The sequence below is a fragment of the Phaseolus vulgaris genome, chromosome 3, assembly GCF_051622355.1.
Source record: "Phaseolus vulgaris cultivar YP4 chromosome 3, ASM5162235v1, whole genome shotgun sequence".
Taxonomy (NCBI): Eukaryota; Viridiplantae; Streptophyta; class Magnoliopsida; order Fabales; family Fabaceae; genus Phaseolus; species Phaseolus vulgaris.
The window spans coordinates 32,883,211-32,954,824 of record NC_143500.1 but is presented as its reverse complement, the minus strand read 5'-3'; the positions used below and the strand labels follow the sequence as shown (position 1 = coordinate 32,954,824).

The following is a 71,614-nucleotide window of genomic DNA, read 5'->3' as shown; positions in this document are numbered from 1 at the left end:
ATGTTGTTATTGAAGACATACAACTTTCGATATCGCTATTGAAAACATCCAGCTTTCGATGTCGCTATTGAATACATACAACTTTCAATATCAAAAGCATATCATGTACTTAGATAATTTATGTGTCTTTTCATATGTATTTATTAAAATCAACTATAAATTTATAATTTTAATATAAGTGTGCGAATAAATATATATAAATAATAAAAATAAAAAAATCAAATACACAGGACCTGTGTTCCGCTATTAATAATAAAGAGTTTGTCTTTTATCAAGCGATGTTGTTAGATTAATAATTTCATGTAATTTAATTTGACACGGCAATAGGTATCGATAGGTTCACATCACTTTTTCTATCTTCAGAATTATGAATTTAAAATTTTAATACCTATCTTCAGTTTTGCCAGTTTGTATTAAATTTTGCTAAATTCATTAATAACCCTTTATCATTTATTGTTTTAATATGCAATTTAAATAAATTACATAATGAATTATCCTTTATGTTTAAACTCAAATAATAAAAAGGTGGCAATACAATTATAGATTCAAAAGCAAGTATATATATATCAATTTTAATGAAATATTATTTTAATTAAAAAAATAAGGAAGTATGATATTATCATATCAAAATATTATATATTTTCTTTAAATTTTAAATTATAGTTATATAAATATCAAATCAAACTATCAACTAACAATATTGAATAAAATTTAAATAATTATATAAAAAATTAAAAATAAAATATATGTATAGGTTACAAAATTAAAAAAAAAATATAATTTTTTAAGTTACCTAATCAACTAAAAATATATTAATTATTTAAATAATAAAAATGACAAGTATGGAATCGTAAGTAAATAAATATTGAGATAGATGAAAATAATAAAGACAGAATAAATATATATATGTTTCAATATTCAATTTAAAAAATTAGATATTATTCATATTTAGAACATGTTAGGACAATAAACATTTGTCGTCCTCAACTAAAATTGAAGAAAATCTTTACATATTTGAATAAAACTAAAATTTAATAATATATAATTGTAATTTAAATTATACATAATCATTATTTTGTATAATTAATCTAATTTTGAAATTTAATTTAATTAGTTATTTTAGTTAACAGTTATATATATATATATATATATATATATTTACCAGAAGAATTTATGATTTTAACAAGGATTTTATAATATAGTAAGTTCTAGTGGTTTTTGGTGAAAATGGTGATTACATTTTTTTCATAATCTATTCATATTCCTTCCTTTAACCTCTTAGCTAATTAGCTTCTTTCCTCTCTCTTTCTCTAATAAAAAAATTTAGAACGATTTTGTTCCTTTTTTACATCTTCGTTGTCAAATCTTTACGTTGTTTTTTTTTATATTCTCTATTATAGATTTAATACTTCCCTCTCCATTTTTTATTTTTTTTATTGAGGTTCGTTTCAAATTTTGAATTCTTCTTTATGATTTCAGGTGTCTCTTTGAATGTGGTTATCTTATTTTATAAAAGATTTTAAATTTGAAATTTCCTCTCAGAATTTTCTACAAAGAGAAAATTCATAAAATTCATCTAGTGAGAATATGATAAGTTTTTAAAAACTATGTATTGATATAATATCTTCTCCATTTTGTACTTGAATTATTTACTACGAGGTTTATGTTATGTTTTAATTTCTCTCCATAATAGAGAGAAGGAGATATTTTTGAAAGATTTCAAGTTTAGAATTTTCCCATGTTATGTTTTAGTTTCTCTCCATAATTTTAGGTCTCTCTTAGAAAAGATTTTTTTAAAAGAATTCAAGTTTAGAATTTTTCCATGAAGTCTTTTTGAAAGGAAAATCAAGCAATGAAGAACAGTGTAAATTTTCAATTAGGGTTTCAATTTTAAACTATATTATCAAGTTTGTACTTTTAAGATTAAAATGAAGTTAACAACTATAATTTAAGTTCATTTTGGTTTATTAGTTTAGTGATTTACCATAACCATATTCAATAAAGAATGTCATATGGTTTGGTAGGAATGAGAAATATTTTATTTTTGGATAAAAAAAAATTGTCCCAACAAAATGAACTACAATTTCCATGCATATCTCTCTTGATATTATTACACATAATTTACAAACAAACTTTAAAAAACTATCAACAGAAATAATTAGGTCGCTAAAATTAAAAGAAAATTTTAAAAAAGTTATTAACATGTAGAATAATCAGGTCACCTGATAGGACAAAATTAAAAGGATAAATATTATGGTCAACTAATGTTTCCAATTATGTAAAATATAATTTATTGCTTTTATCTAAATTATTTTCCTAAAAAAATATCTATATGAAGTTTTATTAACCCAATCAAAAGAAAAATACTAAAACATCTCTTATACATAAATTCTTTTTACCAATATAAAGAGAAATTAGATATAGCTTGGTAATAGAAGCATAGGAAGGTAAGCTTAATATCGCCGAATCCTTAGTTGGCCATTTTTTAGTGATTCCACCATGAAATGTGCTTATAAAGTAAAGCGCGACATACATTGAGAACCGCGTGTCCCAGAGTTTTACAACACTGACACAACACACAAAAAAACATAACTCTTATTATTTTATTTAAAAAAGTTTTTTATTTTTTAAATAAACTCATTCTATATGTTAAACGCATTCTATAGCAAAATAACATACTTGTAATTTGATTGAGTATAACTTTTTTATTGGGAGAAGATTATTATAGAGGAATTATCTAGGAATACAATAATACAGTATGGTCGAGTTAAAGCACATTGAAGCTGAAATCATTTTTACAGAATCCTTTTAAGAACAAAAAGAAACACACTAAAACGACTTTATAATTATATAGCCATTAGCCAATTAATAACAATTATAACATACCAAATAAAAACAAAGATGTTTATAAAAATTAATCTTCAAATAAGTACACAATACAACAAATCTAGCTGATAAACACCACCAAATACATATAGTCAATTATCATCTTATTATATATTATATATTCTCTACAATAGAGAGAAAAAAATAGTTCACGAGCAATATGAAGCTTAGAGAGCTAAGGACATCCACAACAGTTGCTTAACGATCCAACAGGTTTCAGACCTAATACTTCTACTCTTATGAATTTAAATTCAAAAGGTGTTTGTTACATGTGGTCTTAACAAAGATCGGAAAGACAAAGATCAGAAATTAGTTTAAAGACTAATTTAGTAATTAATATATTTCTATATTCGAATTAATATATTTCTATATTCGAATTACTCGAGAAACATAGGGAAATTAGAATACTGTATTTATAAATCAGAATAGGGCGGAGCAATAGTCAATAGAGCAGTTTCAGAATACAACAGCTGCACATCACAGCAACACCTAACACGGAGCAAACCAAGGTACACAATAGATGTTAACATCCAATAGGAAAACGCTCAAAGGCCACCACGAAGGCGAAGGACAAGGTGGAGGGTGGATTCCTTCTGAATGTTGTAGTCTGCCAAGGTGCGACCATCTTCCAATTGTTTCCCAGCAAAAATAAGCCTCTGCTGATCTGGTGGAATGCCCTCCTTGTCTTGAATCTTTGCTTTCACATTATCAATTGTATCAGAGCTCTCCACCTCCAAGGTAATGGTCTTCCCTGTCAGAGTCTTCACAAATATCTGCATTCCACCGCGAAGCCTCAACACTAAGTGCAGAGTAGATTCCTTCTGGATGTTATAATCCGCAAGGGTACGCCCATCTTCCAGCTGCTTCCCAGCAAATATGAGCCTCTGCTGGTCTGGTGGGATGCCTTCCTTGTCCTGAATCTTTGCCTTCACATTATCAATAGTGTCAGAGCTTTCAACCTCCAAAGTTATAGTCTCCCAGTTAAAGTTTTCACAAAAATTTGCATGCCACCCCGAAGCCTCAAAACCAAGTGCAGAGTGGATTCCTTCTGGATGTTATAATCCGCAAGGGTTCTACCGTCTTCAAGCTGTTTACCAGCAAAAATAAGCCTCTGCTGATCCGGAGGGATGCCCTCCTTGTCTTGAATCTTGGCCTTGACATTATCAATGGTATCTGAACTCTCCACCTCCAAGGTTATGGTCTTTCCAGTTAAAGTCTTCACAAAAATTTGCATGCCACCCCTAAGCCTCAAAACCAAGTGCAGGGTGGATTCCATCTGAATATTATAATCGGCAAGGGTTCTTCCATCCTCAAGCTGTTTACCAGCAAATATCAGCCTCTGCTGATCCGGAGGGATGCCCTCCTTGTCTTGGATCTTGGCCTTTACATTATCAATGGTATCTGAACTCTCCACCTCCAAGGTTATGGTCTTTCCAGTCAAAGTCTTCACAAAAATCTGCATACCACCTCTCAAACGAAGCACCAGGTGGAGGGTGGACTCCTTCTGAATATTATAATCGGCAAGGGTTCTTCCATCCTCAAGTTGTTTACCAGCAAAAATCAGCCTCTGCTGATCTGGAGGGATACCCTCTTTGTCTTGGATCTTAGCTTTGACATTATCAATGGTGTCAGACGATTCTACCTCGAGGGTTATGGTCTTGCCAGTCAAAGTTTTCACGAATATCTGCATCTGTTCAATCAGAAACTAAAACATCAATAACATAGACATGTGTAGTATAGCCATAGTTCAACCACAAAACTCATGCCTCAAATGATAAAAGAGTTTGAATCACAAAAACCTAATTATAAACCGATGAAGTATACAGGAAATTTTGCTAACAACAAACGGATTACATAATCAATCAGACCACAAACTCTAATTCAACCATAAACTCTAGCCCTCAGAAATGACTAAAAAATAATAAATCACGAACCCCTAATTAAAAACCGAGAAAGTGTACAGAAAATTTTGCAAACAACAAACAGATTACAGAATCAAACAGACCACAACCCACAGATCCTTCAAAACGAGAAAAGAAATTAAACCACAAAGCCTAATTAAAAGCCGTAAAAAATATTGCATAAAACAAACGGATTAAAGAACAAGAAAAGGGGACATAATCGGTTCTGGTTCAGCAACGACAAAACGGACCAACAAAGATGAACATAAGGAAATGATCGAAACATGAATATGATCAACGAAGAAGACCTAAAGTATAACTTAATAAGCTGAGGTTAATCAGATTGCGATTTGGTAAACAAATAAGAAAAAGGGAGAGAAGAGAAGGTACCTTGAGGATTAAGACGAAAACTCAAATCGAAAGATTAAAAACTGCAAATTAGGTTTTTGAGATAGGGATTTGGGAATAGAGCGATATATGCAAGGAAGAAGGTATGAAGGAGTGGTATTTATAGCTTGGTTGCCCTGACTAAATGACAAAAATATCAATGGATTAACAAATAGTAATTTGCCACGTGTATTGTGGTTGTAACTGACACGGCAAGATATAGGTTTCTTTCTACACTGCTCTGGTAGATTCTATATTTTGCTTCTAGCAAAATAATTTCCTTACACCAATTCCTCTTTTATTTCTTTTGTGATTTTTAATTTCTTAATGATAAGTGTTGTTTTTTTAAATATGTGTGATAGCAAATAAAATGTTTTAAAATCTCTGTAAGAAAATAAAAATAAGAAAATTATTTTTCTAAATTAAATATTTATTGTTTTAAACTAATGTTTATAATATATTAAAATAAGTATATATTAAATGTATGGTAACTTTGTATTTTACTCATTTAATTTTATAAATTTACGCTAATTTACTTTTAATTTGAATGAAATACATTGACAGCGTATAAATTTTGTTTTATTATATACTCATATTTGATATAAGGCTCTGGAAAGTTGAACATGTTAAGTATTTATTATAATATCTTTTGACTAATTTTTAACTATTTCATTAATTTTTACTTTTTCTAAAAACGTATTTTTAATAAATATGAATAATGTAAATCGGTTTTTTTTATTAAATATCGTACAGTAAGTTCATAACTAAGAAATTTGTTTTTGTTTTCTTTATTTTTTTTTTCAGAATACGTAAAAGAAATTTACTTTAAAATTTTTGAAGAGATTTTAAAATGTAATATAAATATTATATATATTATCATAATTTAATAGTAATATAATTATTAGTGGAATTTCATACATGACAAACTTTTTCTTTTCTCTTTACATCACAAGAAGGTGCTTCAATTATTGAGAATAATAAATAAGCATAAACAAATAAACCGTAAAATTCATTTAATTAATATAAGATCTTTATAACATTCATCAAAATTAAATTTATCAATCGCTATTTACAATTTATTTAAAACTTAAAATTTATATTTATGATATTAGTTTCATAGCTACTAAAATAATTTATTCACTAATTTAAAAAATATATATTTCAAACATTATATAATGACAAATTTAAATTCAAACATTATACATTTTCAAACATATTTTTATTATATAAATTATTTATATTGTTCTAATTTTTTAATTAATAATATTTTATTATTTAAGTATAAAATTTGCAAATAAAAAATTTAACTATTTAAATTTTATTTAAGAAAAAAATCATTTTTCTTTAAAACACATTATCTCCGTATTATTTATATATCTCCAAAAGATCTATTTATCATGCACTTTAAGAAATCATTTTGTTCAATTTTTGGCAAATTCTTCATGCATTATAACTTTCACCTTGTAATTTTTTAAAATTTTCAATTCAAAATTCGAAAAATACAATTTGAAAATTAAATTCTTCTTTTGAAAAAAAAAATCTGAAATAAAAAAATTTATTTAAAAAAGAAAATCTGAAACACAAAATTTGAAAATATATTTTATAAAAAAAAAATCTAAAATTTCAAAATATATTTTAAAAATATATTATGGAAAAGGGATGGAAAGTATAATCTTTTTCATTTAAGATATTTTTATTATTTTGCATAGTTATTTTTGTCATTTATCTGAAAAATATGGTGGAGATTATGGGTTATGGTGTAAGGAAAATTTGCCTCAACTTTTTAATGAAGTTCTATTTTCATGAAATCAAAATAACTTTTTTTAATACACATTTAAGACAAAAATAAAATCCTAAAGGAACCTAACAACACGTAAAAAAGTTGCAATGGTTTTGCCAAAGTCCTCTAAATTTAATGGGAGACTATGACCAATAAATATTAATAACACTGTTATGTAAGAGTTGAATTATTGATATTCTCAATTAAATCAGGAAGGGAGAGAATTGTTGGGATTCCTCCTTAATATAATGGGAGACCATGACCAATGAATATTGGTAGCATTGTTGTGGAGGAGCAGAACTATTGATACCCCTCAATTAAGTCAGGAAGAGGGAGAATTGTTGGGGATCCCTACTTAATTTAATGGGAGACCATGACCAATGAATATTGGTAACACTATTGTGGAGGAGCTGAATTATTGATATCCCTTAATTAAGTCAGGAAGGGGGATAATTGTTGTGGATCCCTCCTTAATTTAATGGGAGACCATGACCAATGAATATTGGTAACTGATCCATTGAATATATTCAATGATGGTCATTCCAAAAGTTTTTTGGAATTGTAACTCTCTCTTAAAAATGTCATGAGCATTACTCTCTTTATGAGCATCATCAACTTCAACTTCAACACCTTCGGGTTTCACATTACCACCATCCTCAACACTACCTTCAACACCTTCGGGTTCCACACCATCACCTAAAAGCAACATACCCCTCAATTAAGTCAGGAAGGGGGAGAATTGTTGGGGATCCCTACTTAATTTAATGGGAGACCATGACCAATGAATATTGGTAACACTGTTGTGGGGGAGTTGAATTATTGATACCCCTTAATTAAGTCAGGAAGGGGGATAATTGTTGTGGATCCCTCCTTAATTTAATGGGAGACCATGACCAATGAATATTGGTAACTGGTCCATTGAATATATTCAATGATGGTCATTCCAAAAGTTTTTTGGAATTGTAACTCTCTCTTAAAAATGTCATGAGCATTACTCTCTTTATGAGCATCCTCAACTTCAACACCTTCGGGTTTCACATTACCACCATCCTCAACACTACCTTCAACACCTTCGGGTTCCACACCATCACCTAAAAACAACATGCACTAAAAATAAATGAATTTCACCATGCGTATTTTCAATTTTCAGCATTTCTAATGCACTACCATCATCAACCAGAACCACCAATCTAGTTTCCAACTTTTCACAACCTTCTCGTGAATACCACATCTCCTGTACTGTTAAAAACCCCATCTCCTTTAGGATGCCAACTATTTCAAAGTAATTCCATCTATCACTCTCACATTCTCATGTTGATGTATCACCACCAACATATCTCGCATCACAAAATGTCCCACTATGGTGGACCACAAGCTGAAAATAACATTCTTCCATGATACAAACTTGATACAAGGTATCCTTATCAAATATAAATATACATATGACCACAAATAACAAACAAATTACAAACCAATCCTACACTTAATTATGTCAAAAACGAAATGTTGGACCACACATAGAAAAATCTTGCACATGGTGGACCCTACATCGTAAACTACTTTGTAAATATTCTCTAAAAGTAATCACAAAACATAACCACTTTGAAAGTAAGTAAAAAAGTACTAACCTTAGAAACAACCACACTCGACAATGCCTTCGAGTTCCACAATCGCTGCCCCCACACAATCGCACCATAGGATCGCTCCTTTTGAATGGGTCGGGGATCGCACCACGGGATACCACCTCACAATCGCAATGAAGGCATGAACCACAGGATCACACCTCAAAATCCTTCTCACACTCGCACCTTAGAATGTTGTTTTTCCGAAACCCAAAATTTGTAACCCCCAATTCAAAATAAAAAAACCCTAACCCTTATTTCAATTTTCACTAAACTAATGTAACCATCCACCTCAGTTGACATGCCACACCTCACAGTAAATCAAATTCCCCTTCTCTCTGCCACATAAGCAGCCATTGACGCCGTAAGAGGGGATTTAACAAAAAGGACCATTTTGGATAAATTTAAGAAACATAGGGACCAAATTGATTTCTTTAAAAACCACTATACTAAATTGACTATTGCCCTTAAATATATGGACGAATAAGGTAATTATACTTTTGTTTATTTGCGTGTATTATTTATCTTTATGCATTTTTTATATTAACTTTAGTATGTTTAGTTTATTTATTTATTCTTATATGTTGATGTATATTTCTTATATATTAATTTTTATTTTTATTTTTTTTTAATTTATTTTTTTATTTAATTTTACATTTATATATATATATATATATAATTGTATAAATTATATTTTTATACAAAATAGTGAAAAAAACATGCTAAATAAATCAACAAAACTTGGAGCGGAATGGAAGAATTTAAGCATATGAAATGATTTCAAAGAAGGTGATAAGATTGTTTTTGAAGGAGATATTAACATACAAAATAATGAAATTCAAGTTATTCGTCTTTTAGGATGAATCCTTTTTTTTTTACTTAACTATTTATTGTTACTTATTTTTCTCAGTTTGTTGATACTTGAAAATTTTTATTTATTTACAAGTATTATTTATGTTTATGCATTGTTTATATTAATTTTAGTAAGTTTAGTTTTTTTATATATTCAAATATGCTTATGTTTATTTCTTATATATTAATATTTACTTTGTAATTTTTTTATTTAATTTCTTATTTATATTTACAATTATATGTATATATATATATATTTAATTATGTAAATTATATTTTTATACAGAATAGTAAAAGAAAATGCGCCAAATAAATTGACAAAACTTAGAACGGGATAAAAGAATTTTTGTATGTGAAATGACTTCAAAGAAAGCGATAAGATTAATTTTGAAGGAGGGGTTAACATACAAAATAATGAAATTTGAGTTATTAGCCTTTTAGGATGAATCTTTTTTTTACATAATTGTTTATTGTTACTTACTTTCCTCAAAATTTATATCAGTTTGTTAATACTTGAACAATTTATTTATTTACGTGTATTATTTATGTTTATACATTATTTATATTAATTTTAGTATGTTTAGTTTTTTATTTATTCGCATATGCTGATTTTTATTTCTTATATATTAATATTTACTTTATAATTTATTTATTTATTAATAAATTAATAATACTTCATAAATTATTAATATCTTGCATTTCGTTCTCGTGCATAACACGCGTTGAAAACCTAGTACATATATAGTATGAATTTAATGCCCAAATAGTGTTGAAGATTATAAGGCTTTCCATTAAGGGAGTTTCTTCCTATACCCTACGTTTTTCTTCCTGCACCCTCCAATTTTTAAAATTTCAAAACTAGTCTTGACCTTTTATTTGAAAAGGGCATCGTTGGTTTGTCATTGTTCTTCTTCTTCGTTCATCTGAGACGCTGGTGGAATCTCATTTAGTTGTACAAAGCAAGGTGGAGGAGTGGGTTGCGTTGTCGAAGTGTTGGTTGGCTTTTAAAGGTAAGAAGAATTAAGTTTTTTTTTAAGAGGTTGTGTGGTTATGGAGTTTTTGTGATTCCCGAAAATTGAGATCCATGATTGTGGTACAGATTGATCAATCCAGAAGTGAAAATGTGATTTCTATATTCGCTACACCATAAGTAAATAATTTTGTTTTATGGATAAGGGGGTGTTCCAGAAACAAATTGTTGACTTACGGATTGCTAAATCTAGAAGATTTATTTCATTTATGGATTGGTGGATCCATAAGTTTTTTGCTAAAAAGGACCAGAGCAAGTATTATTATGCTAAGTATTGTGCTTAATTTCTTTCTAGGGTGAGTAAATAAAAATAACTAACTTCCTGGTATAAAAAAAATTACGAATTTCCTTGTATGCTTTACAGTCGTGCATCAGATTATGGCGACATTGGTAATTCACAATCTAACCTAATGTTGCATCTTCTTTCTATTTTCAAGTTATCTGGTAATTTTGTTGTGGTTGTTAACTACTAGAAAGAGAAATAAAAAAACATTACCATCCTCAATTTCAATAGTTCCTCCTTGTAGGAATGAAAGTCTTAGCATTATAGCATTTTTCCTAAACTTGTTGGACCAAAATAAACCTCGAAGTTATAGATCCTCAAATTCAGAAGATTTCTAGACTCATTAATCTGGGAGATTTCCATATCACTCAATTCGAGATTTATGTGCGATCAAGGTTCTGGAAGACAAAAAACAAATTGTTAATTCCTTGTTCTAAAAACTTAGCGAACTGCAATGTCTGGAATCACAACAAATATATTGCGAAAAAGATAATCCGTAAAAAAAAAAAAGAAATATGGATCCAAAAACCAAAAAACCATCGAACCATCACCAAGTCACCGGAGACACCACCGAACCACCACCAAGAGAAACACCTTCCTATGTCAACAGATGGAGCCACAGTCGTGCATAAAGAGCAATGGAGGTCTGTGTGCAAAGGAAGAAGAAAGAGTAGAGTGTGGATAGTTGTGTGTATTTTAGGGTTTTTAAAAAATACTATGGATAACTTTGTCTTTGTATAACATTGTGGGGGTGCAAGAGCACACACACAAATCGATATTTAGGAAGCCTCTTAATAATTTATATGCGAGGAATCAATATAAATGATTTTTATACCGGCATTAATATCAATCAGAGGACACAATATTGTCATCCTAATCGAAATACAGAAGAGTGAGAAAGATGAAATCCAATCCCTATTTTTCCATTTGAAACAACAAACTCTTTTATTAGTTTTCTTATTAATCATTGCCATCATAACAACTTTCAACATACTTTTATTATTTTGTTTTATATTTAGTTAATATTTTACTTGATTATTCAACTGTTCCTTGTTGGTTCGATATTATTACTTTTGAAAACGCGGTGCACTTGCCGTAAAAAGTCATCAATAGCTCTAGTGGTTGGTCTTGAGCTGAGGCCTCTGCCATCATCCCCTCCCTCTTGAAAAGGATTTATCCTCAAAAATCAAAAGTATTTCCCTCATCAATTGTGTTATCTGCAATAGGTGTTAGATATATAACATTGAAAGTAGCATGTACTCCATATTCCTCAGACAAATCCAACTAATATGCATTACTATTGACTCTCTTGAGGACTTGAAAAAGACCATCTCCTCATAAACTAAGCTTAGACTTCCTCTAATGAGGGAATCTATCTTTTTTAAGAGGCAGCCAAACCCAGTCTCGCTCTTAAAAAACTATCTCCCTTTCCCCTTATTGTTATGTTTTATATATTTCACAATTTGTTTCTATATTTGATTTTTAATCCTGTCATGTAATTTCTTAACAAATTTTGCTTTTGTTTCCCCTTCATTAAGCACAAATTCATGTGGATTAGGAAAAGATAACAAATCCAAAGGAGTGTGAGGATTAAAACCATATACAACCTTAAATGGAGAAATATTAGTAGTCTTATGGACCACTCTATTGTAAGCAAACTCAATATAAGGAAGGCACTCATCCCAAGATTTATGGTTTCCTTTCATAAACGACCTACTCATAGTTGATAAATATTTATTTACTACCTATGTTTGTTCATCCATTTGAGGATGACAGGAGGTTGAAAAATTCAACTTAGTTCCTAACCTTTCCCAAAGAGTTCTCCAAAAAGGGCTAACAAATTTTGAATCTGTATCCAAAACTATTGTTTTAGGTAGACCATGAAGTCTTACCACTTCTCTAAAGAAGAGTTTGAAGATGTTGTTAGCATCATCCACTTTATGGCAAGACATAAAATTAGTTATCTTGCTAAACCTATCCACTACCACACAGATGGAATCAAAACCTCTTTGTGTCCTAGGAAATCCTAAAATGAAAATCCATGTTAATGTCTTCCCATGGAGCACAAACAAAAGGTGAAGAAGTATAAAGTCCATGAGGCATTGTCTTAGACATAACTTTTAAACATGATATGCATCTATGACAATGTCTTTGAACTTCTTTTCTCATATGGGCCAAAAGAATTTCCCTTTAAAAAGCTCAAGAGTTTTATCAATTCCGAAATTACTCACGAGACCTCCTTCATGTGACTCTTTAACAAGGAGTTTTTTGTGTGTTCCTTGAGGTATACAAAGTTTCCCATCTTTAAACAAATACCCCTAAGAAACATAAAATCCTCCTTGTGCTCTATGTTTCCAACTAACAAAGGTGGATGCAAAATCCTGATCATTCTCATAAAGCTCAAGTATGTTTTCAAATCCAAGAATTTGGGCTCCAAATTTAGAAAAGAGGGCATGTCTTCGAGATAAAGCATCTGCCACAACATTTGTATTGCCCTTCTTGTATTTGGTAACATGTAGAAATTGCTTTAGAAATTTCATCCACTTTGCATGTCTTTTGTTCAATTTATGTCAACCCTTAAGATATTTCAGTAACTCATAATCACTATGAATAACAATTTTTCTTAAAACCAAATAATGTTCCCGAGTATGTAGAACCTTGACAAGTACATAAAAATCTTTGTCATGGTAGGGTAATTGAGGATTGCCCCATATAATTTTTCACTAAAATATGCAATTGGTGCCCACTTGCTATAATACTGCACTTATGTCCAGATTTTAAACTTAAACAAAAATTAATTAGGTGGAATAATCCCGTAGTAGATTAATTGCATCATTACAAAACCCAAGCAGTGCTTTTGTTTCAAATTAATTTCTGTTTTTTAAATTAGATATACATTTAATTATAGAGTCCATAAAATTAAGTTATGTGTTTATTAACAATTCTATCACTAAAAAAAGTTTCTTAGAATGTTCAAATATATAAGTGAGACACTCAAAATTAAAATATACAACCTATTTAAACAATAAAGTGAATTCACTTAAAATATTTTCATACCATAATTTGATTTGGATGCTTAATTCTTTCATGAAGGGCCCTTACTAATTTGGATTTTTAATTGTCATATAAATTTAAGAACACTTACTAATTTCATACACTAATAACAAAAATTAACACAATTAACTTATTTTTAATATTGGCTCTATTATCTATCTGCTCACATAATAACTCATATTATAATTTAATCTTTTAATAACCAAATATCTGTTTATATAAATAGTATTATCTTCTAATATAAAAATGTTTAATTTTTTTAAAAATGATGATTGCATTTACTTCTTTTCCACATTAGAAGTAAATATTTGAAAAATTAATTATATTAAACGTAAAATGTGCATTTAATTAATAAATCCTCTTAATAGATGTTTGAAGATATTTATAAAATTTATATTAAGTATATCCAAATATATAAAGAATCAGAGTGAAAATATATATTTTTATTTATAACATTAATTTTATGAATTTGACCAAATTAATTATATTTAAATTAAATTTTTCATTTCCTGAATAAGTTTTTCTAAAAAAAATCCGAAAATGTTAATTCCCAATTAATATTAAATGCTTCTAAAATTTAAAGGACTATAATGTAATATACAGTTTTTACTCCATAATAACATATTAAATATTAATATTTACTTTACATCAATTCTATAATCATACAAATAAGATTGTTGTAGTATATTAATTTTTACTTTACGTGATGAATGTATTTTTAATTATTGGATTAAAGTATGTTTTAATCATCTATTTTGGTGTGTTAATTTTGGTCTTCAAAAGTTTTATTTTTTAAAGTGGCCCCTACTTACAAATAATTTAATATGCCAGTAAAAATATGTTAAGTTACAAGTTATTTTAAAATAGTTATTAATTATTGATATAAAACATTTAATATGTATTAAATGACAATAATTGCTTTCTTAAAAATATTAATTTATGAAGAGAAAAGTAAGTTGAATTGAATGTTATTGCCTATAAATTCAAAGCTGTAAACAGGATCTGAATGTTGTGAATTAGTGTTTTTGTTGAGAATTGTGTTTGACAATGGGAGATGAGGTTGTGTTGTTGGATTTCAATCTGAGTATGTTCTGTGTAAGAGTGAAGATTGCATTGACAGAGAAAGGGGTTGAGTTTGAGAACAAGGTAGAGGATTTGGTGAACACAAAAAGTGCTCTGCTTCTGCAAATGAACCCTGTTCATAAGAAAGTTCCTGTTCTTATCCACAATGGCAAGCCAATCTCTGAATCTCTCATAATTGTTGAGTACATTGATGAGATTTGGAGGGATAGAGCTCCACTTTTGCCCACTGATCCCTACCAGAGAGCTCAAGCCAGGTTCTGGGCTAATTTTGTTGATAATAAGGTAACATCAATCTTTGTTCTTGAGGAATCATGTACATCATATGTGGAGTTTCATGTTACAACACTCTTTCACACCTTTTTTTTTCTTTATCTGTCACATCATTTCTTATATTCATAATTTTTTCCATTTTATTTCTTGTTCTTTCAAGTCATCAGTCAACACAGTTTCAGGACACCATTATTCTTCAATTTGACCCTAAGTATCTCACAGGTCACAAGCACCTCTCACATGTTGAAGGATTTGTGAAAGTAAACATGTGAGAATTTGAGAGAAAAAATAAACATGTGAGAATTTGAGAGAAAAAATATCTAGAAAGTAAAATTATTTTGATTGAGATAAGTTAGAATGAATTTGTAAAAAATATTTATTAAAGTTTGTGAATTATATGATGATTATAAATAATTTTTTATTTTTTTTAAAAAAATGTATAAAATATAAATTTATAAATTTATTTTTGTATTTAAAAATATTTAAATAGTAAAGTATAAAGTATTTTGTGTAAATTTAAATTAATTAAAATTTTATAAATTATTTCAAATATCATTGAATAATTATTTAAAAAAAAAACAGAATTACTAAAGGGAACATGAAAACTTGTAAATTTAGGAATGTAATCAATTTTAAAATATTTTGTTTCGACTTCGGATAAATTTTGATGTAGAAAAAATAATTTTATATTATAATTAAATAATAATCTTGTTTTTATGTTTAATTTTTTATAATTTATTATTATTAAATAAATTATACTTTTATTATAAATATTTATACTTATTTTTTCATATTATAAGAATATTATTGTTATTATTATTAGTTATTACTATTTATTTTATTAGTAATATTATTAAATATTTAATATTTTTATTTTTATTATAGATACATATAAAAATCATTTTCCATAAAATAAAAAAGTAAAATTAAAAATTATCATTTTTGTTATTATTAATATTATTATTTATAATTTTATTTTAATTATTATTAAAAAATTAATTTATTATATAATTAATTACTTTATATGTGTATAATGAAATAATTATGGGTAGTTTTCACTTTGTAATAAGTTATATGTAAATTCTTTCTGACTTTCATTAGTTTTCTTTACATAACGAATGAGTGCATTTTTTTTTTCTCCCGCAAATTGACGTTTCTACATCTTCGTAGTTTGAGTGGAAACAAACGTGTTTCAGAACTCGCGTTTCCCTCGCGACACAGTAAATATGCAAATACAAACACAACATTAAGATATGATAGAAATTTGATTTCTGACCATGAAAACAAATCTATTGATAAGAGAGTTGTCTTTCTGAACATACTCTAACTTTTCAGAGATTAGTTCCATAGTTGCAAACTACAGGGATTCCTTGGATCTAAACTGATGGAAAAAAAAAAAAAAAACTATTCGTGAGATATTTGGTCCCCATTTTACCAACTTTTGTTTTGGTTATTGATTTCTTAATTTTGATAATAACATACCACTTCAGGATTTTGGTGTGCAATATTACAATACTATTTTTAATCAACTTTAACAACAATTTGAGTTTGAGAGTAGTTTGCTCCATTAAGCTTGAACAAAAGAGAGCTCTTATATTAATCTGAGTTGGGATATATATGCTCAAACATGTGATATGCAGGTGCATGAAGTTGCAAAGAGGATATGGACTGGGAAGATAGGAGAACATGAGGCAGAGAAGAAGGAGTTAGTAGAGAATTTGAAGCAATTGGAGGAGGCTCTTGGGGACATGCCATATTTTGGAGGTGACACATTTGGGTTTGTTGATATTGCTTTGATTCCCTTTTACAAATGGTTCTCTTCTTATGAGAAAATTGGCAACTTCAAGCTGGACTGCCCAAAACTCACTGCTTGGGCAAACAGATGTTTGGTGAAAGAAAGTGTTTCCAAATTTGTTTCTGATGAAAAGGATGTCTATGAGTTTATTCTGAGCCATAGGAAAAGAATTGGGGTAGATTGAGACACAGAAACCAACTAAGAATAATGATAAAATGCTGAGTTTGGGAAGTTTGTCTCAGCAAAATAAATTATGCAATAAACTGAAGTGATTTGAGCTAGTCAATTTGACTTAGTTGGTTAAAATATCTGTGCATTTCTCCTTTGTTTTGTTATGAATACTACTCTTTTTATATTCATGTATAAACAATGAAAATGAAAAGCACTAAAAACATACACTCTCGGAACAAAAGAATAAAATGTAATAGCATTACTAAGGTTATATATATTCTGCTACCAGCCAATATTAACATAAACAATCAATTGTAATTCAACAAACAACTCATCGATTTTACAATATTTATCCACTCTTAACAACAATTCTCACAAATCTTTGTATGTAATATTTTTCTTAATGTGATTGAAAGTGGTTTGTTTCCTCCTCTCTAAATCTACAATATTGGAAGGACACAAATTGAAAAGCTTCTATGGCATCTTCATATGGATTTTCAACCTTTCCAACAAACCTTGCAAAGGAGTCTCTTTTAAATGTTGCCCAGTTATGGTTTTATTCTTCAAACTCAACTTGGCCAACTTAATCCACATCTTCACTTGTACTTTGCAAATCAAAGTTTCATCTCACAGTGTCTTTCTCCATCTAAGGCTCACAGATCTGCTTTCTTAACCACCATCACACACTCATCCAAGCCATGCTGATCATAATCTGACTCTAATCTATTCTTGTAGAACTTCCCCGTCTGGTTGAAATTCTCATGTTCGAACTTTGTCCCAATACCTTCTTCATTAAATTTAGAAGCCTCTTTTTTCCAGTTGACCTCCAACCTTTCTATTTTGTCCTGCATGAGCCCCAATTTGTTATCCATGCACGAACAAATTCTGCTCTCAATTCTGGCTTCGTTCCATTCAAGTTTTTCCTCCAATAGATCCATCCTTTCTGTCACCAAACTCGTGGTTTATTTAGTAAATACTAAGCCAAGGCTCCTCCAGAGCACAAAGATGCAACAGGAAAAAGGTACCAGAGAGAAAAAAATAGGGGAATTTCTACTGGAACAAAGTCATTTATGCAAAAGGTTCGTGAACCCATCATTTTTTAGGACACTGTGCAACAGATGCCAAGTGTTGCTGCCAAGTACATGAAAAAATTATGTTAGAGTAAATCAAATGCCAAAAGATATGCAAAGTGTCTATTTATTGAATCTTCCTAGACATTGAACATTAGGACAAATAATTTTCAAGTACCGGATAGGCAAGGAGGATTATGAGTAACAAAGAACTTTTAATGGAAACAATTTGCACAATTCCAGCAGTGTCCACGTGTTAACTTTAGAGGATTTGGCACTAGTAGTTCCTGTGTGCAGTTCTCAATTTGCAGTTGTCTAGTGAATTGGGTCAGAAAGAAATGTGGGAATCTTTACTGGTCATTGGTTGACTCTTGAATCCATTCCGGGGATTGTGTAGTTCATATATAGCTTCTTTGTGGAGTTCTGCTAATGGATATTATTAGACATTCGTCATGTTGCATGTTACTTGTTCATACTTCTTCCTTTTTTTACATAATATATTTAAGGATTCTTTTTACCCTATAGTATATGTATAATGTACCTATCTCTTCAATCTTAATGATTTTTGTTTAAAAAAAGCAACAAATTCGGATTAACAAGAAAAATAGATAAAAACGAAGAACCTCGTTTGTGATTCTGTTGAGTTTAATTGAATTGTAATACATATAACAGTTGACTGAGAGACAGTGCCTAAAGATCCCAACCAACTTCATGTCCCTTTCTACAGGTCTCCTCTACCACTTCAATAACATGCAGCATAATTTGCTGTAACTATTGCAAATCGACAAGTTTTTTGCTAAACATAATCATATAACTACTGATATTCCGAAATATGTCTTGTCCTGACTTTTGTTAGCCAAAATTTAACACAATTTATCATGTTGAAGCTGTGGAATAGGACTTAGGCATAAGACATACAACACAACTTCCATTTTTGGCAGGTACAAGTACATTAATTAGAGCAAATGATGTAAAGTGATAAAATCCCTCTGAAGTCTAAATGGCATAACTAATGACAGATATAAAAATGCAGGGCTTAATCAAGTATAAAGGAAAAATAAACGTTTTACTAGAAAAAAGGAAATTGAAAAGACAAGGGTTGTAATGTATCTACCTTCTGAGATGTAAGTTTCTCTCACATATGTTATTTGTTTTACATAGTGAATTTCTCATCTGGAAGAACAGATTAAGTATTAACACCATCCACGAACAGATTAAGGAGAGAAATTATAGAGAAAAATGCATTACAAATCCTCAATCAATTTATGTATTTAACAATTTAAACAGTTAGTCGCTAGGAATGATAAACATTTCTAATAAAATAATATTAAAAAATCATACCCACTAGTTTGATCTATAATAATAAAATATGCCACACTTCAACAAAAGAAAATTAAAAGAAATGAACTAAAACATCAAATGAATGTTTTGAAATTTTAGCTTAAGTTCTTAATGTTTTTTTGGCAAATGCTGGGCATATTGTGAAATCACATCCAATAACTAGCATATTATAATGATAAATAATCTAAATGTAACATTCAAAATCATACCCTGTATTTTGATCTATAACAATAAAATTTCCCATTTCAACAGAAGAAAATTAAAAGAAATGAAATATAACAGTAAACAAATTTAGTTTCTTGTTCTTAATGAATGATTTGTTATGCTTTTATGGCAAATGCCAGCTATGCTTGGATAATTCGTTAACAGCATTAATGGCTTAATTAGAAGTAAAGAGGCAAAGTACGTGTGGCAATTTTTTTGTTAATAGATATAGTTGTTAGAGTGGAAGTAAAGAGGCAGAGTTTATATGTACTATGTGCTACTACTGCATTTGATGTGACTATAATGATAATTTTCAAGGTTTCTTTGGGTTAGCATATGATTTAAGACAACATTAGACACTTAATTTGATAGTGTTTAGATTTCAGTGTCCACCCAAAACTAGTCAAAGGCTTACTACACAGCTAGCGCGCACGGGTACCAAGGGTAGAGAGTGTGGTGGAGTGTTAAGATCTAAATATCAATAGCATGTTAGTGTGGGGTTTATAAGGCCCTGGGCTCTTCAACTACACCAACTAGTTTATGTGGTGTTGTTCTCTCCAGATTCTTTCTATTAAACATAAAGCACATGGCCTCTCAACTATAAATAGGCAACTTAAGCAGTGGTGTTGGCATTGGAGTTATCACCCAAGAATGGTCAAGGAGTTCGTGCATACCTTGTTGGGGCAGCTAAGCATAGTGGGATTTAGGATCCAATTGCAATTTTAGTGTGTGGTTTATAAAAAGCCTTGAACAGTGGGATCTCTTTTCAACTACAGTAGCTACTATAAAAGAAAACAATATGGTGGTAAACAATTCTGTATACATGGCCTTTCAAAAGGCAATATCCCAAGTTCACTGACTCATGTTTTGAATGAAGGGAGGAAATATGTTAAGCATTTATATATCCTCTCTTGATCACTCTCACAATCACTCCCTCTGATTTAGATTGATCTTATTATGTTGAGAAACCTGTTGTGCTTCTTTCAGTGATCCCATTCCCACAGGGACTCTGGAAGTAGGATTAAAGTCACTTATGAAGGAAACTGTGAACAGCACTTCTAGGTTATCATTTCAGTCTCTATATAAAGTACATCGGCGTCCATTACGTACAGAAAGCTACCGGACAGATTATTGCAAAATCGTAAATGACAATAGCTGCGCAACCAACATTCTTTTCTTGTTTATTTATGTGCTACCAACTAAACCATGACCCAAAAAAGAGGAAAAAGAAAAAACATGGAAATTTTGAATCCAATTGAGACCAGGTACAAGAAAGATGATCTCTTCTATTCAGCCAGAATTCAAGGCAAAGAGTAACTATGCTGGAAATATTATCTACTACTACAACATGTCCACAAAATGGAGGTAACCTGACACACAATTACTTGTGAAGCAGATAAGGCTAACATCCAATTTTTCACCATATAATTTCACTTTTGAAATGATAAATAGGTGCAACATATTATCATAAGTATCACAACATGGCATGCAACTTCTGCATTTGAATTTGGCAAAAGAAAAGTAACAGTGCTTGATATTTCAATGTTCCAATAATGCAACCAGCCGTCCCACAAACTAACCCTACCCAAAAAACCCACAACAATGAATTCCACAACACCAACAACAACCAATTCATCATTCCAAATCTTATTGCAATGTTTAATGGCAATGGATTGGACGAAGAAGTACACTATTACGCGCCGCGCCGCCGACCGCCAGCGGAAACATCCCCGTTCAGCTCTTCGTCCTGCTCCCGGGCGAGGATCTCCGCCAGATGCTCCAGCGCCTCCTTGGCCCTCTTCCTGGCCACAGCTGCCTCTCTGGCGCGGCGCTCCGCGTCGAAGCGCGCCGCAGCTGCAGCCTTGCTCATGGAGAGGGCCGCGATCCGCGCAGCGGCGACGAGGACCTTGGCGGACTGGACATCTACTGCTCCAGTCTTGCGGTCCGGAGGGCTGAAGAAGTTGAAGTTGGCGTCGAGACATATAGGGCAGAAGAAAGGTGGCGTGGAGTCAACAGCGGTATTGGAGGGGAAGACACAGGATCGGTGGGCGACGGAGGGGCAGCGGACGCACATGAGGCGGTGGTGCGGAGCGAGGAGAGAATCTTCGTGAAGGTCGAAGCAGAGCGGGCAGAAGAGGCCAGGGTGCTGCTTGAGAACACAGTTGGTGCAGTAGTGGCGGGTGTGAGCGCGGTGGCGGATGTTGTGGATGTTGAGAGACAGGGTTTGTGTGGCGCCGCAGATGTCGCAGTTCGACAGAGAGGGTTGCCGGGAGTTCATGGCGGAGGAGGAGGAGGAGAGAGCCCCGTACGGACGTGTCCAGTTCCAACGGTAACCCTAGAAATTCAACAATGAAAAAAAGGAAACTGAGATTAGGAAAATGGTGGGAACTACCATCAGATTCTTTCACCAACTGTTTTCTTTTCTTCTAATCTCATGTTAGACTTAATTCTTATTCTTTTTTTCCTATTTACTTTATTTGTTTGTTAAAAACATATAAGTTTAATTATTTATTTAAGCTATGATTAACTCAAGTTTATATCACAGTGAAGATAATCAATCCATGTATAGGGTAAAGTTTTCAATTTGTGCACATATTTTCAATGTAGCAAAAATATTAATATAGGATAATTTTATTAAAAATTAGTTTATGGAAAATTCTATTTTTACATATCTTAAAATTTGTTTTATAAGATACCGGTAATTGCTGTTTAATTGAGCATTAAAAACTGACGACAGTTTGAACTACTGTTCAAACCTGCACTTTCGGTCAATATTTTATATTTTATGCTTGTTTTCGCGCTATTACTCTGAATCTTCAAGAATTTTCACACAAAATGAGAATCAAACACAATTTATCTACAAAATAGATGGTAGTGTGTGTTGAATTTATATAATTTTTTTTTTCAAAATTTAATTAAAATGTTTTTTCTTAGGGTATAATACCAAGTTAACATCATGCATGTATTAGAAGGATTATTTAATTATCTTGTAAGTTACATTCACTGTGACTTTAACTTTTTTTATAATTATGGTGCTTTGTGACTAATTGGACTTTATTACATATGTTAAAAGTTAACATCTTATTTAATTATATCATTAATGAGAGGATATCTTTAATACTATTCTTATTTCTTTGAATATTTCTTAAAGCTTATTTACTACAACTTTCATTGTGCTGTTACTTTAATTTGTTATTTTTCATATCTTTTTCTCAAATATATACACTTAAAAATTAAAAAAACTACATATTTAAATTTATTTAATAGTTCATTTTATATAAACAATGTTTTATTTTTATACAATAATAAATTCATTTTTAAATGATTTTAAAGATAGTTCAAGATTTTTAAAACATTTACCTCCCATGAAAAAAAATACTGCAACTAATAAATGAATATATATTTAGACATTAGTCAAATAAATATATTAATATTTCCATTTCATTTTTAGAATATTATATTTTCAAACTTAAATAATAAAATAATTAATATTATATAATATTTAAAAAGTTATCTTTAATATTTTACATAGTTCATAGTTTTATAGACATCCTATCTAATCATCTATACTATTATATATTATTTAAAAACTTCTTCTAATATTATATTTTTAATTGGATTTTTTTTTAATAATTTTTATTTATTTATTTAATAAAATGAATAGTTGAATTTTTTTTGTATTTAAAAATAATTAATCTTTTTAAAATAATGGAATATAATTTTTTTAATAATATTTTTATAGAATTATATATATATATATATTTAAATTAAATTATTTTTAATTAATTAATCAAAATAAAAATTGTAAAAATTATAAAATTGTATATATTTTAATATAATAAGAATATAAATACATAGACGTATATTTTCTGAAAGTATTATTAATGTCAGCTTCTATTTGAATTTATTATGTTTATCTCCTTCAAGTATTTGTCAGAGATTCTTTCTTTCTTTATCATCTAATTAATTATATTTACATTTTTCTATTTTTTTTCAAAAATATATATAATATGCATGCATATACACCTAAAAAAAGTATACTTAAATTTAGTTAATCACAATTCATTCAAACAATTAATCATTGAAAAACTTTAGTTTGTATAAAGTTAGTAATTTTACATTTAAATTATTAAAAATCAAGACTTAATTACATTTTTGGTTTCCATATTTTACAAAAATATATAATTTTGATTTTAAAGTTTATTTTCTTGATTTTTAATTATACCAGATTTTGATTATGAATATTTGTTACATATTTTATTTTTATTATGTAATTTTATTGGATTTTTATTTTAATCTTGAGACCAAGTAAAGGACCCTGGTCAAAAAAAGGGAAGAAAAGTTTTCATGTTTGAGAAGGAAAGAAAACAGCGCGGGTTTTGAATTTTGAGAGGAATTGGCTTGATTAGAGAGGGAGAGAGAGAGGAAGCATAGCGTAGTTACAGCATCCATGGATGTGGAGGACTGGGATTTGAGTGCAGAGGACCTCGATTCCCTTGAAAGAGACGCTTTCCAGAAGATTGCTCAACTACGCAACCCTCCTCCTCAATCTTCTCCGCACCAACATTACAATTCTGCAACTACAACAACGAATCATTTCCCACCAAAACCCCTTCCCAATTTGCGTACCCAAACTGTAAAGTTATTATCTTTTCTCATTCCCGTTACTTTGAGTGCCATGGGCACTTCTCTTTGTTTTCTTTTTTATGTCGTTTATAAGGTTAACTTAGTCGTTTCGATGTTAAATATTCTCATGCCTATGTTATGTCTCATTTAAAATGAAGCAACTTAGAGGAACAAGCACAAGCTGTTTGACAGTATTATGAATTATGAAATCATGAAGTATATATGACATTTTGGGTAGGAACATCGCTTTGTGTTTTAGTTTTATTGCTTCCATCCAGGTTGGTGCTTCGTCTCAAGGAGCAAGAGCATTGCCCACGTCATTGAAATCAAGGACAAACAACGGTGTGCTTACTGTCTTTTGCACCATTTTCTTATTCACCCTTTCTCTCTTTTGCACCATTATGCCCAATGGTCTTTGAAAGTTTAATTTTCTATGGTGATGGTGATTTGCTGGTGTTTGTTTTATTTATCCAGCTTTGTGTGTTGCAGACGAACATTCCAAGAAAGGACTGATAAAGTTTTCTGTCAAATTTTTTCTTCATTCCAGTGGAAATATTGCAGCAAAGTTTCAATATGACCAGGTTTTATTGACTAAATCACTAGCAGAGTATTGATTTTATTATTCAATTCTGAATCCTTCACAAACAAGGCTTTGTCTTTGTTTGACCATATACATGTGTAAGTGTAGAGCTCTGGCTCATACTTTGGAATTTGTTTTGCACCAGGTAGTAGTAGCTACTTTTCGAAAAATCCCTAATTCTTCTTGGAATGCAAAAGAACGGTATGTTTCTCCACCCTTCATCCAATTTGTGTGTTTGTGCGCTGCACACCAGTGTGAGCATGTGTTAGTTTTCTGGATTGGCTACTTTGTTGCATTAGCCATATAAACTTTGAGCTTGCAGGTTATGGGTATTCCCACTATCTTCTTTGTCAGAAGCAGAGAAGTTTCTTGGAGAAGTATCAGGTTATAATATTCAGGTAACGGCTGCTTCCTCATCATTCCCTTTTCTTTATAGTTAGGAAATTGATGTTAGTATGCTACTATTTACCATCATAAGAGAAACAACCTTGACATACACAAATTTTCTTTTCATAATAATTTTGTTACCTTGAGTGTGAATCTTGGATCAATAGTAAGACTGATACCAGTGTCTTCATTTGTGAGGGAGGGCTTGCGTGTTTGTGTCCCTCTTCTGATTATCACAGAAAAATCCTCCCTTTTTTCTTATTTTTTTGGTAATTTGTTTAACTTTTAAATTTAAATTTTAGGCTTTGTCCAGATCATGAGGATATCTATTTAAATTTTGCACCCACTTAATAATTGAGTGTGGTTATTAGATGAGCAAGTCTGAGAGAAATCTTTTGAAGATCTTTTTTATCTTTGATAATTGTACTGGCGGTTTGCGTATAAGGTAGTGAGTGGTCTTTTTTTGGAGCTTCCTCGTTCCTTTTGTTAACTAATTGGTTGTTTTATGTGGTTCTTCTGAATTATTTTGTTTGGAGAGAAACCGTTGCACGAGTTTCAAATCTTTTCTGTGTAGATTAGAGGAAATCCTTGATGTACATGTTTGTACTGAATTCTACTATGATTTTTGAGTTTCCTTTTTTGTTTTAATTTATATTTGTTTCAAGGCATTTCCCCCCCTTTTGTCTCTTGCCAATTACAACTTTAACCCTTTTTTATTTACCCTTGGATGTTTTAATAATGGAAAGACAGATTATTGAAAAAGTAAAGCATCGTATGTGGATAATAGGACTAGGACAATCAAAGGTTGGATCTTGGATCACTGATTCTGTAAATTTTTATTCATTGAGTGAGAAAAACATGTTATCCTAGAGTAAGCTTGTATATCGATTTTTATGTTTAAGTTTGTGGTTTTTTTGACATTATTTTGTTTCTTAACTTCATTTCTGTATCTTTTAGTCTTCTTCACTTATTTAGATAATTTTATAGGTTGAAAACTTGGATCCCTTAGTGCAACGTGCCATTGCTGCAGCTTCTGCAGTTCCAGATCTTCAAGGTATATACTGAATACTTTCATTATCAATTTGTTCTCACTTTTCTTGGTTACAAGGCTTTAGGTCTACATTTGTGCTTTCTTTTTTGTGAAAATTTCTGAAGTTGCTATTTTTTGCTGCTTTACTGAAAGATCGATACTACAAGATCCCTAGTTATATTGAATCAAAGCTACTGCCATTTCAGCGAGAAGGTGTTAGGTATATAGTGACCTGATCACTTTTTCCTCTCTCACCATTCTCTTTAATATGAATCAGTTATTGTCTTTTATTTTCCTTGTCTATTTGTTTTTTCCTCTCATGCATTCATTTTAGTTATTAGTTATTATTTGTTTTCAGGTTTATATTGCAGCATGGGGGACGTGTTCTCTTAGCAGATGAAATGGGACTAGGCAAAACATTGCAAGTAATTCACTGTCTAAAATTAAATTATTTCCATACTTGTACTGTGCATCATGTTGTATAGCAGTGTTTTGCTTCTTTAAAACAAACAAACAATTTTTTGTGGTGGAAATAAAACGTTGGCAGGATTTCTGCTTTTCTAATATCTATTGTGGTGTCATAAATTTGGTTAATTATTTTTCTTCTGTAAATAAAAAAATTGCATCTGTGTCTTGGATGTTAATTGACTCACGATAGAAATCATCCTTAATGATTCAGTAATATGTCTAACTTAAGTAACAACAGTACACATAAACAACATTACAGTCACAGTAGCACTGATGTAGAAGTGAGTAGCATTCATTTGTTGTAACTTGGGGTTGTGCAATATGTCAGAGTTACAATCTTTTCTTTGGTTGTTAATTGTTAAGTTGGAACTCAATGGGAAAAGTTGGAACTCAACAAATTAAATAAATAATAATTGTTGAGGTCTAACATTTACTATACATAGGGTTAAAATAGAGCTTATAAAGGCTTTCAATCCTCTCTCATAAACTAGTTTTTGGTGTTGAGTTAGACCTAGTCCAAATTCAAGAAGGATCATACATGTGAGAGTTGAAAGGGAGTTGGTTGTCTCATTGATAACCCTCAGTTGACAATTCCCATAGGAACAATTTCATCTATCCTCTATTAATGCATGTCAACCATATCTTATCTCACTTGGAGCAACTTCACCTTGTTGATCGCTTTGTTGATACACTGGTGGATCTTTCTATAGATAGTACTTCCTGAATTTTTACCCTTGCTAATGGTCACATGATCTAATATGGACATCCCAAAAATGCGTTATAGAAAATCACTCAGTAAAACCAAAGTCATTTCCAATGATGAAAGTTTAATTTCATGTTTCATAGTGGAATTTCATTCATCATAATCAAAATATGATAGGTTCCCAACCTCTATGGGGGAAGTCTCTTAATGTTTATGGCCCATATAGAATCATCCAGGCAGGTAAGGGAGAGTTAGTTATGGAGAGAGAAATTGATACCGAATCTATTACTTGGGAGAAGAAGGATGTAGGGGTGTGGAAGTTTATTGTTGTAGTGTGGTGCAGGTCTAGAGTGTGTACTCTGACTTGGGAGGGCCTTCTTCTGTTGCGTTTTCTCTTATACTTGTTGCTTATTTTCAGAAATGCAAATACATCAGATTTCTGATAGAGGTTCTTGTAAAATAATTGCTTCTCTTATATTTCACAAAATATAATAATCTTATTGACCAAAAATAAGTTCATAATGCAAAAATAAAATAGTATGGTCAGCAGACAATATAAAGACTTATTTCTCCTAGCAATTAGATAACAATAACATTACAAAATAATTGATAATGATCATAAAAATATGCTGCCATGGTCGCTATCCACTTAAAACTATGCAGAATCAAACTAAATCACTGTTTACAGGATGGTAGTTGGTAGACCTGAACGCCTGCTAATATTTAGTAACGCTTGGAGAATTATTTAATGATGATAAAATCCATTCCTAGAGTGCTAAAATACACCTTCAAAACTAAAATATACTAAAACTTAATTTATCAACTGTTTGGGTTGTGGTTGTACTTGATGAGTGAAATATGAATTTGCCATGGAGTGGTTTTTATTCCTTTCTTCTCAAAGCACCATCCCTGACATCAGAAAATGGCTCAAGAGCTGCTTAGGTGTGTCGCCAAAAATAAATGGCACTTCAAAGTCTCTTGGTAATTTCTAAAAGATGACTTGAAATGGATAAAATGGAGAACAAACATAAAAAGATGAAAATCAACTGGAGAAACAGGAGCAAGGTGAAAAAATAATTACCATTTAATTGCATAAGACAAATAATTTACACAAACAGGTGATTTGCCTGGGATTTTGATGATATGCCAACAAATTTGGCTCAAAGAGGCCTGTTGCCATGGGCCACATGGGAGTTGGTATGTCAGTTGACAACACCAGCCAGATGCACCAACGTGGTGTGTAATAGACCATGCAAATCTACGCTTTGAGTAAAATGTTTCTATTCTACAATTATGTTATTTTTTCTCGCCTTGTTCTGTACTTTTCTGCAAAACAACACATAAGAGGGGGGCAGGGAGCAGACAGATGATGATGGTGGAGAGCCTTAGATTTTATCAAGTTTCATTCTTAAAATTTCAAAAATTGCCTTCATTTCTTTTTAACAAAATTGATTTGCTTGTTTTATTTTGCAGGCCATTGCTGTAGCTTCATGCATTCAGGAGTCGTGGCCTGTTCTCATAATTGCACCATCTTCATTACGCTTGCAATGGGCTTCTGTAAGAATTGCCTTTTTTCATTTGATAGAACACATTTGGAAGGCTAATTTATGCTCCCTGTTTTGGTTCATTTCAGATGATTCAACAATGGTTGAATATTCCTTCATCAGATATACTTGTATGCTATTCATGATCCCTTTATCTTGTTTGTTCTCTTTGGTTTGTGTAGAAAACTCTATAAGATCCGTTTTTTGGTTGCTTAAGGTTTCTATTCTGATAAAGTATATAATTTAGTTTTGCATCCTGAATTCTCTTCTGATAAAGTAGATTGTCTTACCTCAAAGTGGTGGATCAAATAGAGGAGGTTTCAATATCATATCTTCAAGTGCCAAAAACAGCATTCGTCTGGATGGACTATTCAACATCATCTCATATGATTTAGTGCCAAAGCTACAGAATATGCTTATGAAATGTGACTTTAAGGTTAGCACCTTCATGTTATCTAATTTTTCTCAATTTCACTGTGGTTTCTATGTTCTTATATGATTTAGTGCCAAAGCTACAGAATATGCTTATGAAATGTGACTTTAAGGTTAGCACCTTCATGTTATCTAATTTTTCTCAATTTCACTGTGGTTTCTATGTTCTTATATGATTTAGTGCCAAAGCTACAGAATATGCTTATGAAATGTGACTTTAAGGTTAGCACCTTCATGTTATCTAATTTTTCTCAATTTCACTGTGGTTTCTATGTTCTTATCTTAACCATATATCAGTATTTGATTTTAACCATTCCTTGAAGGCTGAGTAAGTACAATGAATGGAGGAAGTCATCTATATATTATCGCAATCAAAGTGTTGAAAATTTGAAATACATTAATTTGTTTAAGTATTTCATGTTTGTAATACTAGGCAATTAAGCAGTGGGTTATTTGACAATGGGTTGTTAAATAGAAATTGTAGCTTGTGTACTGAACACTTTCTTGGTAGAGAGAGCATCTTGTACGGTCATGGTCTAGTGGAGTGGTAGACTGTATAGTGTTTGTAATCATTGTTCTGTTAGTTTCCTTTTTCTGTTCTAACTAACTGTGTATCTATGCTTTCTGGTCCCCTTTATAAGGGTGATATGCATACGGCCATAGGTGATGCTTCAACAATAATTGACAGTTACTGTGTTCTTTTGCATCTCTTCTCTACTTGGTAATACGAGACTTGTTTTTGTCTCCATTTGTTGGATTGTTTTCTGTGTATTGTGTTTACTCTGTGCTCTTCTGCACAACAGAAATGCTATATAGATTGATGAAAACTGTGGAGGAGATACAATATTTACTATTTCCCCCTTCTTTGGGTCTTTTGTCTGGGAATTCTGTTAGTTATTGATTATTACATGAAAATGGCTTCCATTATCCCACTCAAACCAATTATCTGATAATGATGATGGCATTTGTTTTACATGCTATCATTAGTTTGAGGTTGCATGAGATTTTCAGAGTATCTAGCAGCTATTGCATCTCTATCCTGATCCAAAAATAGTGAATATACAAATCATTTTTTTTTCTTTTGTTTCAATTATGGTCTCTTGTCCTTTTGGTAACATTTTTTTTGAAAAAAGTTAAATGATTTGAGCAAGGGGCTAAATAGGATTTATTTTTATGTTTCAGCGTCTTTTTAATTATTGTGTTTCTAGAATCAAAGCTTTTCCTGAATTTATGTCTGGGACCATAATTCTTTGCCTGCATACATGGTAAACATTGCTCCAATTATTGCTGATAAATCACACTCTTAGCTATGAACTATTTTTATTCAGGTTGTGATTGCTGATGAATCACATTTTCTGAAAAATGCTCAGGCAAAGAGGACAACTGCTTCTCTTCCTGTCATAAAGGTATTCACTCATTTTGAAAGGACAATCACATCATGTATACCTATATCTAAATTTCTTGTTAAACAGACAGAGAAAACATATAAGGAAAAGATAAAAGATAAAGGGAGAGAATTGAATGGATAATTAAACAGGAGAACAAGAAAAAATAAGTCTATTGGGTGTACAGAAGCATCTGCAAAGGGTCTAGTACTCTGCACCCTTGTTCCCCTCCTCCCCTAAAGGAAGTCTGATTTCATATGTGAAACTAAAATGTAAATTTCGTTTTAGCTTCAATTGCAGTATAGACTGTCTGCGCTAGAGTTCCCTCTGTCAAATTCTCGTGCTTTTTTTGACAACAAATTATTGTGAAATTTTCAGAAAGCTCAATATGCATTATTGCTTAGTGGAACACCCGCTTTATCCCGACCAATTGAACTATTCAAGCAGGTAACTTTTTTTTAATGTCTATTTAGGTTTAATACCTCATTAGTGTTTGGCATATCGGAGTATACATTTTAATAATCTGATTGAAATTGTGCTCTAGCTGGAAGCTCTGTATCCTGATGTATATAAGAATGTTCATGACTATGGTAACCGGTATTGCAAGGGTGTAAGCCATCTCTTCATTACTGATAAAATTCTTTTGATTAGCCACTTTTTCTTTTGGTTTTAATGGATGAGCATTAATGCTGCCATTATGACATGGATCTTCCAGGGATTTTTTGGACTTTATCAAGGTGCAAGTAACCATGAAGAGTTACACAACTTGATGAAGGCAACGGTGCTGATTCGCAGGCTTAAAAATGATGTTCTTACTGAACTTCCTGTAAAGCGCAGACAACAAGTGTGTATATTTATCACCATTTCTTCTCTGCAACATTTTATGTTCTGCACACTTTTGACTGTTTATTTCAATCTGTGCACACTCATTTTCTATGGAACTTTAGAATTGATTATTGTATTTGTTTGGTAACTGATTCACAGGTCTTCCTAGACTTGGCTGACAAGGACATGAAGGAAATTAATGCTTTATTTCGAGAGGTAATTCAACACATCTGCTGTTCTTCTTTGTCTTTAGGATTGATTTTCCATTCAAAAAGTAATTTTACTTCCTTTGGCTAGACGGTTTGTTGTATAACGCACATATTATGAGCAATTTACTTGACTTGCTTTTGCGGATAAAAAGCTGACCAATATTGATTTTTCTCCTGCAGTTGGAGATGGTAAAAACCAAAATTAAGGCTGCTAAATCACAAGAGGAGGCAGAATCACTCAAGTTTACTCAAAAGAATATAATTAACAAGGTATTAATGTAATGAGCTCTGCTCACAATTTCAGGTTGTGCTGTTTGTTTGAAAAATTGTTGCTATTTCCTAGATGTAGAACATATGTTTATAGTTTATTTTCTGCAATGCATGCTCTCACTCTGTATGTGGGGCAATTTAAAATTTAACTGGTTGTGATTAAACATAGAATTTTGATTCATTCAATTCCAGATATATACTGATTCTGCAGAAGCCAAGATTCCATCTGTTCTTGATTATGTTGGAACTGTCATTGAGGTACTCTTCTCCTTCACCTTGTTGTAGCAATGGAAGATTAATACTTTCAACGCTGCAGGTGTATGCAACAAGATCCATAAGATCTGTTTTCTGCTTTCTTTGTCCGAGTATACTTGCATATATGATGTTTAGTTGTTATCTAATCTCATACTATTCAATATTGTGTTGCATATCCTTAATTTTGATAATGACAAGCTCCAAGCTGTAGCCTGTGTTCAATTCTCTGTTAGAAAGTAAAGTGGGGATAAAGATTCTGAGAAAAAAATAGAGAACTTTCAGTGGATAATTACAGTCGCCAGTACTTAAGGTTGCTTCCCTGTAAATTATATTTCTACATCATTGATTCTGGGTCTCAAAATTATGCTGCAGAAAATGGCAGTTTATGAATCATGATGCTTTCTTGTGCCTGCCACCAGGCTACTGGTCACACTGTAATGAAAAATTGTTTCCAAACTACACGTTAATTGTATACCAGAATAGATGTGAACAGATCATTGTTGAGTTGATTGATTTATCTCATGCTTCATCCCTAACCAAATGAGTATAATTAATTGACAACAACGGCATCTTCAGTTTTTTCTTCTTAATATTTCTTAATTTGGGTTTTTTGATCATTGGAAGTGGTAATGTTATGCTTCCTAATTTTTGCAGGCAGGTTGCAAGTTTCTTATATTTGCACACCATCAGCCAATGATTGATTCGATACATGACTTCCTTCGTGTAAGTCCACTAAAATATTATGCATCTCATCATGAAATGGTAGAGTCTCATGAAACTGTTCAAAATTTCTAGAAGAAAAAAGTGGGTTGCATCCGGATTGATGGAGGTACGCCTGCTGCTTCCAGGCAACAATTGGTCACTGAGTTTCAGGAAAAAGAGTCTATAAAAGCAGCAGTGGTATGGTAATTTTTGTTACAAACATCCTTGTAATTATTTTTCTGTTAACTCTATTGAACTCTTTGCTGGCTTGGACTATAATTCTGGTGTAACGGTTCAATTCGAGTAAATGAATTTCTGTTCATATGTCTGCAGCTATCTATTAAAGCTGGAGGCGTTGGGTTAACTTTAACTGCTGCCAGTACAGTAATCTTTGCAGAATTGTCTTGGACTCCGGGTGACCTAATTCAGGCTGAAGACCGTGCTCATAGAATTGGCCAGGTATCCTTGAACATTGGTGTTGTTTAGTACAAAGAGAGATGAAAAAAGAATAAACCCCTCTGGTAGTTTAGATATCAATAGTACTCATGAAACCATGGAAAAAAGTGAGATTATCTCCATATAGAAAAATTCTTCCATGCTTGGCTTATTCTTAGTAGCCAAGGTGCTATGATGTTCTGATGACTCTTTCACTTTCTACTTCTTGTTTTTAGGTGTCTTCAGTAAATATATACTACTTGCTTGCAAATGACACGGTTGATGACATCATATGGTGTGTTTTGTGCTTTTCTGCTGTTATCTTAAGCTTGGTGGTTGGTTCTGACTTGATTTCTTAGATGTGTTAATAATATTATACTTTTTTTTCACTTCTTAGGGACGTAGTACAAAGCAAACTGGAAAATTTGGGGCAGGTAAATCTCTATTCTTTTAGGAACTCTATCATATTGAGATTAATTATATATGCAGTTTCTGTATAGTAAAATGATATGGAGGTCCGAGTTATGATTTATCTTTATACCCTTTAGAGAAGATTTATACCCAAGTAAGTTTTATAGTTGGGATTGATGCTTTTAAGATGCATTCTGAATTTAAGTTATTGAAACAGATGTTAGACGGTCATGAAAAGGCCTTAGAGGTCTCAGCTAGTCTGCCAGAGAATAGCCCTTCAAAGCAAAAAACTCTGGACCAGTTTATTAGAAGACCTGAAAACATGGATAGCCCTTCAAAGCAGAAAACACTGGACGAGTTTGTTAGAAGATGTGATAACATGGATAGGTTGGAACATGACGCCAACCCCAAACGTTCCCGAAACTGACCCTTGAAACGGTAAGCAAAATGTTTCCTGCTTATACATGTTTGTATGACTGCTTACAGGTGTAATTTGGATTGGTTTTTACAATGCTTGAGCATGTCACCATAAATCCCAATAAATATTTCTTTTAAAATTTTAACACCAGGTGTTCAAAGTGGAGTACAATTATCGCACGTTGGCACCCTTGCTCGTCCCATGAAAAGAGGGGCTTCTGAAGCAGGAGGGTGTAGCTTGTCAGCACAGTTTACAACTCTAAACTATGCAGCTGGTGCCGAAGGAACTTCACGGTTTTGTAGAATATGCATGGGATGAAATCAAGTTTCTCAACAGATTTAGGCTTCAGATTCCCTTTAGCATCTTGTTCCCATCAGTTTTTCGTGTGGGACATGTATAGAGTACAATATCATGATTGAAGCTTGTAAATTGCTTTACTCGGTGCAAATTTTGATACATTGCCATGTCATGTATGATATTTAATTTTCTAACAAGAAGCTAAGAACTTGAGTTTTGTAAAATCTACTAGTCAAGTCTCCTGAACGTGGCATTCTCATTTCAAAAGAACAAATTTGGTTGTATAGTCACGTTGAGATTGGTTTAAATCATTCGTTTGATCTCTATAGTCAAACAAAATTAAATCTATGGTATACTTTTTAATCTCCTTCAATCTTCCAAGAATTTTTAAACAATGAAAACTAGAAGAGATTAAAAACGATACAATGAGTAAAGACTAGAAAATGATTTTTAATATAACTAGACAGATTAAATAAGTAATTAAACCTATAATTTAATGCTAAATATACTATAAGTTCGGATGTTGCTGTGGGCGAAGTGGAACGGTTAACTGCTGCTAAATTATTGTACAAGAGTTAAACAATGGAATGACTTTCTAATTAACAAGGAAAGGATTCATTATCATATATCAAATAGTTTATATATACAAGAATGAAAAACTCGAAAAAACGATTGCTAATAATGTTTCTTCCTGCACAAGCGAGCGTATATATACATTTATCAATAGCACACCAGTTGTTTCCACAACATCAAGTAGCCGTAGTTGCAGCTGCCATTCCTATATCTGTGCGATTTTCCCCTAAAAATCTAGCAACGATGGCATCCACATCCTCCAAGCCAACCCCAATGAACAGAGGGTTGGCAGGAATCTTAACAGAATCATCAAGTCCCTCAGCAAGGCTATGAGTAATAGAATTCTGAACTCTCACATTGGGAGCAGTTTTGCACTTGCCCATGCACTTACATCCAACAACAGCACCACCTTCAACACCCACCACTCTTTCGAACTCTTGCAACAATGCAGCAGCTCCTGATCTTTTGCACTTGTTACCCATGCAGACCTCAATCCTCTTCTCAGAACTGGTGGTAACTACAAAATTCTCTCTCTTAATACCACCATCTCTAACACTGCTAACAGAGATATCATTCTTAGAGCACAATTCCATGGCATCACGATGAGAATTCTCCTCCTCAACAATGGGGGTGGTCTTGGGTAGCAGGAATTTATCCACAGGTGCAGCAGGGGCAACAACACTAACACCAGCTCTGAAGCTGTTCATGTCAACCACTTGATCACAACCACAATCGCTGTCACTTGATTCAGAAGATGAAGATGAAGATTCACTCTTCATTTTGGAGGCTTTGAGTTTAGCCTTCTTCTCATGTTTCCTCTTTTTCTTCATTTCCTTCTCCTTTGCTCTTGCGGCTTCCAACTCTCTCAGTAACACATCGCCCGCATCCTGCACATGGTCAAACAACAAACATTTTATTGGGTGAAAAACTTCAACTATCATTATCATTATTATTAGAGTTCTAAATATTTTTGTTTATATTACAGTTAATATAGTTATTGTAAAAATTGATAGACCTATTTCATACGCAAATATACATTCAAAAATTTTGATCTCCTTAAAAATTTTCGCATCGTGGGATATTATTTCATCCATAGCATCTGAAAGTGCATAATTTGAAAAGGGAAATAAAAAAAACAGAACGAGGTCAAATTCGTAAAGTACTGATCAAGTAGAAATCAAATTATAACAAAACATTATTATTATCATTATCATTATGGGAGAGCAAGCAAGGGATAAACACATAATTTTCAACAGCAACAAGATAAAAAGGGGGGAAAGTGTACCGAGGTGAGGTTTTGTTGAAGATCATAGAACATGGAAAGCTTCTGAGGATCCGAGGCGAACCCTAATTTGGAGAAATCCTTCAGCAGTTTCAGCTTTTTCTTGGGAGAGAGAACCTTTTTGGTGTTCTGGTAATACTGCAGATGCCCCTCGTCACAGAAGCCAGAACCCGTTCCCATTCTCACCGCAACACGAGGAGGCACGCCACGGGAACGCGTGTGGATACCAGGGCCGGAGACATAGCTGACATGACGAAGAACGGTGCCAGAAATCTCCATGCGTGACGACGGCGAAGAACGATGCAAAGTGCTTTTTCTCCTTTCTACTCCTTCCTTGGTTGCTATATGCTCTTTCTTTAAACAACTTTTTTTCTTTTGAATTTTTTCAGTAACGTGGCTCTCTCTCATTGGCTCTTTCTGACGTGGCGCATCCTTTTGTTTTCCATCTGGTGGGCGCGTGACCGTTTGGGCTTCCCACGTTTATCTTTCGTTCCGCGCACGAATAATTTTGATCTTGGCCGTTGGATGAACCGCCCAGCATCCTGCGGTGAACATGTAACCAGAGTGGCGAAATGTGTTTGGAATTTTGCTGACGCGTCACCGTTTTAAAAGACACGTGGGCTTAGAAGGTGCCTTGTTGTGACAGATAGAGATCTCTTCTAATTTTATCTCCATTGGATAACGATTTGTCTAAATCTATCTCTTATCTTATTTTAACAGTAATTTTAGAATTTACTTTTAACTGTAAATCTTTTAAAATAACACGAAATAATCAATCATTATTCATCTTATAACAATAATTACTACTATTAAATTTATATTTAATATTTTTAATAGATAGACAATATAAACATCTTAACAAATAATAATACATGTAAATCAAACAATATATTTTTAACAGAATTTTTTAATTAGTTAAAAATTTAAAAATATAAAGAATGTGTTGATATCTATCTATCTATATATATATATATATATATATATATATATATATATATATATAAATAAAAAATGAATTAAAAAATTTGTGACTTCTATTTTGCCGTTTGAAATACATTGCAACAAATTATTTTAAGACTGGTATAACTTTTATTTAATAATATTCGAATTATTCGAAAATAATTTATTTAATGTAACATCTGTTTTTAAAATATAAATTAAGAAATTATTACACATTATGTAAAACTTTCTAGATTGCGGTTATTATGTACTAGTGGGAAGTGTATCCACTTTTTTATTTTTATTATTTATATATAATTATTTTTAATATTAAAATTAAATAAATGATATAATTATTTACACACTCATATTGTCAGTATAGATTTATAGTTAAGCATAGTATGAATCAGTAATTACAAATATGAAATTATAAGTAAAAAGTGAAAAAATAATAATATATTTTATTTAAATTAAAAAAAAATCTATCAACTGCTCTGTAATTATTTTTTTAAAATTAAAAAATCTGCTTTGATAACTACTCATACAAAATGACAGTAGAACTAAAATAGAATAATAAAATAAAATATTATATAAAGATAAAATAGAAATAAATTGTTCTATATCAAATAAATAACTGGTCATGCTGATTCAAATTATTTCGTAAATAAATTAATCGTTTTGTTGATTCAAATTATTTTGTAAATAAAATGAAAAACCGTTCTCCTGATTCAAAAAGAAAAACAACAAATAAAAAATTAAATTTAAAACTTTCTACAAAATAATCAAAAATAGTTATTTATGAGAATTCTCTTTATATTTAACTATTCTTTTAAAAAAATTATATATAAAAAAAGTTACAAAATAATAAAAATAAGAATAAAATAGAAATAGAAAAAAAATAAAATAAAATATTAATATATAAAATATCAATAAAATGTAACTGATTTTGAAAATAAACCAACCGTTCCTCCACCTGTTTTTCAATTCATAACTGTTTCTCCACATCTTTTTTAATTCAAAACCACTCTTCCACCTCTCTTTCAATTCAAAACCGCCCCACTACAATAATAAGATTAAATATTAATATAAAAATAAAATGGAAAAAAAAGATGAAAAACAGTTAAGAGGGGAATAAAGTTTATATAAAGGTATAGATACCAATATCGTTAAACCGCAATTCTTTACATAGTTTGTGATTGATTAAGAATGTAATTTTTTTATGCTATCAATGTATAAACCTTTTAAAGTCTTATCAAATAACTTTATTTTCTGTGTAATATTTATATTTAATATAAAATAAATATATATATATATATATAATAAAAACTATAAATAAAAAAATTATATTAAGTCATACTTCATGTACTCATGAATATCTTACAAAACAAAGTATTTTTACAAATAAGACCATTGAAAAAATCGTTTGTTGCTATAATTTCATAATTCCTGATTATACAAATACAATTAAAAGTATAAGATGTATATCAAGTTCAGCTTGAATTATTTTTAAATTAATGTGAAAATTTATTCAATTCAATTAATATATATATATATATATAATATTTTTATTAAATTTTTACTATTTATATTGAATTTTTCTTTATTAATAGAAAATTTAATTAAAATACTTAAAAATGCATATTTTTACACTATTCAAATAAATATAATTGATTTATTGTAATTACTTTAAATTTAATTTTTGTAATAATTTCTACTGAATTATTATGTGAAAATCTTTACTAACTGTTTCAGAATTGAATTTATCTATACACATCGTAAATTTCACCGCAGTAATAAAAAATATACTTCTGTCCTTGGTAAATAGTAATTTAAGATAATTTTTTTTTATGTTGAAACAAACATAGATAATGTGATTTTCACACTTTCAATAAGAAATTAATCATTCGAACTGATCATTATTTTTCTCTTATTTTCATTTAATGTCCATTTATTATTGAAAGAAGTGAGTGAGTCTTATATATATATTTACTATCGAATTTACTTTGATGATAAAAAATTATCAGTGAAGTTTTTATCATTACTTTCACTCCAAATCAGAATGATTGTTACAGGCACAAAATTTTCAATCTTAAATGAAAAGAACGTAATTTTTCCTATAGAACGCGGTGGAAATCGCTTCAAAAGTGTTTTTCCTAAGCTCTACACAAATTGAACATGACTGTTATACTTTTAAAGTGACTGGATAAACATTAATCACATGCACCTTCAAAAGGCACAGTTTCTTCTTCTTCATTGTCTTTGTTACATGCACCTAACAGACTTCACTGTTGAAATTAAACTACCCTGAACTGAAGACCCTATTCCTAGGTTATGACATGTTGGGAGCTGACAGATTATTAGCCATTTGACCTTACTATGGAGTGTTCTTTCTTCAGAATCTCTTGATGTCTAACCACCATTGACATTGGAGATGAGAAAAAGAATAATGAATTACCCATCTTTTGTAAGCATTAGTAACAGCATAAAATAACAGTGGTTTACCATGATTATGGTATGCCAACCAAAAGTTCTCGAGACCCTGCTAGGTGTCCTGGTACACGTTGTCGCATCTCTTCAAAAGCACACATTGTTTCTGCGTCCAATCCTCCAGCAAACTACAAAAACATGCCAAAATAAGTGTGACAGCCTGGTACATGAGGAGACATATTTTGAAAGGTAAATATTTCATTCAATGAGAGTGGTCTTCTGATAACATGTACAAGGGTTAGTTCTTTTGGTGTAGTTATTGGGGGAGTTTAGGGCTTCAACTTATGATGTGCTCTAGTAACAAATTTCTGAACATTTACTAGTTACACATTTCCAACCCTCAGAGTCCGAGGAAAATCAGAAGTCATGACAAAAAATCTGCAGAAAGATGCTCACAATTACCTGATGAGCTCTGTATGCAAAATGCACACCCTGAAGCAGAAGAGAATCTTGAATAGATTCTCTGTCAGAATTGCGAATGGATTCAAGTTCCATGGTCACTCTTTTCATGTACATTTTGACCAGGGTCATGGAAGCCTGCTTTATCTGCATATAGATGATATATCACTCATTAACACAAGTTTTACAATGTAAATTTAGCATGTGCACACTTTCCTATTTATTCCCAAAGACAACAACAGAAGAAGAAAAAAAAATCTTCAAAGGGTTTGTTCAAAAGTTTCTCCATGAGAGAAAAATAGCAAAAAAAAATGAAATTAGTTTCTCTATAAGCTACAATTAGCGCTCATGCACGAGCTGATTTGTAGAAGTTATTTCCTATTGGCTTCTCAAAAATCCTGTTTTTAATTCATGTATCAGTTTTAGTCTATGAGAAAACTAATTTCATTTTTCTTATTTTTTCTCTGCTAGAAGTGTTTATGGAGAAGTATCCTCCAAACAGGCCCTAAGAGAAGACAAAAAGCATAAGAAACAAGCATGCTTATATAAATGCAAATGACTTATGATAAGAAACACTTGGATTATGATCATTGGAAATGTATGGTCATCTCCTGTAGTTGTTGGTGATCAGTAACAATATTTTGAATAAAAATGGATTTTCTATCTCTAAAGAGGAAGTCATATAATATGCCTCTACAAACAAATTAGATAGCCACATCTTCTAAGTCATGCAGTAAACAGACTCTGGACTAATACATCCAAAACAAAATGCATACTTCATTGGATTTGTTAATCATGACTAAAAGCAAAACAATTGATGGTGGATGTATGAGACTTATCGCAGAAAGGTTGAATCACAGCGACTTGCTTTTAAACAATCACAATATCATTCAAATAATGTTTGCATATTGAACATTGATCTCGTTTCAAAGGTATATACTATGTCCAGTCAATGTTTTCATTTCAAAGTTAAAGCATAAAAATCATACATTCTTCATTATTCCAGAATCAAGCATCCATGCAGTTGGAATGTTGTACACTTGATATGAATGTATTACTGAACTTCGTAGCTTGATTAGCCTCTGTATGATTCTCTCAGACCTGTTACAATGAGATGTAAAGAGAGACAGAGTTAGCATCCTTGACCTGTAAATGTCTTAACAGTGATTAATAATAAATAGGAACATTATCTGGATAGATATATCTAACTTGTCTAATAGGCTGCCCATCTTTTTTAACGCAGCCCCACATGGAATGTCAGGATCATCCTTGTAGGAGGAAATTTCCTGTTCTAACATTTTAAGTTCATGATACTCAACTGCAGCCTCTCTCATTGCATCAGCTTTCTTCTCAGGCCACTTAAAATGCTTCAAGACGGCACGCTCATCAGCCTGCAGAATACAGGATACAATCCTTTGACTTTTTAAAAAAAAACAGTTATAATTTATGTTGTGCCACCTGATTACAACACTACGTAACAGTGGCATACTTTTATGAATCTTGTAGTACAGTTTCATTTTCTGATGAAACTTCATTAGATGTACACTATTAAACTAAACATTAATATTCAATATCTTAACTCATGCATTTCTGCATAAAACCACCTTCCCTTGTAGGGATTAGATCATTTATGAAGGCTTAAACTAAATGCAGCAGATCAACTCAATGAACAGGAAAGTATGGATATAATATACCATTTTTTGTCTTGGGAACAGGAAAGGAAGATGACGTTAAATGCTAAATCAATGAAGTTATCTTTCAGAGTCCATATAAAAGTATTGCCTCCATTTCTTGTTACAAGTCACTTTTAAAGAAAATAAATAATTCTAGTTTTCTGTCATTAATTTTATTTTCTTAGTTATACCTTACAAAAGGAGAACAAGAGTGTAAAGAATATTAACGTAACAAATAAGATCCTAGGAAATTACAAATAAATTTAATAAAATTAAGGAGATTTAGTACTATGCTTAATCTGTGTGTTATAAGTGGAACAAAATTTGATATCTTAAATGATAAATAATTATATGAATTGGCTGCTCAAGCGGCAGTAATAGTCTCCCAGATAAACAATTTTGCTAGAAACTTACCAATGATGATAGTTTTCCATCAAGCCAGTTAACAAACTTTAAGACCTCTTCAATATCCGTGAATGCTGCATCTACTACTTTCTTTATGAGGTCATTAACGAACTCTCCTTTTGTTTCAATATCTGCCCTTATCTGGAAAGGATGGTGAGTTATTAGTATCATTAAATAATAGTACACATCTCAATGTTAAAAATACATTGAATGCAAAGCTTACTGCTAAGAGATGAGCTGAACGGTTTTGAATTTCTCCCACAATGCTACTGTGTGCACTAATAACTACTGGTCTCGGATGATTCACTGGTCCTTTTGAGTCTATCTTTCCATTTTTGTTGTTTAAGGACTGAAATAGTTCAACAACTGCAGGGGCCTTTTGGGTGTTAGATAATCTTGCTGAAGGCCGAGATGGAATTGGAGGCGGTGGAGGTGGCGGAGGGGGCTGCAGGCATGTTCTCGGTGCAGAATTTCTTCCTAAACTCGTAATTGGTGGTGGTGGTGGTGGAAGTGGCTGCAGGCATGAATTGGGTGGAGATTTTCTTCCTATACTTATAGTTTCATAAATGGAAAAACTCGGGGTTGGTGAAGGAATTGATGCTTTAGCAAAATTAACTTCAGGAGCACCTTCCTTTTTCACTCTAGACAGTTCCAATTTGTCAGCAATGAGTTTTTGTATGTCTTTAAACTTGGGACTCTGGTGTTCTCCTATTGACTCCTTTTCATCCAAGAAAAAAAAACAGTTTCATTTCCAAGATGTCAGTGACATACATTTTTATGCATAAAACAGACACATGATCTTAATTTTGTACCAGTATAAGTGTAAACAACTCACAACAACATGAAAAATCCAATCAAACAGTGATTGATGACTGCAATAATCGAATTAACCACACTTGGGATTAAAACCCAATAACAAAATTACAATAGTTAGAACTTTAGAAGGAGATTCAAAGTTTGAGAAATTATTATATGGTCCTAAACCTCTTCATGACCATGGTCTCGATCAATCATCAAGAGTGACAGATAGTCGAGTTTGTCAATTCATGACAAAAAATTAACAAAGCTCGGATTATGTGTCATGTAAAAGATTAACTAGGACTATGGTGGTCAGGAAAAATGTAATAGTTTATCTTCAAAATCCATATTTTCTGAGGTAAAATATAACAAATTCTCACCTTTCCACTGTTGCCAATGCCAACAGTAGCTTCCTTAGCTTCAGCAGCGGCAAGGTTCCGAGTGAGCTTTGTGTTCTGAGACTCAAGCTCCACATTCAAGCTCTTAACTTTATCCAATTCCTCCTTCAACGCCAGCACCTCAGATTGCAAACTCTTGATCAAATTGTCGCTCACCTCAAGCTTTTCCTGCAACTCCTTCCTCTTCTTCCCATCAGGGTCATCATCTTCACTCTTCTTCAAATCAAAATCCCCAAGCCTTCGCCGTGACCGAGCAACAACGACAACCTTAGCCTCCTCAGCCTCCCGACCCTTTTGAGACCTCACAACAGCACCCCTCTTGGCCCTTGAAACGTCCTTCAAGTCCGTGGGCACTGACTTGGCTCTGGTTGATGGCTCTGGTGGTGACTTTGGAGCCTTGGGAGAAGCTCTGAGGCGTGGCTGCGGTGGACTCTGCAGGGACTTGTTGCTGTCACCTTGCTTCTTCAACACAGTTCTTGCAGTGATTGGTGAAGATGGCGTTTTTTGCTTCATCACTGAAAAGGGTGTGTCTGATGAGAGATGAGAAAAAGATGAAAAATTGAGAAAAGAGAAGAATAATAGGCTTTGTTTGTGTGAAACGGTGACGGTGGCAGTGCCATGCAGAAGAAAGACAGAAGAGGAAAAGGTTATGGGAGAAGCGTGTCCGTGTGTGTGAAAGAAAAAGTGTGTGCCACCTCGTGACACAACAGGGTCGCCATAGATGAACAAACAACACCTTCAAATCAAACAAAGCGTGTACAATAAAATTGACGTAACACAAGTTTTTTCTTTTAAAAAAAATCTTCCATTGGAAGAGATAAACATTACAGATATTCTGTATTGTTAATTGTTTAATTTATAAATTCAAACAATTAAATTCATAAACTTATAATCTAATATAAAATCTTAATTTTACAGTTTTTTCACAGGAGTAATTATAAAGTTTAACGGTGGGTTATGGAATGGAGAAAAATAATTAAGTATGAAAAACATATATAAATTCTTAAATGGTGGATTATGGAGATAAATCAGTTACAGTTGTATTTTTAATTGCAGTTCTCGCAGTCGTAATTTAGAGATAAAAGGAACGAATATTCCCTAACAATCTTACATAACTTACATATGATATTTTCATTTTTTTAATCTACACAAACTTTCCTCAATTTGGATAACAATATGATATTATATATCAATAATTTTTTATTTTGTAACAGTGCGAAAGTCAGAATTTTTTTGTTTTATTATGTGTCTTGTGTGGAAGTATACATGTAAGCAAACAGCTAGCAGAGGCTAGTAGGTGTAACAAAGGTTCAACGTACTTTACACTCACAAAAAAAAATTAAGTATATGATTTTAGGACCTACAATATGATAATATTAGAGAGAGAAACACAATTTTTTTTCAAAAAAAAAAAAAACAAAATGATTGATCATAGGATTCATGGAGGAAAAATAATTGTTTTATGTAGTATAAACAAGAGCATGTAAATACATTATCATCTAAATAATTTTTATGATAGGTCTAATAATTTCACACTTTTAATAATAAAATTATGGAACTTCCAATTTCAAAACATATTTATATACAAGATTCTCTAACTTACTATCTTAATGAACTTTAGATAAAAAAAAAGTTATATAAAGAGCATTCAATTAAAATTTATTATATTGATCAATTTGTTAACACCTATAATGATATTCTAAAAATTATTATAATTTTTTCATTAACGATGTTGATTTGTTATCCTATTTAATTTTTTTTAAAATATTTGTGTTTAAAGATAGTAAAATGATTAAAATAAAGAAAGATATAAAGTATTTTTTTTTTCAGAAGAAAGATATAAAGTATGAATGTAGGTGAATGCAATTGTGTGATTAATAGGAGGGGGAGGGGACAGAACGTCCCTTGTAAGGGTAGAAGTGTTCTTTTTTTAAGACATGGGATCCCTTTGTCTTAAAACTGTCAAAATCAAATTTATTAGACTCTCCTTCTGTACTATTCATTTCCTTATCTTCAATTTCAAGAGCCAAAAGGACCACAGATTAAAGCTAAGGTCATAACAATAAATCTAATAAAACAATTGTGTAAATTTTTATTTTATTTATTTATCTCTCTGTGTAACACCTATATAAGTATTTTATTGAAGTTGGATAAAAGAATGTGAGAATTAATGGAGAACAGTATGTGTGCATCCCAAAACCAAAACTTTGTTTTATGGTCCATAAAGGCAGTTACTTCCCATAGCACCACTTTATTTATAAATACGCAAATCGATGTAATTCCTAGTAAAATGTTTTTCCAAGTGCACCACTTTCTTTATAAAGAAAAATCCACTCACAAAAAGAAGGGTCTTATATGATTCATTAACTAATATAAGTTTTTGGTTAAAATTTTTAATTTTGTGGACCCGTTAGTTTCATTGGTGGGTATTGCTTAAGTATGATTGGTACTTTTAAAAGAAAAAGACACTTGAAGGAATCTCAATGTTTTATTTGGGTGAAAACACACAAAACAAAGTGCGTTTCATGAATAAGTTCCATTCCTTACTTAAGGCTCAAAAAGCAGAAAAAAAGTGTTTATTTTCACAAAAGGATCATTAACAAAAAAGATTTGCAAATCAAAGGAAGTCAAAATTTGAAGACTCTTATTTGAGAAGCAAATATGTATTGTAAGTTATGTATGAGATGACAGGAATGTCACCACCATGGACCCATCAATTTGAGCACCAAGTTTGACTAATTTGTTGCAGAGAGTGATCCCTCAGATGGGTTGAACCAGAATGTTTGTCAAAGACAGTATAATAACATTTTTCACAAAACGCACAGGGAAAAGGAGAACCCGTGAAATGTGAAGGAACTATTTCTGCAGCGTCTACATGTGACAGTTCATGAAAGTGAGAGAGAAATGAGTAGCAGAGCAGCTGCAACAGCTAGATTTTAGAGCCACCTCATTGCAGTTCCTTTTATACCACATACTGCACAAGGAGAATGCAAACAACATCTTTACTGAATCACATGTTTGTCTTGTTTTGACACTAGAGGACCATCAACCTTGCACCATGATCTCCCATCTCTTTGCTAAACTCCCCTATAGTACACTATATATATATATGGATTCATGCATTGTTTGTCACTACTAAACCAATTTAAGTATAGATATTACCTATTTATTTATTTGTTAGCCAATTGTGTAGCCTTTCAAAATGCTCCCTTCTAATGGCACCTTTTGACAAGTTTTCCTTTGGATTGTTTCTAGGGTCAAACACTACTATTTTTACGCTTAAGATCCTTTGAGCGTGCACTTTCACTGTTTAACATAAACTAGTTAACTGACAAAATCAAGAATATATCTCAAACAATTAAATCATATAAGTGATAGGGGTATTGCTTAGTCTTAAGAGGAAAGTGGTATATTTAATTGATGCAGTGTTTAAATTAGTTCTTGCAGAAGCTAAAATATTAACCAAATACCTTCCAAAAAGGACTTCACCCTTCACAGTAATATTGCAGTCTTAAAGCCTTAATAGCCCATGAATCACAGGGAAGCCCTTTCCAACCCTTGGACAACTAAATCTCCTTCATGTCATCATCTGGAAAGAAATGTGAAGATAAATCAGTTTAATGCAAGAACTGGATAGCTGCATACATATATATTGAATGACTCAGATACATGCATAAACAGAGAAAGAAGGTGTGAGGAAAGAACTTGGCTTTCAGCTTAGTTCCACCATTCACCAATTAGTGGAGGAGGGTGCTAGCTTGTCTTATATGTACGTTTCTTCGTGGCGGTTGATCTTGATTATGAAAAAGAGATGGAAATGTAAAAGAAGAAAAGGGTTGAGTATATAAGTAACTGGTGATATTCCCTTTGAAGGAATACTTTATATATATAACAAAACCTTTCCAAGTTTGTTGCCACTTCACATCACATAAGGTGTCATTTGTTAATGCAGTTGCAGATTAAAGAAATAGGAATGCCACTTTTATCTTTGAAAACCCTTGTCTTTTTGTAATTTGGCTCTTGAACACACGTGCTGAGGTTTGAACTCAAAATGAACCCTTTTTTCTGGTAGGTACATTGGCCTAATTAGAAGTATCTTAAGATGGGAGACACCGCTAAGGTCCTTATCAAACTGTTTAATTTCTTAACAACCTTTTCACTATATCCCTTTTGTTTCAAATTTTCTTTGTCTCTTTCCAACAGCTAATTGGCTGAATAATACAGTTAATTACATTTCAAGTTTCAACCTGTTCATCTGTAGTGGCAGTTGTGAGTATAATAACCAAAGCTGCTTGTGCATTATTACTGTAACATTGTGCTTGTTGGAAGCTTGCAATGTTGGTGCAGCAGCAGGAATCTCAATCATTTGCTCATGGACCCCATAGGTATCGAACTTTTGTATTTATATGTTAAGAACTCATGGTTCCTTACTCAGAAAGTTATCCACTTTTAATGCATTTTTCATTCTGCATTCCATTGATCTTTCTTGCCATTTTGTTTGCAACTTTCTTCTTCATTCATAGTCTACATCAAACAAAAGCTATGGCTTTTAAGTCATGAGTTAACTTTGAAATCCAAAACCTAAAAAAATATAAGTTTATAGATTTTTTCTTTATTTATTAATCGATTGAAAATCATTAAAATGGTTCATAAATATAACTCACTAGTACAAAATTTGAAAACAACGACTATTTATTTAGTGCGGCTTTGCGTTTAAACGCATTTGTAAAAAACGCGGTGGCATTTTTGTAATTAAATTGATTTACAAATGCGGTTCTAGGGTCAGACTGCATTTGTAAATCAATTAAAATGAATTACAACTGCGGTCATAGAAAAGACCGCATTTGTAATTCATTTTGAATTGAATTACAAATGCGGTCTTTAGTATGACCGCAGTTGTAATTCAATTCAGAATGAATTACAAATGCGGTCTTACCCTAGAACCGCATTTGTAAATCAATTTTACCCTAAAAATAGAAGCGCGCCACTGGTTTTCACTTTCACTTTCGTCTTCTCCGCTCTTCGTTTCAACGTTCTCAGCTCTTTCCGCTTTGCATTGTAAGTTTCAGCTCTCTCTGCTTCAACGTTTGTTTTCGTTTTCGTTTTTGTCATTGTCATTATTCACTTCCTTGGCATTGTCATTTCGTTTCCTTACTCGTTTTCTGCATATAGGTGGTTACTGTTCTATTGGTTCTCTGGTTTTTTCTGCTCCGCCACCGCCACTGCTTCCGTCACCGCCACTGCTTCCGCCACCGCCTTCGCCTACGCCTTCGCCTACGCCTTCGTCTTCGTCTCCGATCACCATCAACCTAAAGGTTGGTGTTGTATTTATTTAATATTTTGAATTTATATTTAAAATTTTGAATTCATATTTAATATTTTGAATTTTTATTTTTCTGTATTATAATATATATTTAATTAATAACTAATATAACTTGGAATGTATATAACTAATAACTAATAATTTATATATTTGTGTGTATTTTGAATTTTTGTATTATATAATTTCTATTTTCTTAAATTTATATTATATATAAATTCTATTTTTGTAATTATTTTTATTTTTTGCACTTTCTCTTTGCATATCTTTCTTTTTTTTCCTGGCATCATTTATTTTTTATAATTGTCACTTTAAACTACTTTTACTTAAATAAAAATGAATATGATATTAATCTTTATGAAATTATAATTCTATAGTGTATTAAACTTTGTTCTAGAATTTTAATTTTAGAAGTGAAATATTTAGTTAGTTGTTAATTACATTTTAATAAAAGTTTTATGTTATGTTAGTTATTGTTACTTTTAGAATAGAAATATCGTGTTTGGATTGAGTCCGGGGGTGTTCGACCCTCGGCAAATGTGTGAGATTGAAGAGAATACTAATTATTAGAAAATCCTAACTATATTCCAGAATATATAATGGATCGAAGTTGGATTAATGCTGTTCGTATAAGTGATGAGTACGAAAGGGGAGTAGAGGAATTTATACAATTTGCGCAGCGTAACGCGATTATTAGTGGTCATGATGGAGCAAAGATCAGGTGTCCGTGCGTTAACTGTTTGAATGGAAGGATACTGGATGTGAATATCATGAGGGAACACCTGCTATGTGATGGGTTTCTTCGATCTTATACAACTTGGACATGGCATGGTGAATTATTAAATTTACCACGTGTTTCCGTAACTGAAGAATATGTGGGTTCTACCATGGATGAAGCAGTACACGATGATGGAGATGATGATCGATTGGAGGACATGATTCGTGATGTGGGAGCTGAGTGTTTTGCAAAAGCGCATGGATATGAAAGTATGTCAAAAGATGCAGAGACTCCTTTGTATCCTGGATCAACTAACTTCACACGGTTGTTGGCGGTGTTAAGATTGATGAATTTGAAGGCAATAAACGGATGGACTGATAAAAGCTTCACGGAATTGCTCCAGCTGTTGAAGGATATGCTTCCAGAGGGAAATAGTCTACCTAATCGTAATTACGAGGCAAAAAAGATTCTTTGTCCAATGGGTATGGAGTACAAAAAGATACATGCATGTCCTAATGATTGTATATTATACCGGAAAGATTTTGAATTGTTGAAAAGTTGTCCGAGGTGTGGGTTATCACGTTATAAGTTGAAACAAAAAGATGATGATTCTATTGATGACATGGAAAAGCATGGACCCCCAATGAAGGTTATGTGGTATCTTCCCATCATTCCAAGGATGAAGCGTTTGTTTGCAAACCCAGACGATGCTAAGAATCTTAGATGGCATGCAGATGAGAGGAAATGCGATGGCATGTACCGACATCCAGCTGATTCTATTCAATGGAAGAAATTTGATGATGACTTTCCAGAATTTGGTAAAGAATCAAGAAATATCCGACTTGGTTTAGCTACAGACGGAATGAATCCGTTTGGTAATATGAGTACAAATCACAGTTCATGGCCTGTATTACTAGTTATTTACAACTTACCTCCTGGATTGTGCATGAAGCGAAAATACATGATGTTGTCTATGATGATATCCGGTCCGAAACAACCAGGGAATGATATTGATGTTTATCTAAGTCCCCTAATTGAAGATTTGAAGTTAATGTGGGACCAGGGTGTCGAAGTATTTGACGGATTTGCTAATGAAACTTTCAAGCTTCATGCCATGTTATTTTGCACCATCAATGACTTTCCGGCATATGGTAACTTATCAGGTTATAGTGTTAAGGGTCACAAAGCGTGTCCAATATGCGAAGAAGACACTGCTTCTCAACAATTGAAACATGGAAGGAAAACAGTATATCTTCGGCATCAGAGGTTTCTTAGAAGTCATCATCCTTACCGGAGGTTGAAAAAAGCCTTTAATGGACACCAAGAGGGTAGTGGTCCACCAACTCCATTAACCGGTGTTGAGGTTTACGAAAAGGTAAATAACATAGACCACACCTTCGGCAAGTCCAAAAAAAAGTCATCTGTGACAAATATTTGGAAGAAGAAATCAATCTTCTTTGATCTTCCGTACTGGTCGAGGTTAGAAGTCAGACATTGTATAGATGTAATGCATGTTGAGAAGAATGTGTGTGATAGCTTAATTGGTACACTTCTTAACATTAACGGGAAGACAAAGGATGGTCTAAATGCTCGTTTAGATTTGATTGAGATGAACATACGCGGCGAGTTGGCACCCATACAAATGGGTAAGCGTACATATTTGCCCCCAGCCTGTTACACAATGTCAAAAGATGAAAAAATTAGTTTTTGTCAATGTTTAAAGGGTGTGAAAGTGCCACAAGGACATTCCTCAAATGTGAAGAGTCTAGTGTCAATGCAAGATTTGAAGTTAATTGGGTTGAAGTCTCATGATTGTCACATCTTGATACAACAATTGTTGCCGGTAGCTATCCGTGGGATCTTACCAAAAAATGTTAGACACACCATAACCCGTTTGTGCTCATTCTTCTCTTCCATCTGTTGTAAAGTCATTGATCCCTCAAAACTAGATGAACTTCAAAATGAAATTGTTGTTATCTTGTGTGAATTGGAAATGTTTTTTCCTCCGTCTTTTTTTGACATCATGGTTCATCTAGTGGTGCATCTGGTAAGAGAGGTTAGATTGTGTGGACCAGTGTACTTAAGATGGATGTATCCTGTTGAGCGGTATATGAAAATTTTGAAAGGTTATGTGAAAAATCATTATCGTCCAGAGGCTTCAATGATTGAAAGGTACATAGCTGAAGAAAGTATTGAATTTTGTTCAGAGTACATGACAAAAGCAAATCCAATAGGTGTTCCAGCTAATTCATGGCACCACAGGCGTTCTACAAGTAAATGTTTACGTGGTGTGAATATTGTAAGCAAATCTCGATCAGAAGTCTTGCAAGCACATTTGTACATATTGAATAACACAGATGAAGTTGTACCTTACATAGAAGCTCATAAAGCCATTGTGAAGGCAAATAACCCAAGACAAGCAGAGAAATGGGTCTTGATGGAACATAATAGAACTTTCATGCCTTGGTTTAAAGATGAGGTGTTCAAGGATTCAACGGCATCAGAGACCTTGACTTGGTTGGCTGTTGGATTGAAGTTTGATGTCATTTCATGTACATCGTACGAAGTGAATAATTGTATATTTTACACGAAGTCCCTGGATGAAAAGAGTACAGTTCAAAATTCTGGTGTTACTCTTGAAGCCGAGTCAATGCAGTTTTCGACTTCGAAAGATACAAATCCAGTACTTGGATCAATGGCATACTATGGGTTTATAGAAGAGATATGGGAGATTGACTACACTAAGTTTTCCGTTCCAGTTTTCAAGTGTAAATGGGTTGATAATAAAAGTGGGGTTAAAATTGATGAATCAGGATTCACACTAGTGGACTTTCGAAAGATAGGGTATCGAGATGAGCCATTTATAATGGTTCAACAAGCATCTCAGGTTTTCTATGTGAAAGATCCTACGTCAGAACATTGGTATGTCGTTTTACACGGGAAAAAACAAGGGGAAGCCATAGATGATATTGAATATGGCGAAACTCGTTCATTCACACCAATGATAACTAATAAAGATGACGATGTACTTGATGATGTACATGCAACCCGTAAAGACCACAGTGAAGGAATTTACATATAAACATTCAACCCACATGCAACATGTAAATAAACATTTATAATTTTATGTATTATTTTTATATGATTTTAATTCGATGCACATTAACTAATGTTTGTTACCTAATTTTTTTAACAGAGACATGGATGACGACCAGACTCCAGTCAGACCTCGATCTGGGCGAGGTAGTAGAGGACCTACTAGATTGAAGCGTCTTGCATTGAGACGTGCTGCTGGTGAGAAGACACATGTTGACATTGACGTCAACACTGGAGTGGCTTTTGGTCCTAAGGCAGATGAGTTTATGAGCTATCTTGGAGTTGTTTCTCGTGAGAGGCTCTCCATTTTGATTAATTCATGGGATGAGGTTTCAGAGGTTGATCGGAACATGCTATGGGAGGATGTTCTGGTAAGCTTTACATTATTATTGTTATCATATAATGCTTTTTAATATTGATTAATTAATTTTAATTTCATGATGTTATTTTGCAGGCAAACTTTGACATTCCTGATGTGGAACCGCTTCGATCAAAGATATTATCCAATATCACACTTAAATTTCGTACCTTTAAGTCAAGACTGACATTGAGATACATTTTTGGCGACCTTAAAGACGAAAATCCATGTTTAAAGTACCAACATATTGATGAAGAGACATGGCGTCTTTTTAGAGAAAGCCGTGAAAATGAGGCTTGGATGGTAAGTGAAGTAACTTTTTTGTTTATATAACATTAATAAGTTTATCTTATTTACTTCAGTTTGTTTATTTCAATTATGACAGGATCGTCGGAAGAAAGCTCAAGAGATAGCTTTGAAGAATCTTACCCCGCACGTTATGTCTCGTTCGGGGTATAGAAAACTTGAGCAAACACTGATGGTGGAAAAGGAGAAATCTCAACAGGGGACGTATTCTGAGAATGTGGAAACAGGGGTCACTTCTCCTCCACCACCTTTTCGCCATGAAAAATGGAAGAGGGCCCGAATTAAAAAGTCCGGTGCACCAAGTTCCGAGCAATCCGGGGTTATAATCGAAAAAATTGTAAGTTATTTTTGTTATTTTCAATTTTTTTAAAGCATTAATTATATTAATGATTGAAAATATGATTTTTGTGTACTCTTGCAGGATTCCTTGGAATCCGACGGTACATTTGTTGCTGAAGGTCGTCACGATATCCTGGTTGAAGCAATTGGACGACCTGAACACTCTGGTCGTGTTCGTGCCGCTGGACAAGGGGTCGGAATTAAACTTTTTTTTGGAGTTTCAGAACGACAGCCATCCTCCTCCTCCAAGAAGGAAACTCAAATGAAGACTAAGTTATGTGAAGAAATAATGGAGGAGATGAGAAAGGAGACTGATTTGATGTGGCTGGAGATGAAAAAGGAGAATGATCGAATGCGACAAGAGTTTCTATCGCAACAAGTTTGTGCTGAGCCGATTGAACCCCTTGTTAGTCCCACTCCCAAGAGCACAAAGGGGAGTTGTGCGGCTCCTCCAACATCAGGGGATGATATCAATGGGCAGACAGAGGATTGTGAGCTACTGGTAGTGGGCGGCAAACTTCCTCGGGTGGTGGCACTTGGAAAAGTCTATAAAAACGCCACCACCTTACATAGCGTTCCTCTCTCCCCTGATGTGGCGAAGGTAACTGTTGAAAAAGTACGATTTCCTGATGCTCGTGTTCCACTACCTTCAGATGAGGTAACCACTGTGGCCGATGCATTTCAGACATTCGTTGCCTGGCCCAGAGAGCTCATTCGATCTATGCCCGAACCTCATGTAATAATTTCGTTTCATTATATTATTTTTTATTTATATTTATATATTACATATAATTTAATACAAATGTTGTTTATCTTGTAGGAACCTTTTCAGCCACCAACTCCGAAAAAGAAGCGTGAGGCTCCAGTTGACGATCCTATGGCTTCCCTACGTCTCATTGCTAGTCAGATTGGCAATGATCCTTTTTCCAGTTCCGTGGGATAATACATTTTTTCAAATCAACACTGAACTGCCACTGATGATTTACAACACAGATTTATCAGAATTTATATCTGGGAACCAGGAGCTCAATATAAGTATAATTCAATTTTTTATGATGTAAGTATCTTTACCTATTATTCAATTTACTTTATGTTAAATTATTATTGATTATGCTTTAACTAAAAACTTGTAGGTTTTTGCATAGAGTCTGTATCACTGAGGGGAAGGAAAATATGTATGGATTCGTAGATCCTGCATATACTAATCCCGTTGGACCAAACTCAACTGAGACTCAAGCATACATCACTAACATCCTAGAAAAAGAGGGAAAACAAATTTATTTATGCCCTTACATTAATGAGTAAGTTTAATTATATGTCATCAATTATTATTATTTCATGTTTTAAATATTTACTAACTCTTTTCAATGATCATATAGGCATCATTGGCAGTTACTTGTCTTATCAATGGTTGATAAGACTGCTGTGTGGTTCTGTTCCCTACACAAGAAGATGCCCACAAAATTTAAGGATATCATTGATACGTAAGTATAGTATAAACTTAACTTTGTATATGTTACTAATTAACCATCTACTAACGAGGTTTTTTGTATTAACCAGTTCATGGCGTGGATATAACATCCTAAAAGGTCGATCCAGTTCAAATAATTTGAACTACATAAGAGTAAAGGTTTGTAATTTTTTTCTTTCTCTATTATCATTGTTTATCAATATACTAACATATTACTTTTTATTGAATTATATAGTGTAATAAACAACCAGGAAGCTATGAGTGCGGCTATTACATTATGCAATGGATGATTACCATTATAAGACTAGGTGTTAAAACTGGTTGGAAGGAGGTATATGTTAAATCATTTTTATAATTCTTGAACATATATATATATCTAGAAACTAATTTATGTCAACTTTGCAATGCAGTTATTCACAGAAGAAACACCAATGAGTGAGGAAGGCATTTCATATGTTAGAGATTCATGGTCCACATACTTCATTAATTTTTATAACTCTAGCATAAGTAAACAACATTAGTGGTTTTATTATATGTAATTTGATCACTTGTAAATGTACATTTTGATGATTTCAATTGGTTACTACATTTTTGTATTTGTCTGGCTGGGTTTAATCATTATGCAGGTTATTTAAATATATGGTTTCTGCACAAAACATGATGTACCAAAAAAAAAAAACACTATTTACAAATGCGGTCATTTACCAAGACCACATTTGTAAATAGTGAATTCGCATTTACAAATGCGGTCTTAGTAAATGACCGCATTTGTAAATAGTGATTTATGAATGCGGTTTTTACCAAGACCGCATTCATAAATCCTAAACCCCAAACCCACTCCCTAATTCAGAATAATATACAAATGCGGTTATCTAAAATGACCGCATTTGTAAATGTGATTTATGAATGCGGTCATAGGACCGCATTTGTAAATTCCAGATTTACAAATGCGTGTTGATCAAATGCGGTTCTATGACCGCATTTGTAAATTTAAAATAGCCGCATTTGTTTAACTTATCTGCACTAGTGACTTTTAAAATATTTGCTAATTATTTGAAAAAGACTATTTTTCATCACAACATTTACTCCACATTGTGATATAATATTCTATTTCCTTGGTTGGTAAAAACATGTTGGACCGATCTTCTCTGTAGGAATTTCTAAAAGAAAGTATAAAAATAAAATAAAATTAGTTTTTATAAGTTGAAATAAATAGACAATTAACGAATTAATATATACATAGATTTATTTATAAAAGTTCTTCTATAGTTTTTCTAAATTTTTATTTTTAACTTATATTTAAATTAATTTTAATTTATGAAAAAAATGATTTGTTTCTATCAAATATTATGGAAAGATATTTCTGTATATTAATTCAACACATGCCTATTCTTTATATACAATCAGATTGGAGAGACATGCTCCATATAATTCACTACTTCATATGTTATGTCTATCTATAAGCAATTACACCAAACTATTGCCTTATTTTTACCACTTATATTATACATTGATACACTTTCTATATACATCTATATGGAAAATATAATAATTACAACTCAAGTTGGTAAGTAAATATCATGGACTCCCAACTTGTTTCGCAAAATCACAAACTAATATTTCCCGAGAGGTTTAGTAAATATATCTGCTAACTGACAATGTGAAGAGACATGTGATGGACTTATCATCCCAACTTGCAACTTTTCCCGTACAATATGACAATCTATCTCGATATGCTTCGTACACTCATGAAATACAGGATTTGCTGCAATATGAAGTGTTGCTTGGTTATCACAATACAAAGGTGTAAACATGCTAATCAGAACCTTAAGGTATCGCATCATATAACGTAACCCTGTTAGCTTCAGACAAGCATTTGCCATGGCCCGATATTCTGTTTCGGCAGATGACCTTGACATGTTGGTTTGTTTCTTAGACTTCTAGGGTACCAATGAATTTTCCAGGAAAATGCAATAGTTGCTGACTGATCTTCGAGTAATACGACATCCTCCCGAATTTGAATCGTAATAGGATTTCATATTAAGAACATTATCATAGAGAAGTAATAATCCTTGCCCGGGTGTACCCTTGATGTACTTCAGAACCCGTAATGCTGCATCCCAATGTGTTTTGCGAGGCTCTTGCATAAGCTGGCTTAAAGTTCTAATTGAGTATATGTTGATTTATCCCGATAAGTATACCGAATCAACTGTAATATAATACTATTTAAAGTACGGATGTCGAACCCACAAGGAACAATTCTAATTAAGAAGTTTTGTTATAAAACTCATCAAGTATAGAAAATAACTTTGAGAACTTTTTCATAACCAAATTAACACTTTTACCAGAAATAACTCAAAGTTTAACATGTGTTTCAACAAGTAATGAAACTAACTTATCAAATATAGATAAAGATACTTGGGATTGAATTACATCTATCTCAATCATCTGTATTTTGGAATAATACAATATATAATACTCAAAACTACTTATTCTTTATGCTTAATTTAAAGTCATTCACCTTGATTCCTCACAAGTGAAATTCATAAGATAATTTCTCAAATATTGATTCCTCATATATCTAACAAATCATCCAGCTTTATGAACAAAATTATGATCCAATTAATAACCTGAAATCTGTTCCTAGCATTACAAGTTATCAAGTACTTTCGTCTATTTCAGATCCTTAAAAGTACTTTCCAGTTAAATTTAAGGATCAAAATCAAGACTCCATTGATCAGATAGAATCAAGCAATAAGCATGAAACGAAAATACCAAGAACAGGTAGAAAAGAGAATATTATATATATATATATATATTTATCACCAAGAATACATTTGATCAAAGTAGATTACATTCAATTCCAAGTTAGAAAGCACTTAGCCACCCATGACGGCTCCTCCAATCTTCATTCTTGATCTGATTTGCATAAGAAGGGTTGATATGAGCAAATTCTTCTCCTAGAATAGAGTTCTCTTCTTCTTCTCTCAGTAACTTCTCTCTAAAAATCACTTCTTTTTCCACTACCCCTATTTTAGCTGTGTTTCAAAATTTATATAATGGAATCTAGCTCAAGCGAGCCTATTTAGCTTAAGCTAGATCTTTCGGTGCTTTTTTAGCTTGAGCTAGATTAGTACTGCACCATTAATCAAATATGGATAATTTTAGCTTGAGCTAAATCTTCTAGCTTGACCTAAATCTTCTAGCTTGAGCTAAATCTTCTTGTGATCCAATTAAGTTTTTGCTTTCTTTCTTTCAATACTTCATATTCATATGCAATTTACACAAAAATTGAGATTAAATTTCTTCATTTGTTTCTTGGTTCAAAATATATAATCGGATTCAACAATTCTCATATTAGGGTAATTTTCTTACATTAAGCAACAATTAAGTTTCAAAGTGTTCAATTTTCTCAATTATAAAAACTACACATTGGCACTTATCAATTTCCCCCCAACTTAAAATCTTGCTTGTCCTCAAGCAAAGTAATTGAATCCCAAAAAATAAGAGTTTATTCCTCCTAAAAAATCCTTAGAAATCAAATCTATAGTTAAATGTCAGAACAACTTCATGAAAAGAGCACAGGATAATTCAACAAAAAATTATGGTGTTTCCTATCAATTCAAACCAAGACAGGATAAGAATGTATTCAATTTTCAAGGTAAACAATTGTTACTCTTTACTGAGAATCAAACTAAGGAATTTCTCTCATCATTCCTCACTAGTGAGTGTTTTCCCTCTCTTTTCACTAATTTCCAAGCTAATTTAAGGTTGCCCTTCATTTCCAGTTGATTACAAACATTTTTACAAACATAGATCTTGAGGTCTTTTTCAGGTTGTAATGAGGCTGGGTTACAAAGAAAATTTGGTTTTTCCAGGATAACAAAATTCACACTTAACAAAAGATTAGCATATTTGAAATTCAATCTCTAATTGTGTTTTTTTTTATTCCTTCCATAAGATTCATCCACATTGTTTCCCTTTTTATTCTTGTAATGCCCCCCCCCCCCCCCCCCCCCCCCCCCCTTTTTTTTCTTTAGTAGAAAAGAGAATGAGATTGTGGATTATTTTGTAATTTCCCTTTTTTTCATTCTCAAGATCCCAGCAGCCACACCAAACCCAATTCTTCTAATTATAGAAATTTGAATTGCACCTATGCTCTCCTTTTGTTAGCATACCATAGGGTAGGACAAAATATGTACATTAGAAGCTAGGGTGCAATAAAACAAATTTCAACTTAAAAAAGGTTATTTTCTGCACATTTCATTATATACTGCAAAGGTTAGTTGTTTGGCCCTGAGTTTTCTCACATCCAACTCTATTAAACATGCCTCAATGATCTCCATGTTTAATTTTGTGATGCAAATTTGACTAGAAAATTAGGCAACCTCAATTAACTCTTCACTAGAAAAAGTCTCTCAAATTGTTTAAAGGTTTCACACTCTCACTTGGTTGGCTAATTTCAATTCCTCATTTGTTCTCAGTCATTGCTTTCAACCGTTTACCTTGTTCCAACTTTTACACATTACTATCCTTTCTCAATTTGAGTGATGGTTCCCACCACAAATTCTTTTTCAAATTAAGTTCCTGATCAATCTATTTGGTTGTTCTAATTTAGAACTATGGTTTGATTTCTTTTTCCAAAAAAAAATAATTATACCATCATTTATCTATATACAAGATTTCACAAAATATGCAAACATCAGCCACTATACTAACTTAAGCTTGCCATCAACAAAAGCTAAAGTAAGAAATATTGAACTAAACTGCTAAAGTCAACTTACTAAACTAAACTACTTAAACTAAATTAATACTGAAATTAAAGTTAAACAAAAAGATAAAACCAATTTTCTGTTCATTGTGCATGAGAAATATCAATCTCCTCTTGTGATTTTGTTCTGCTCTGTGCCAACATCATCATTCTAAACTTGGTTTGGATCTTCATCTGTTGATGCTCCAGATGGTCCAACTCCCATTTCTTGTGCATCCTTTGCATATAAGCCAGTAACATCTTCCTCTCCAGCTCTCATTTAAGATTCATCTCCAACTCTAGTCCCAACTCCAGACGCTCCTGCTTCCCCTGAAAAATTGTGCCTATCCCTAGGCCAAGATAAATAATCATTAAATTCAGCGGGTGTCATCCATGGATTATTTTGACCTTGAGATGAACCATGGTAAAGGCCTTGTTGAATGTACAATATGCCCTTGTGGTTGGAGGCATTCTGCAATTAAATGTGCTCTGTTGAGGCTCTGATATATTCCATGACGTGTTCCATTGTGATTGGAGTTGCAGATTGTTGTCCTGAAGGAACCACAAAAGGTTGATCTTCAACATTAGCTGGATGTGGAGGGTGTGGTTGTTGATGAGCTTCTTCAAGATTGATACAATTTTGATCAATGAATTTTTTGTCAATGGCAGGTCTGATTTTTATTGTTGGATTCATTGCCACCTCTTGACTTGCACAAAGAGTTGTAATGAGTGTTGGAAACCCCAATGAACCTTTGGCTTTTTCATTATTTTTATTTATTTTGAGCCTTGCAGTTTTATAGATATGTTCAGATATGATTTGAGCTACATCAACCTTATAGTCATCTCTCATGATAAAATAGAGCAATTGGCATCTGGGTAAATTTAGTTAAGAGACATGCACTAAAGGTATAATGTTAGCCAACAGAAAAGTCATCCAAACTTGAGCTAGAGTCTTCATATCTTTTCTTTTGATCCTTAATGAGTGCCCAGTGGATCCTGTATAAAATGATTTGTTTGGAATGCACAATTTTTCTATAATAGTTCTCTCTCTGAATCCATCTCTTGAATTTTTGATTGTTCGATAAGTACATTCCACATTATCTGGTAATGGATTTCCTAAGAATTGGTTGATTGCATTTCTGTCATAGTAAATCCATTTACCCTTGACTTTGGCCTTCAAATCATTTGGATCTTCAACCCAAGCATTTGTATAAAATTCAAGAACTATATTTGGATCATACTTGGGATAAGGATCTGCCAACTTTGTCCAATTTCTTTGCAACAACCCATTCAAAAAGGAATCAAATTCTTCAGGCAAAAGTATTACTTTCCTTTTTGAAATAAAAGACCAAGTTTTCAGCTCTTCATATCTTTGCTTCTTGTCTTTCGTTGGCTCAATATTTCTTGGTGGGTTGGGTGAATCAAATCTAGCTCTTTTTCCTTTGTTAAACCGTGTTGGATTAATACCCACTGTAGATTTGGTACGACCCATTTTTCTGCACATATAAGAATAAACATTTCTCAAAATCAAAGTGTTTTATTTGATTGGAATTTTAACAAACACTTGATATGCAATGTATAAAATGACATTGAATGAGTATTTTTTTGGTATTTAATCCATGGAAAAAAAAATACTTAACTTTGAATAAAATCAAAATAACAATCCTATTCAACATCAAGACATTGAAATTTCAAAAAGATTGAATCTTTCAATTCAAGAACGAAACTGTAAAATGGAAATGGGAACACTCTTTACTGGAAATGGTTGAATGGAAATGGCAATGAGAATGGCTATGGAGATGAATAATTACTTACCTTGATAATTGAAATGTAGATGAAATGTTTGAATGAGTATGAAAGCTTTGGGATGAAATTTTTAAAACTAGGAATGCTTGACTGAAAATGAGTTAGGGTGCAAGGTTTTCAAATGTGATTTTAAAATGCTGCTGTTTTTTTTTTTTAAAGAAAAGATCCCACTAACTTGGGCTAGATTATTTTAGCTTAGGCTAAAATTTGGCAGAGAGCAACAAATTTTTTTAGCTCAAGCTAGATCAGTTTAGCTCATGCTAAAATTTGGCTGAGAGCAACATATTTGTTTAGCTTAAGCTAGGCCTTTTAAGCTCAAGCTAAAGTTTGGCCGAGAGCAACAAAATTGTTTAGCTCAAGCTAGATCAGTTTAGCGCAGACTAAAATTTGGCCGAGAGCAACAAATTTGTTTAGCTCAAGCTAGGCCTTTTTAGCTCAAGCTAAAGTTTGGCTGAGAGCAATAAAGTTGTTTAGCTCAAGCTAGATCAGTTTAGCTTAGGCTAAAGTTTGGCCGAGAGCAACAAATTTGTTTAGCTCAAGCTAGATCAGTTTAGCTCAGGCTAAATTTGGCCGAGAGCAACAAATTTGTTTAGTTCAAGCTAGAACTTTTAGCCTAAGCTAGATATGCAGAAAAATAAAGAAATTTTGTTCTCCAAATTTAGCTTGAGCTAAAAGTTCTAGCTTAAGCTAAAATTACCTTGCAATGAAATTTTCTTGAAAATTTTCATTTTGTCTTTGCCAAAAGTTTCAAACCTTTCTAAGCTTTCTTCCATCCATTTATTTCACCTAACATTTCAAACCTAAATGACCATTTCACATATCAAACTGGTTCTAAATATCAAATATTAAAACATACTACTAAATCAAAACAAAAATTAAAGACACAAGCCAAAACAAAACACTAGGTTGCCTCCCAGCAAGCGTTCGTTTAACGTCATATAGTTTGACGCCTGATTTACTTAAAGATCATTGAAGTGGATCATAGTGGTGCGCCTTTCAACTTCACCACCAAAATAATGCTTCAATCTTTGTCCATTGACCACCCAAATTCTTTTTCAGACAAGAACTTCCAATTCCACTGCTCCATATGGTTTTACTTGGAATGGTCCTGACCTCTTTGATTTGAGTTTTCCAGGGAAAAGCCTCAACATGGAATTGAATAACAACACCAATTGACCTGGTTCAAAAGTTCTTTTCAAAAAATTTCTATCGTGATAAAATTTGACCCGAACTTTATAAAGTTTTGAAGATTGGTAAGCATTGAATCTCATTTCTTTAAGTTCATGAAGTTGCACTTTTCTCTTTTCTCCAGCAACTTTAGGATCAAAGTTTAAAACTTGATTTCCAGTATGCTTTGTGTTCCAATTCCACCGGAAGATTACATGCCTTACCATATATCAATTGGAATGGAGACAAAGATGTAGGTGTCTTAAATGTTGTTCTATAAGCCCAAAGAGCTTCATCAAGCTTGTTAGACCAATCCTTTCTGGAAGAAGATACTGTTTTTTTCCAAAAATCTTCTTAATTTCCCTGTTAGAAACCTCTGTCTGACCATTAGTTTGAGGATGGTAGGCTGTTGCTACTTTATGTCTAACTCCATAGTGTTATAAAACCTTTTGAAGTTGAGCATTACAAAAATGTGAACCTACACACTTATCAAAACTCTAGGAGTACCAAACCTGGTGAAAATATTTCTCTTGAGAAATTTGATTACAGTTTTGGCATCAACTTTCTGAGTTGCAGTTGCTTCCACCCATCTAGAGACATACTCAACTGCCAATAAGATATATTCATTTGAGAATGATGATGACAGTGGTCCTATAAAATCAATTCCCCAGCAATCAAATACTTCAATCTCTTGAATGTTCTGCAACGACATTTCATGCCTTATTGTAATAGCTCCATTTCTTTGACAATTATCTCACTTCTGAACATGTTCATGTGCATCTTTGAACAGAGTTGGCCAATAAAATCTAGATTGTAACACTTTTGCTACTGTCCTTTGTCCATTGAAATGACCTCCATATGGTGAATTGTGACAATGCCATAGAATATTTTTAGCTTCATCTCTTGTAACACATCGCCTTATCAAATTACCTACACCAATTTTGAATAGATAAGGATCATCTCATACATAGGAATTAGCATATTTGAAGAACTTTTTCTTTTGATGCCATCCAAAATCTTCAGGAACTACTCTTGCAGCTTTAAAATTTGCCAGATCTGCAAACCATGGCCTTTCTTGAATTGCAAGGAGTTTTTCATCAGGAAAATCATCTATTACTTCTTATTCAAGTGCAGTTACTTCCTCATTTGCAAGTCTTGATAGGTGATCTGCCACATTGTTTTCACTGCCCTTTTTATCCTTTATTTTTAAATCAAATTCCTGCAGCAGAAGAATTCATCTTATTAGTCTTGGCTTGGAATATGATTTTGTCAACAAGTACTTAATTATAGCATGGTCATTTAAAACAATCACTTTAGAACCAATAAGGTAAGATCTAAATTTTCAAGTGCATACACTATAACAAGCAATTCTTTTTCAGTAGTTGTATAATTACTTTGAGCATCATTTAAGACTTTACATGCATAGTGTATCACATGAAAAAATTTCTCTTTTCTTTGCCCCAATATTGCTCCTACTGCATAATCACTAGCATCACACACCAGTTCAAAATGATAAAGCCAATTAGGTGCAGTGATTATGGATGCAGAAATGAGTTTTTCTTCCAAATTCTTAAAAGCAATTAAACAGTTTTCATGAAAATTAAAAGGAGTATCCTTATTCAGTAAATTGCAGAAAGGTTTTGCAATCTTTGAAAAATCCTTGATGAATCTGTTGTAAAAACCAGCATGACCTAGAAAACTTATGATTCCTTTGATGTTGATTGGTGGAGGTAGCTTTTCAATAATTTCAACTTTGGCTCTATCTACCTCAATCCCTTTGCTAGAGATTTTATGTCCCAAAACTATACCCTCTCTCACCATAAAGTGACAATTTTCCCAATTGAGGACAAGATTGATCTCCACACACCATTTTAGCACAGTATCTAAATTCTTCAGACAAGAACTAAAAGTAGATCCATAAACAGAAAAATCATCCATGAAAACTTCAATGCCCTTTTCTAACAGATCTGCAAAAATAGCAAACATGCATCTTTGAAAAGTTGTTGGAGCATTACACAGTCCAAATGGCATCTTTCTATATGCAAAAATGTTGAACCAAGTGGTGTTCATGTTTTGAAGAATCCAAATCCTTTGAAGGACGTTGAAGCCTCTGCTATGCTTGATGTTGCTGTGCTGGTTTAAGCTTTGTTCTAGGGTAGTTTATATGTTGTAATCCACCCTGTGATTAAATCTAAAGCATTAGCATTCTCAATCTTTGTGAAAGTAAAATGTTTTCAAACTAAGTTAAAACAACCAATTGTTTTGTCGAAACAACCGATTGTTTATACTTAGGTGTTTTGAGAAAAAGATTGAAAACTGTTTTGAATGGTTGAACTGTTAAAGTACCAAAACAACCGATTGATTCGAGGAAACAACCGATTGTTTATTTTGGAACCATAACAGAAAAACTGTTTTCTCTTTGACTGAGCTTTATATGTTTTAACTGCTTACGCTCCAGTCATTAAATGCTTTGACCAATCTTTTAATGCAATTTAAGAGTTTGTTAAGATTTGATAACAAACTACATCTTTGAATAAATTCAGAAAAACAGATTTGACAATTAAGAATCTTTGACAAAGTTTTTCCAAAGAGTTTTTTTCAAAGTGCTGAGATTGTTAAGAGTTTGTGATTGATCAAAGTGTTGGAATAGGATTCTGCTTGTATTGATTTCAGATTATCTTCTGTAACAAGTGTAATCCTTGTACTCTGTTGAACAATTCGTTTCTGTGTTTGCTGAGATTGGTTGTGTGTTCTTGAGGTGTTCAAGATCAACAATCTTAGTGTTGGCCAAGGAGAGTGTGTTTCTTGAGGTGTTCAAGGTCATTCTCTTGGTTATTGTGTAAGTGATCAAGTGGTGATTGCTTAGTGGATTTCCTCAGGGTTTCTGAGAAGACTGGATGTAGCTCTGGTTTGGAGTGAACCAGTATAAACAACTGTGTAAAATCTCTCTATCTCTAACTCTTTAAATTCAGTTTATTTGTTGTTTTGCTGGTATAAACAACCGATTGTTTCTACGAAACAACCGATTGTTTTTCTGGTACTACAGCTTTTGCTTGTTGTTTTGGCTAACTGAATTGCTAAATCAATTGGTTCCTGAGATAAATTCATTCTAGTTTTGAAAAGTTTGCGAAAACCCTCTTTAAACAATTCATCCCCCCTTTAGTTTAAAGCCATCTTTTGACAAGTGAAAGCAGTCTTCTCTTGATCTTCTAGATTTACAACAAATCTGATTATAACCTGAATAACCATCCAGAAAGCAGTAATAAGCTTTGCCTACCAATCTTTCCAACATTTGATCCATGAAGGGTAATGGAAAATGATATTTTCTTGTGGCTTGATTGAGTTTTCTATAATCAATACACATCCTCCAACCCGTGATTGTTCTTGTTGGAATTAACTCATTTTTGTCATTATGAATTACTGTCATGCCACCCTTCTTTGGAACTACTTGCACAAGACTGACCCAAGCACTATCTTATAAAGGATAAATCATCCCTGCTTCTAACAGCTTCTGAACTTCTTTCTTTACCACTTCCTTCATAGTAGGATTTAAACGTCTTTGAGGCTGAGCTACAAGTTTGAAGTCTTGTTCCATGTGAATTTTGTGCATACAATAAGAAGGACTTATGCCTGTCAAATCAAATATAGTCCATCCTATTGCTCCTTTATATGACTTTAACCCTTTCACTACTTCCTCTTGTTCTGCTGTTGTTAGAGAGTTGCTGATAATGATTGGTTTCTCCCCATTTTCTGCCAAAAAATCATATTTCAAATGAGCTGGTAGCTCTGTCAATTCTAGCTTCTGAGGTTGAGAAGTTTTTTCTTTGATTAGATCTTGCTTTTGACTAGCATCATAAAGAATCTCTCTAGCCTTATCTAACTCTTCAGCACAATTATGTATTTCTTTTCTTTCCCCTTCATCTATGTCTTCAATACTACCCATGATAGCTTTCATTAAAGGTTCAACAGTTAAACATTTTTTCTGAGTTTCAAAACAAATATCATCAATCACATCCACTTTGAAACACTCTTTTTGATCATTTGAATACTTCATTGCTTCAAAAACATTAAAGCTTACTTTTTCATCTTGAACACAAACCTTCAATCTTCCTTTGTCTATATCAATTATAACTTTGACAGTTTTCATGAATGGTCTTCCCAATATCAAAGGTAATTCAACATCTTTTTCAATATCCATAACAACAAAGTCTACTGGGAATAGAAATATATCCACCTTTACCAACAAATCTTCAACTATTCCATGTGGATATTTGATTGATCTATCAGCCAACTGCAAAGTCATTCTTGTTGGTCTCACTTTTACATCTCTAATTTTCTTCAGCATTGATAAAGACATCAAATTAATACTAGCTCCAAGATCCAGTAATGCCTTTCCAACAGTGAGATTTCATATGGTAACTGGCAAAGTGAAAATCTCAGGATCTCTAGATTTATGTGGTAATGATTTTTGAATTATAGCACTGCATCTAGCTTCCAATTCAACTATCTCCTGGTCATTGAATTTTCTTTTCTTTGTCAATAATTCCTTCATGAATTTAGCATATGTAGGCATCTGCTTTAAAGCTTCAGTAAAAGGAATGTTAATTTGCAGTTTTTTGAGAATACCCATAAATCTTGCAAATTGTCTTTCTTTGTCTTTCTTTGTAGGAGCATGTGGATAAGGTACATATTTTATAACAACACTCCTCTCTTGTTTCTCATTTTTTTTTTCTATTTTCTCTCCAATATCTACAACATCTTCCTTATTCCTTCTTTTTCCTCCCTCACACTCAATCTGTGATAGACTTGCAATGCTCCTTGGGATTGGTTTGTGTATTGGCTGAAAATTGACTTCCTTGATTATCAGCTAACTGTTTAGCCAGCTGCCCCACCTGTGTCTCTAAATTTCTTATTGGTGCTTTAGTATTTTTCTGATTTGATAGAGAGGCTTGCATGAACTTCTCAAAAGTATCCTCCAATTTTTATGTTCTCTCATGAATGGAAGGATATGTGGTTGCTGCTGATAAGGAACTTGCCTGTTAGATGATCCAGCCTCTTGCTTCCACTCAAAACCTTGATTAGGATTATTCCTCCACCCATGAGCCATGTTATTTGGATAATTAGATGAAAAAACACATTTCCTTCCTTGATTATTCATATACTGAACCTCTTCCTCTGATGGATTTTGATAAGAGCATTGACCATTAAGATGATCTCTCCCACAAAAATCACACTTCAAAGCTTGATTCTGAATTGAAGAAGAATTTATTGCATGTAACTGGTTATGCAGTTTTGACATTTGCTTGGTTAATGCCTCAATTTGTTGAGTCAAAATTTTATTATGTGCTAAAACTGCATTTGAAGTACTAAGATCCAACACCCCTTTCTTTTGCATTGTATGTCTATCGTGTTGAGCTTGGTAATCTGTTGAGGCTAAGGCATCAATGATTCTTGTAGCTTGCTCTGCATCAACATTCATCATTGTACCTCCTACTGCAGAATGCAAGATCATTTTAGTATCAGGCCTCAAACCATTGTGGAATATGTTCAACTGAGCAATATCTTCAAAGCCATGATTAGGACACCTTCTTAACATCACTTTAAAACGTTCCCAAGCTTCACAAAAAAGGTTCATCTGACCCTTGTTTGAATGTGGAGATATTAGACTTGGCCTTGATATATAGAGAGAGTGGGAAAAATCTATGTAGGAATTTCTCTTCTACATCATTCTAGCAACTTAAACTCTAGTTTGGATGCTGGAGAAATGCCTTGGTCCTTGTTTCATAGCATAGTCTCCCAATGTCCTTCTAGGTGGATTTTGTCTATTATCAGCCATTTGTAACTCTATTTGATTGTGTGAGTTGAGAGTGTTGGAAGATTCTCCTTTTGTTTGTCCTTGCTTTTTCTTTTATTTTCTCTTATTGCTCTTATTTCTTCTAGTTGTCTTCTCAATTTCTAGGTCAAATTCCAATTGATCTTCAGGAACCTGTCCTCTTAATAACATATATCTATGACAACTCAAGCCAGTATTAACACAAGATAAAAGAATAAGATCTAAACAAGTGTCTATTCACAAAGAAAACAAACTATTCACAATACTCAGAAGTTATACTTCATAAATTCTTAAAAGAAATTGTTCCCCAACAACGACGCCAAAAACTTGTTGATTTACCCCGACAAGTATACCAAATCAATTTAGCTTAAGCTAGATCTTTCGGTGCTTTTTTAGCTTGAGCTAGCAATTCTAGCCTGAGCTAGATTAGTACTGCACCATTAATCAAATCTGGATAATTTTAGCTTGAGCTAAATCTTTTAGCTTGACCTAAATCTTCTAGCTTGAGCTAAATCTTCTTGTGATCCAATTAAGTTTTTGCTTTCTTTCTTTCAATGCTTCATATTCATCTACAATTTACACAAAAATTGAGATTAAATTTCTTCATTTGTTTCTTGGTTCAAAATATATAATTGGATTTCAATAATTCTTAGATTAGGGTAATTTTCTTACATTAAGCAACAATTAAGTTCCATAGTGTTCAATTTTCTCAATCATAAGAAAAAAACATTGACACTTATCAGTAGACAATATATGACCTTGTGATGGTGAGGTAAATGAGCCTTCCAACTAACTTGCAATATTTAGTTGGTTCATGTAATAAATCACCATCAGTAAGAGTGAGTTTTAAATTTTGCTCCATGGGAACTTCTCCCGTTTTTCCCTAGTTAGACATGTATCGTCCAAAATGTCCAACACATATTTTCTTTGAGACATAAAAATGTCATGTTTAGATCGAGAAAATCCAATTTCCAAAAAATATTTTAAGGTGTCAAGATCCTTGATTTGAAAATGTTGGAGCAAAAATTCCTTTAGATGCTTGATTTCGACATCATTATTTCCTATTAAAAGTATATCATCGACATAGAGCAAGACAACTGTAAAAGATGATCCAATAGTCTTGGTAAATAAAGAATAATATGATTTGATTGAATATATCCTGCCTTTTGAATAGCCTTAGAGAAAGTAGCAAACCAATTTTGGGACACTTATTTTAATCCGTACAAGGACTTATTTCATGAAGGTCATTATGAAAAAAAGGCATTTTTTTACGTCAAATTGGTATGTGAACTAGTTTCTAGCAGCTGCAACGGTCAAAAGACAATGTAATGTCGTAAGTTTAGCAATAGGAGAAAAAGTTGCAATATAGTCAATCCCTTCCACTTGCGTGTAGCCTTTGGCAACTAAGCACGTCTTATATTGTTTGATGCTCCAATCAGACCTGCATACTTTATAAAACCATCGACATCCTATGGGTTTGTTGCTATGGATGACGACGTTTTACGGCAAGTGCACTGCGTTGTCAGAAGTAATAATGTGTCCCTAAGGACGAATAGTGAACCCACAAGGAATAGTTGACTATTCAAGTAAAAGATTCGCTAAATATAAAACAGAATAATAAAAGTTGGTTTGAGAATTGTTATAATGGAAATCAAAGAGTTTTTGCTTCAATTGGAAAAATAGGGTTTGAGTTTCATCTTTCTCACTCTTTTGTATTTTGATTAGCATTATAATATTTTGCTCTTTTGATTGTTATTGATGCCCGTATAAAAATCATTTATATTGATTCCTCACATATAAAATTCTTAAGGTGTTTCCTAAATATCGGTTCCATGCATATTTATAAAAACAATTTAGCTTTATGATTAGACATTGATAGCAATTAACATTTCAAGTTTATTCCTAGCACTCAAATATGTTAAGTATTAATGTTTAGGTCATAACTATAAAAATAATTTTCAGTCAGATTTAAGATTCTAGATCAATGCATTAGGAGCGAAACAATAATACCAATAATCAATCAAGAATAAAATATTATATTTAAAATATTACCTCAATACATCAGAGTTTGAATAGATTAGTCCCAAATCCACATGGTAGAATTAGCCACACATCTTCTAACACCTTTTATTCTCCCAATAGGGTTACAAGTCACTCAATGGTGTTTTCCTCTCAATCTTGCACACTAGGTTTGTGCCTCAAGTCCCCTATTTAACCTAATTTTCTAGGATTAAGTGATTTCTTGTGTGGCGTTGATAGACTCATTTGGGTGAATAAAACATAAACATGCCCAATGTCTTTGGTGCAATCTCGCTCAAGCGAGAATAGGCTCGCTTGAGCGAGATGCTCTAATGTTGATTTGGGTTTTTTATGCACTTGTGCGTTCTGGGGCCTTCCATCTTTCTCCTTTTAGCTTATATTATTCTTCTTTACCCCAGTCATCTCCATTCTCCCCTAAAAACCTGAAATTAACACTAAATTTGGGAATAAAATATCCTTATTCAAATAACGATAATAAAATATGTAAAAAGGTATAAATTCATAAATTAGGGGTTATTTTATATTTATTTTAGCAATTAATACTTATAAGTGCCTATATTTTAATATGAAATATTACTGAAATTAGACACTTATCAACCAGCCGGTAATGAAACAATGCTTCAGGTGTTTTCTGTCAATGCTGATAATTCATATTCCATGGCTTCCTTCCACTGGGGGAGAAAGAATGGTCTGATTATATGATGAAGGATCTCTATGTGTAGAAATGTTAACTAAGAAGGTGCAGTGAGT

At 32.4% G+C, this 71,614-nt stretch overlaps 7 protein-coding genes and 2 pseudogenes across 20 annotated transcripts; 3 read left to right on the top strand and 6 right to left on the bottom strand.

The window, feature by feature from the left end:
• Nucleotides 1-3,277: 3,277 nt before the first annotated feature.
• On the bottom strand, nt 3,278-3,665 carry LOC150028797 (ubiquitin). The gene has a single exon (XM_090300674.1). The coding sequence runs from the start codon at nt 3,663-3,665 to the stop codon at nt 3,432-3,434; it is 234 nt and encodes a 77-aa protein (XP_090156800.1). The 3' UTR covers nt 3,278-3,431.
• Nucleotides 3,278-4,576, bottom strand: LOC137807101 (polyubiquitin-like). Its single transcript, XM_090300675.1, has one exon. It carries the CDS (start codon nt 4,574-4,576, stop codon nt 3,854-3,856), a length of 723 nt encoding a protein of 240 aa, XP_090156801.1. The 3' UTR covers nt 3,278-3,853.
• A 10,252-nt stretch (nt 4,577-14,828) lies between these two features.
• Nucleotides 14,829-17,244, top strand: LOC137805865 (glutathione S-transferase U25). Its single transcript, XM_068605764.2, has 2 exons — nt 14,829-15,160; nt 16,789-17,244. The coding sequence occupies exons 1-2, from the start codon at nt 14,843-14,845 to the stop codon at nt 17,125-17,127; spliced, it is 657 nt and encodes a 218-aa protein (XP_068461865.1). The 5' UTR covers nt 14,829-14,842; the 3' UTR covers nt 17,128-17,244.
• Nucleotides 17,245-18,110: 866 nt separating this feature from the next.
• Nucleotides 18,111-22,144, bottom strand: LOC137807096 (uncharacterized). 2 transcript variants are annotated; one of them, XR_016519689.1, is made up of 3 exons: nt 21,419-22,144; nt 19,299-19,357; nt 18,111-18,245 (listed from the first exon to the last, which is right to left on the bottom strand). XR_016519689.1 is itself a non-coding variant. In XM_068607550.2 (1 exon), exon 1 carries the CDS (start codon nt 22,005-22,007, stop codon nt 21,423-21,425), a length of 585 nt encoding a protein of 194 aa, XP_068463651.1. In that variant the 5' UTR covers nt 22,008-22,144; the 3' UTR covers nt 21,198-21,422. The 2 variants fall into 2 exon arrangements, 1 of the variants encoding a protein (XP_068463651.1); XM_068607550.2 differs by lacking the exons at nt 18,111-18,245; nt 19,299-19,357 and having other exon boundaries at nt 21,198-22,144.
• Nucleotides 22,145-24,041: 1,897 nt separating this feature from the next.
• On the top strand, nt 24,042-34,930 carry CHR18 (chromatin remodeling factor18). 11 transcript variants are annotated; one of them, XR_011080468.2, is made up of 25 exons: nt 24,042-24,365; nt 24,634-24,697; nt 24,845-24,936; nt 25,081-25,136; nt 25,258-25,333; nt 26,310-26,376; nt 26,506-26,572; nt 26,711-26,777; nt 28,997-29,080; nt 29,157-29,198; nt 29,348-29,503; nt 30,828-30,905; nt 31,263-31,331; nt 31,429-31,494; nt 31,600-31,728; nt 31,869-31,925; nt 32,099-32,188; nt 32,381-32,446; nt 33,098-33,166; nt 33,239-33,348; nt 33,479-33,604; nt 33,817-33,875; nt 33,978-34,014; nt 34,209-34,429; nt 34,561-34,930. XR_011080468.2 is itself a non-coding variant. In XM_068607548.2 (25 exons), exons 1-24 carry the CDS (start codon nt 24,180-24,182, stop codon nt 34,416-34,418), a joined length of 2,115 nt encoding a protein of 704 aa, XP_068463649.1. In that variant the 5' UTR covers nt 24,042-24,179; the 3' UTR covers nt 34,419-34,429; nt 34,561-34,930. The 11 variants fall into 11 exon arrangements, 7 of the variants coding, with proteins under 7 accessions (XP_068463649.1, XP_068463648.1, XP_068463646.1 ...); XR_011080467.2 differs by having other exon boundaries at nt 24,830-24,936; XM_068607548.2 differs by having other exon boundaries at nt 33,242-33,343.
• A 368-nt stretch (nt 34,931-35,298) lies between these two features.
• On the bottom strand, nt 35,299-37,011 carry DGAT3 (diacylglycerol acyltransferase). The gene is made up of 2 exons (XM_068607549.2): nt 36,565-37,011; nt 35,299-36,166 (listed from the first exon to the last, which is right to left on the bottom strand). The coding sequence occupies exons 1-2, from the start codon at nt 36,967-36,969 to the stop codon at nt 35,456-35,458; spliced, it is 1,116 nt and encodes a 371-aa protein (XP_068463650.1). The 5' UTR covers nt 36,970-37,011; the 3' UTR covers nt 35,299-35,455.
• A 2,671-nt stretch (nt 37,012-39,682) lies between these two features.
• On the bottom strand, nt 39,683-47,470 carry LOC137807093 (INCREASED PETAL GROWTH ANISOTROPY 1-like protein 2). Of its 3 annotated transcripts, XM_090300662.1 has the most exons (9): nt 47,366-47,470; nt 47,131-47,249; nt 43,643-44,175; nt 42,688-43,182; nt 42,474-42,605; nt 41,596-41,777; nt 41,376-41,487; nt 40,390-40,533; nt 39,683-40,115 (listed from the first exon to the last, which is right to left on the bottom strand). In XM_090300662.1, the coding sequence occupies exons 3-9, from the start codon at nt 44,171-44,173 to the stop codon at nt 40,008-40,010; spliced, it is 1,704 nt and encodes a 567-aa protein (XP_090156788.1). In that variant the 5' UTR covers nt 44,174-44,175; nt 47,131-47,249; nt 47,366-47,470; the 3' UTR covers nt 39,683-40,007. The 3 variants fall into 3 exon arrangements, with proteins under 3 accessions (XP_090156788.1, XP_090156789.1, XP_068463644.1); XM_090300663.1 differs by lacking the exons at nt 47,131-47,249; nt 47,366-47,470 and adding an exon at nt 46,823-46,966; XM_068607543.2 differs by lacking the exons at nt 47,131-47,249; nt 47,366-47,470 and having other exon boundaries at nt 43,643-44,617.
• Nucleotides 47,471-62,783: 15,313 nt separating this feature from the next.
• LOC150028796 (uncharacterized) lies at nt 62,784-68,290 on the bottom strand (annotated as a pseudogene).
• A 268-nt stretch (nt 68,291-68,558) lies between these two features.
• LOC137808871 (small nucleolar RNA R71) lies at nt 68,559-68,665 on the top strand (annotated as a pseudogene).
• Nucleotides 68,666-71,614: the final 2,949 nt, after the last annotated feature.

Coding starts and splice junctions, on each gene's coding strand:
- LOC150028797 (XM_090300674.1), bottom strand. CDS start 3,665: ATGCAGATATTTGTGAAGACTCTGACAGGGAAGACCATTACCTTGGAG.
- LOC137807101 (XM_090300675.1), bottom strand. CDS start 4,576: ATGCAGATATTCGTGAAAACTTTGACTGGCAAGACCATAACCCTCGAG.
- LOC137805865 (XM_068605764.2), top strand. CDS start 14,843: ATGGGAGATGAGGTTGTGTTGTTGGATTTCAATCTGAGTATGTTCTGT. Junction 15,161..16,788: donor CTAATTTTGTTGATAATAAG/GTAACATCAATC, acceptor TGTGATATGCAG/GTGCATGAAGTTGCAAAGAG.
- LOC137807096 (XM_068607550.2), bottom strand. CDS start 22,007: ATGAACTCCCGGCAACCCTCTCTGTCGAACTGCGACATCTGCGGCGCC.
- CHR18 (XM_068607544.2), top strand. CDS start 24,180: ATGGATGTGGAGGACTGGGATTTGAGTGCAGAGGACCTCGATTCCCTT. Junction 29,504..30,827: donor TTATGAAATGTGACTTTAAG/GTTAGCACCTTC, acceptor ATTTTTATTCAG/GTTGTGATTGCTGATGAATC. Junction 34,015..34,208: donor AACTGGAAAATTTGGGGCAG/GTAAATCTCTAT, acceptor TTATTGAAACAG/ATGTTAGACGGTCATGAAAA.
- DGAT3 (XM_068607549.2), bottom strand. CDS start 36,969: ATGAGAGAGAGCCACGTTACTGAAAAAATTCAAAAGAAAAAAAGTTGT. Junction 36,167..36,564: donor TTCAACAAAACCTCACCTCG/GTACACTTTCCC, acceptor GACCATGTGCAG/GATGCGGGCGATGTGTTACT.
- LOC137807093 (XM_090300662.1), bottom strand. CDS start 44,173: ATGAAGCAAAAAACGCCATCTTCACCAATCACTGCAAGAACTGTGTTG. Junction 41,488..41,595: donor ATGGGCAGCCTATTAGACAA/GTTAGATATATC, acceptor TCATTGTAACAG/GTCTGAGAGAATCATACAGA. Junction 40,534..41,375: donor ATTCTGGAATAATGAAGAAT/GTATGATTTTTA, acceptor ATCTATATGCAG/ATAAAGCAGGCTTCCATGAC.